Source organism: Cynocephalus volans, chromosome 10 (genome assembly GCF_027409185.1).
Source record: "Cynocephalus volans isolate mCynVol1 chromosome 10, mCynVol1.pri, whole genome shotgun sequence".
NCBI lineage: Eukaryota > Metazoa > Chordata > Mammalia > Dermoptera > Cynocephalidae > Cynocephalus > Cynocephalus volans.
Genome location: NC_084469.1, coordinates 108,025,435 through 108,097,189, shown reverse-complemented (window position 1 = coordinate 108,097,189; position 71,755 = coordinate 108,025,435). Strand labels below are relative to the sequence as shown.

Genomic DNA, 71,755 nt, shown 5'->3' with positions numbered 1-71,755 from the left:
CACACCAGAGACCTTCCAGCTTTGGGAGACCTCAGGGAGCAGAGGTGAACTCTGACTGTCCATCAGGACATGGCTGCTACCTATGGGCACCTTCTGCCTGCCAGGTTTTGTGCATAGGGCATCTCGTGCACACTCTCACTGATCCTGTGCACACACCCATCAGTCGTGCCTTTTTCAGATGAGAGCATGTCTAACTCAGAGGTCAGGGTGTGGAAGGGGAGGGCATCTAGAAAGGTCACTGAAAGGGGAGTTGAGTGGCCACCTTTTATCAGCTTGTGTAACACGGTCCATGGTACAGCTTAGAGGGGAAGACAAAGGGAAAAGGAAGGTACCCAAAAAAGGAGGAAGGTGAGGCACATGGTCACACCTCTCTTCTGGTCCTCATGTCCCTGCTGTCCTGGACCCCAGACCACCATCTGATTCCCAGACCTCTGAGATCCATTCCAAGCTACTCAGAGAGTCTGTCCATCCTGACACTTCAGATCTGTCCTGCTGCCACACTGACCAGGCCCAGGTGACCCAAGAACCACTTCAGTTTTGGGGGCTGTGGGTAACATCGCAGGTGGCAACAGCTGTCATAGAAGGTGTAGGTCCAGGACAGGATGCAGGCCAGGAGCAAAGAGGTCCCAAGCAGCAGGAGAAGCAACCACGGGGAGGCTGACACTGGCCCCAGGCCCAGCCAGCACAGGGCCAGCTGCAGCATCCTGCAGGCAGATGGGACAGAGGTGAGGTCCTGAGGCCAAGGAAGGGCTAAGGGAACTCCAGGGACAGTGGAGAGGGGCAGGGAAGGTGGGTGCTGGGGGCATGGCAGGAAGGGCTCAGATACGGGAAAACAAGGGCTGAGAACAGGGGCGGAGACCCAGAGAGATTCAGGGGAGGAGGCAGAGTGAGCTGGGAGAGGAGGATACAGAGAGAGGGGCAGGGAGAGCCTGATTAGATTTCAGAAAAGTCCAGCCTGAATCACTGGGAGGTTGCCAGAGGCTCTGTTACCTGAAACCCAGCAATCTCCAGGGCCAGCTTGGTCTCTGGAGCCCCTCCAGGTTTTAAGCAGTGTCCCCCCATCCCATGCCAGCACCCTCCAGCCCCATGACCCCCAAACAAGCACCTTCTGACAGGAGCAGCTTCTCCCTTTGTCCTGAAAGGTCTTTGGATCCTGGGGGAAGAGGCAGCCAATCCCAGAACACCTGGCTGCATCGTCCTGCCTGGGCAGCCAGCCAAAACATGGGATGGGACCAGCAGGTGCAGAGGAGCTTGGGGTGACACAACACAGGCATTGGACCCTTTGTACTCAGCACCTCCCACGTGTGGTGGGGGATGGGATGGGAGAGGTCAAAGGCAACTCTGAACTCCAAAGTTTACAGCTGCTCCTGCCCTTCCAAGGCTAGGGTGCAGCTGGTAAAAGCACGAAATTGAGAGTTCAGGCACCAGGTGAGCAAGGCCAGTGCGTTCTTGTCCCAGAACACCTCCCAAGCTCCTCTTCAACCACGGGCCAGGAAAACGTCATGCACCATTCCTCGGTGCAGAATTAGGAGGCTCCAAGAAGGAGGCTTTTGGGCCCCAGATGCAGAGCCTGAGAGGAGTTCTAGTTCTGCCTTAAGCAGGCCAAGGCCCAGGTTAAGACCTAACTTCTCAGAGCAATAAAAATAAGCCCAGCCTCACTGGGGATTACTTGGGTCAGATTCTGGGAATAAAGAGCCGAGTGGGAAGAGCAAACTTGGAGGCTGGACTCAGCATCAGAGGTCAGAGGACAGAGGGGCGGTGTGGGGAGTAAGGCTGAGAGGGGCTGTGAGCAGCTGGGGTCCAGGGAGGGGAGGGCAGAGCCAGGGGACCCTAAGTGGAGTCTTCCTTCTGCCCTGTCCTTGTTCTGTCTGTAGGCAATGCCGGCCCTCTCAGAGATCAGTCTTCCCATCTGGGAAATGGGATGTTCACATAAAGGGGGCACATCTTATCTAGATACTGTCCCAAACTTCCCTATGGGGTGCTCTTAGCCCCTCTAAAGTCTCCCCATATCAGGCTCCAAGATGAGGGTGAGTTTGAAGGTTGCAGCTGCCAAGAGAATTGGTATAGACATTCCTCCTGCACCTGACAGAGTGTTGGCAAGATGCCCAAACTCTTATTCCCCCATGCACATGCCTTCCAGCCCTGCCTGATCCAGGTTCTGGTTCTGGAGGATCCTGGAGCCCTCAGCAACTTGGGGTGCACTGCCCCAGTTCCTCCTCCTCCCCTGCTGGGATGGATCCACCTGCTGGCAGGTGCAGTTGATGGAGCTGCTGAATTTCCTGGCCTCGGAGGCCTAAGAACAAGTAAACTGGTTTGGGAGGCAGAAGCCTAGAGGAAAACTGGAAAAACTCAGAGGGCACACAGCAGATAGGATCACCTACTAGGGACTGTTATCCAGTGATACTAACGGATATTCTTCCTTCCTCTTCTCCTCTTCCTCCTTGTCTTCTCTCTCTGTCTCTCTCTCTTTATGTCTCTCTCAGTTTATTGAGTGCTGATTATGTACAAAAACTAGTCCACCCACCATTGACCACCCCAAGCCCCAGAAAGGAGACTCAGTTGATGGAACCCTGGGAACTGCCGAGTCCTAAAACCAGGCCACTTTTTCAATGCCACCCCTGCTCAGCCCTGCCCAAATTGTAAATTTGCGAGTAAACTGAAGTTGGTCATCATTTTAATCTACTAAGTTTCCTAGTGGTTCGTTGTATAATAATATGTAACTGGAACAGATGCTTTTCCAAACAAGTCTGAAATCCTCAAAAAACTGGTTGTGTGTGCTGAATGTTGCCTGCAGTGATTTTGTCGATTAATTTAGGGATCTTTAAATTTTATTTTCCATGTTTGTGTTTGTGATTCATGAGAACTCTTTCACAACAACTGATTTCAAACTTTAATAGCAACATTTTCTCCTAAGAATGCACTATCATTTCCAATCTCTCTGCAAAATAGTGAGAAGTCCAGCTCCTGGTTAAAAACCTATATGGGGTCCATCAGGCCTGACCACAGATAATTACAGAGGCTTTCCACCACAGGCCTCAGGAGGGAAGCTGCCCTCCCCACACCAGCCTCGGTGCATAATCAATGCACTGCAGTGTCCTAGGAGACTTGCCATCGCGGACTCAGGCGCCCTGTCCAGCCAGCCACGGTCTCACACACGTCTGCATTTCTAGCCCAGGCACCTCCAACCAAAGGTCTGTACTGGGAGCCTTCTGCAGAGGGCTTCTGTAGGCACCTCTGCCAAGACCTCCTCATCAGGGTGAAGGAGGGGAAACCTTCAGACACCTTTCCCACACTATGACTCAAAGCTTTTCCTCTCCTAGTCCTCCCTCTTCTTCCCCTTAACCTCAAGGTCCATAAAATCTTTGTTGAGGGTTCCCCAGCAGTGAGATGACCCCCACGCCTGTGCGATCCACCTGACCCTCAAATGGGGAAATCACGGAAGGGAGGTGTGAGTAAATTATCCCCTATATGAATCACCTGGAAAGATTGCCCCAAGCGTACCCATGTTAAAATCCACCAGATTTGGACCCATGTAATCCAAGGAACCGTTTTTAAAGTTACCCTTATAGACTCTTTCAAGGAGCCACACATTTCCCACTGATCTTTAGTTCTTATTTGTGAGGTCTCCAGCCCCTTGACCCTGGTATAGTGAGTCCACCCTTTTTCAGCAGTTCGTGCAGCAGTCTCAGTTGTTAGCAGCACCTTCCCAGCTTGGCAGAAGTTTGTCCTCCTCTTAGGTCTTTATCAACACCAGGTCCCTGGGATGGAAATGATGATCAGTGAATTTAAGAGACAGGGACTGAGCAAGAAGCCGCTTTAACCTGAGAGAAGATAAAGTGGATGATATGGCCAGTATACAGTTTTTAAGAAATTGATCTTTGGTTTTTCCTGTGTCAAAATGTCACCTCTTCTTCCTTAGGTTCCACCCTTACGTTTATTAACAGTTCCTGGTGGGACCTTACCAAAGGGAACCCCTGACCCCCCTAATCCTCATCAAAAGCCATGAGAGGTATCACCTGTTCTTCCTTTTTCCATTTGGGACAATCTCTTTCAAAATGACCAGATTTCCCACATTTATAGTACGCATTGCTTGCTTGAGGTTTTTCTCTACGAGGGCCCTGTTTTAGTCCGTTTTGTGTTGCTATAACAGAATACCTGAGACTGGTAACTTATAAGGGAAAGAGGTTTATTTGGCACATGATTCTGGGACAGCTCCGTCTGGCATGGGCCACGGGCTGCTTCTACTCATGGTGGAAAGTGGCAGGGAGCTGGCGGGTACAAGCAGATCACATGGTGACAGGAAGCAAGAGAGAGAGAGAAGGTGCCAGGGTCTTTTTAAGCAACGAGCTCTTGCAGGAACTAATAGAGCGAGAACTCACTCACTACCCCTCCCCCAGGGAGAGCACTAATCCATTCATGAGGGATCTGCCCCAGGACTCCATGAGTTTCCGACACTGCCACATTGGAGATCAAATGTCCACGTGAGTTTTGGAGGGGACGACACATCCAAACTCCATCATGCCCCTTTGGTCTCTTGACTGGAATCTAGGGTTCTTTTGTCCCCAGTGAGGAGGGTTTGATTCCAGATTCTTTCTAACTACATTTTCTACTGTGGACACCATGATTTTCACTTTTTGTTTCTGTTTCTCATCTTCCCTCCTCACAAACACCTTTTGGGCCTCCCTGAGTAGTTCCCCGATTGGCTTGTCATTCCAACCATCTAATATCTGTAACTTTTTAGTAATATCAGGCCAGCTTTTAGTTACAAAATTAACTTTTAAGAGACCCTGTCCTATTGGATCTTCCGGGTCTAACTCAGAGTGTTTCCTCATTTGTTCTCTGAGCCTCTGCAAAAAGGCAGAAGGAGTTTCCTCTTTTTCTTGTTGAATCTCAAAAGCCTTACAAATATTCTGTGACCTTGGGGTCGATTCTTTCATCCCCTTAATTATTAATTCTCTAAGGTCTTGCATGTGGGCCCTATCTCTGGGATCATTATTGTCCCATTTGGGGTCCACATTTGAGAACTTTTGCTTCATAGATAGGAGTCCCTGTCCAGGAGGGTGTTGTCTCTCCCAGATGGACAGAGACTCTCTCCTAATCATTCTTCTTTCTTCTTCTGTAAAGAGAATGCTCATTATAGACATCATTCCGACCCAAGTGTAATAGCTGGGCCCTAAGAATTGGTCGAGTTCTTCCGCTAGACCAAGGGGATCCTCTAATGACTTTATTTCCCTTTTAAAATTTCTAACTTCAGTGCTCGTGATAGGGACATTCACGAATCCAATCTCTCCTTGCCCCATGGGGACTTCCCTAAGGGGAAACATTTCAGAGATTTCCCTAGGAGCCCCCAAAGGGAGGGGAAAATTCTCAAGACCTTCCTTACATTGTTTTAATTCCCTCCTTGGACTAGGATATGGATCCGCAGGGGCCAAGGATTCAGACCTCAGATGGGTCTGAACATTCCGCCTGCCCAGAGTCTTTCTGACTCCCGTTCTGTGAGGCATAAAGAGGAGGAAGACAGGACAAAGGATCCCAGGATTCTTTTTTAGGGTCTTTTCCCTCAATTTTAAGAGGAAACACGGGAGTCACTCCTGATAACCAGCATACAGCATAATCTTTTTACTCCTGGAAGGATGGGAATTTATCGTTAACACAGACGACAAGGGCCTGACAGACCCAGTCCTCATTTGAGCCAAACTGTGGCCAAAACACTGAAGGTTTATGAATGGGCTCTTTGGTCCAAATAAAACAGCAGTACTTTATCATTTTTTGTTTCTCCTTGTTTCTTGTCTGGGAATTCCTCTCCAGTCCTTTAACATTCCCCCCAAGGGATTATCTGAGGGGATGTTGGGAAAAATCTCTTTAATTCCTCCCTTCCTTGTTTCCCTAGGCCTAGAATTTTTGTTTCCCATTTTCACCTGAGGTCAGTGATGCCTGTGTCTAAATCTCCCTGAGGTACTCTGTTATGGCCAGTGTCCGACAGGTAAAAGAAATTTGCGCATGAGAACCGGGTGATAGGAAAAGGAAAAGAGTTTATTTCTGGCAGCCAGGACTACGCAGGCCAATCCAAGTGTGCAGCCCTGAGTTGAAACCTCCCGCAGCTTTTATTTTTAGGTAGGTGGGAATTTTTCGCACCTGACACAATCTAGCCAATGCAAGCAAGCCAGCGATACATAAGCTAATTTTGTGGGTAGCCCTGTAGCCCCTTCCCACCCTGGATTCCCCATAGGGACTTTCCAGGCTAAAATGGCAGAGCAGCCTAAAATGGCGTTGGCCATGCTACTCTGTTTATTCCCCTTTATTTTAGCAAGCGACTTGTACAGAAGCAGAATGCATATGTGAAGGTCAGTAGGGGTTGGGGCGTCCCTTAACATTCCCCCCTGTTGTTGTAGCTGTAGCAAATCATTGCTATTTTAGGGGTTGAATTTTAAAAAGCATGTTAAAGTCTCTTTAGTCTTATCTTAGTTGGGCGGTCGGTGGTCTGGACGCTCCAGCAGTCGGTGTTGGGGTTTGAGTTCGGTGCTGGTTTGACATGAGTCCAATGTATCCAAGCATCCTTTCCGGCAACCTTTACAGCTGTGGGCGTGCTGAGGATCACCGGGTATGGTCCAGTCCAGCGGGGCTGGAGGGACGAGGCAGTTAACTTCTTTATGTACACCAAGTCCCCGGGTTAAGGGATGGGTCTGGGTGGCTCCTGCTTTGGAAGGGAAGCGTTAGCATTTAGTTTGTTTCTGATTTGTGAACAAATCTGTTGTAGGGTTTGAAGTTCCCCCAAAATAGGGGCAGGCAGCTTTTGGGGGTCAGCCTCCATTGGCACCCTGGGTAATAGGGGTGGGGGGTGACTGAAAAGAATTTCATAAGGTGTATATCCCTGTTTATATGGGGAATTTCGTACCCTTAATAGTGCAAAGGGAAGGAGGTCTACCCAGTTTTCACCAGTTTCTAAATGAAGCTTAGTCAAGGTTTCTTTTAAAGTTCTGTTCATGCGCTCAACCTGTCCTGAACTTTGAGGACAGGAGGCGCAATGTAACTTCCATTCTATTCCCAAACATTTGGCCAATTGTTGGGATATTCGTGCCATAAAGGCAGGTCCATTATCTGACCCAAGGGTTGTGGGTAGCCCAAACCGGGGTAAAATTTCATTGATTGATATTTTTACTACTGTGGAGGCTGTTTCAGACTTGGTAGGAAATGCCTCGACCCATCCAGAATATGTATCTACTAATACAAGCAGGTATTTGTATCCATACCTTCCAGGCATAACTTCAGTGAAATCAACTTCTCAATGTTCTCCTGGAGTATTACCTGTTTGTCGAACTCCAGACCATCGATGAGTGACCTGTTTAGAGTTTACTTGAGTACATGCAAGGCATCAGTTAGTTAATGATTCAACAATTTTTGATGCGTTATTAAAATTAAATGATTGTCTAATTAATTCTAATAGCTTTGTTTTCCCCAAATGGGTGGCTTGGTGAATTTCATGAGCCAAGCGTTGACCCATTTTTTCTGGTAGCCATATGGCTTTGTCCTTTGATTCATACCACCCAGTGGTTATGTTTTTTTTGGTATCCCAATGTTTCAGCCTTTTTCTCGCCTTCTGAAGAGTACTCAGGTTTTAGTGGCAAATGAGGTTGTGGTAGCAAAGGTGCTATGATTGATGGCCTGGTTGGTTGGAGTGCCACTGTTTTAGCAGTCTTATCAGCGAAGTTATTTCCTTGAGTTTCTACCATTGTTACCTTTTGGTGTGCCTTGCAATGAATGACTGCAACCTTGGTTGGAAGCCAAATAGCTTCTAATAGTGCAAGAATTTCAGGAACATTTTTAATTGTCTTTCCTTCTGAAGTGAGTAACCCTCTTTCTTTGTAGAGGGTCCCATGTGTATGTACAGTAGCAAAGACATATCTACTGTCAGTGTAGATATTTACAGTCTTACCTTCGCTAAGCTGAAGGGCCTTTGTGAGAGTGATAAGTTCTGCCCGCTGGGCTGAGGTCTGGGACCCGAGAGCTTCTGCCCATAGTACTCGTTCAGGAGTAACCATGGCAGCACCTGCATACCTGAGTCCATCAACCATGTAGCTGCCGCCATCTGTGAAAAGAGTTAGCTCCACCTCCTTGAGAGGAGTGTCTTGCAACCTTGGTCAGGTGCCCTGGAAGGCAGCTAAGATTTCATGGCAATCATCTGTGACTTCGCAGTGGTCAGGGTCACTGTCAGGGAGCAAGGTGGCTGGATTTAGGGCAACCAGGTTGGAGAATGTAATATGTTCGGGTCCAAGTAGTTGGGTCTGGTAATGAGAACCTTGCATCTGAAATCCATTTTCCTGGTAGGGTTTTTAGTATAGTCTCTACCCCATGAGATGTAACAATATTTAGGGGCTGGCCCAAGGTTAACTTATTAGTTTCTTTTACTAGGAGTGCAGTTGCAGCTGTAGCTCATAAGCATGTGGGCCAGCCGGTTGCCACTGGGTCCAGCTTGCATGACAGGTAAGCCACCGGTCGTTTCCATTGCCCTAGATCTTGGGTTAGCACCCTCTTTGTGATGCCCTTGTTTTCAGCCACAAATAAGGTAAAAGGCTTTTCTAGATTGGGCACTGCCAGGGCTGGGGCCTGCGTAAGAGAGGCCTCTATGTTGTTGAATGCCAACTGGAGTCTCTCAGTCCAAGTAATTTGATCCCCTGATCCCTTAGTAGCCTCATAGAGGGGTTGGGCCTTTTTAGTGGATACCCGGTATCCTAGGTATAGTAAGGTCTTTAATAAATCCCCTGTGGCTTATTTACAAATCTCCAGGGTAGGTGCAGCTAATAGCAAGTCATCGACATATTGTAACAGTGTTTACCTTGAAATCTTGGAGGTCTCGGCTCAGTGCTTCATCAAACAGCATAGGTGAGTTTTTAAATCCTTGGGGCAGTCTAGTCCAGGTTAGTTGACCAGAGTAGCTTCCATCTGGGGCTTCCTATTCGAAGGCGAACAGAGGCTGGCTGATTTTGTCTAGGGGCAGACTGAAGAAGGCATCCTTTAAATCCAACACTGTATAAACCTGATGGAGGGGATTAACCAGGCTCAACAACGTATAGGGATTTGGTACAGTTGCATGGATAGTTTCCACCCTCTTATTGACTTCCCAGAGGTCCTGGACAGGCCTGCAGTCATTTGTCCCTGGCTTTTGGACTGGTAACAGAGGAGTATTCCAGCTAGACTTGCAAGGCACTAGTATCCCTTCTTGTTTTAATTTATTGATGTGAGGTTCTATCCCTTGTCGTGCCTTTAACGGAAGAGAGTATTGTTTTACTCTGATGGAGGTGGCAGTTGCCATGAGCTGGACGACTATTGGAGGTTGGTGCCTTGCTAGCCCAGGGGGATTAGACTCAGCCCAGACCTGGGGCACAAGTTTCATATAATAAGCTAGCAATTCTTGGTGGTTGGAGGTTTTATCCTCCTGCAATTGTTCTGGCAAGAGCCTATATTCTGCAGACAAAGGCAGTGTTACCAAAAGGGTGGCAGGTTGCTCCAAGCTTAGTGGAATAAATCTCTGCCCAATAAAGGCACTGGACAGTCAGGCATTAAAATGAATGAATGAGTGACTGTGTTCTTGCCTAAGTGGGTGAGTCACCCTTCTGTCCATGAACAAAATTTAGTTTTTCCTGTGGCCCCTTGAATGGCAATGGGGGGCTTATTACTAGGCAATTCTGGTTTTTTCAGTACAGAGTATGTAGCCCCCGTGTCCACCAGAAATGATACTGGTTTTCCTTATAGAAGGCACATTGGTCTTTATTCAACGGTGGGTGTTTTTTTTGCCCCCATGTTGACTGCTCCTTTAGGAGCCTGAGGTTTCTTGGGTTGGCCTTGTGTGGCCAACAGAACCTTAGTTAGTCTTTTAAGCTGCTTATCTTCAGGTGGGTCGTGATTTGCGAAAACCTTTTGGGCTATTTCTACCAACTCTGAAAGAACCTTGCCCTCAAATCCCTCTAATCTCTGCAACTTCCGTTTTATATCAGGTGCAGACTGAGTTACAAAAGCCAAATTAACTGCCCTTCGATTTTCAGGTGCTTCCGGGTCTATGGGTGTATAGATCCGGTACGCCCCAGGAGGTGCTCTAAGAATGCACCTGGAGATTGGGCAGGCTGTTGGGTTACTTCACTAACCTTAGATAGGTTTGTGGGTTTTCAGGCTGCAGCTCCAACCCCTCGTAACAGGACCTGGTGAAACCGATCGAGAGCCTCCTTACCTCTATTACTATTTGGTTCCCAATTGCAGCAGCGGGTGGGGAAAACAGCAGCCAATCACTCCAGGTCATCCGTGGGGAGACCATTGGGGTCCAGGACAGCCCGTTGGGCCTCTCAGTGGATTTGTTCACGTTCCTCAGAAGTGAACAGAGTCTGTAACAATTGTTGGCAATCATCCCAGGTGGGCTGGTGAGTATAAGAGACAGACTCAAGCAGAGAAATGAGACCATGTGGATCGGCAGAAAAGGAAGGGTTCTGGTTTTTCCAGTTGTAAAGATCACTGGTGGTAAAGGGAACATATACCATAAAAGGGCCATTTGCTCCTGCAGCCTCATGCAAGGGGAAAAGTCCAGGAGGGGAAACAGTTGAGGAAGGTGAAGAAGGGGAAGCAGAGGAAGGAGGGGACACTGGTGGGGCGGGACTCTGGAGACGATAAGAGGCCCGAGAGCGGGTGTGGGGGAGAGACAAGTGGGTTAGACACTTGGGTGGGGTCCTTTGCGTAAGGTGGAGGGTGGCAGGTCAGATCCGGCTCCTCTGGAGCAGTTGATAAAACTTGCTTAAGGTCAGAATCAGGGCGCGGCTTTGTCAGGAGAATGGCAGAGGTTTCTCGGCGGCGAGCATTTTTCTTTAACCGTGGAAAACATCTTTTTAACCAAGGAGGAGGGTAAGACAGAATTTCAATCCAAATGAGAATATAAGGTATCTGGTCGGGGTGTCCGGGTTTTCCGAAGATGACCCGTCTGACAGCCTGAGCTAAGGGGGTCTAAGAGAGCCCTCTGCTGGCCAGCGACACTGAAGGCCGGCCAATCAATCTCACAAAGGACTCGCAAGGCTTCAGGGTCCACGGAGGCCCCAAAGTCTGCAGCCTTGTCTTGGAAGGTGTTAAAGTTCATAAGAAAACATTGGAGAGCAGTTGGTCTGGAGGATCCTTGTCCCATGATGTCCTGTGGAGCTGAAATGGCCAAGCTACACTTATAGCAGACAACACAAAATGAAACTAGATGAACAAAAGGACTTAAACACAGACCAAAACTAACAAACGATATGTATATAATAAAAGATTTTAAAATCAAAATGAAAGTCCCAACTACCTAAAAAAGGTCCCAACGGATCAGAACGATATCTCGTTTGATCCAGGGAAAGAGGCATCTACAGCCGCATCCAGCCAAGCCTTTTTCCCAACCAAGGAGTCGACTCACCAAATTCAATGGCGCCTGCCGTGGGTTTGTCTCTCTGGGGCTGAAGAACGTCTTTTCAGGAATTCCCCCCTAGAGACCCAAAAAGTCCCAGGGCCAAAAGGACGGTTCTTGAGAGGCTTAAGGGATCCCGGACGAGCCCCCAAATGTTATGGCCAATGTCTGACAGGTAAAAGAAATTTGCCCAGAGAACCAGGTGATAGGAAAAGGAAAAGAGTTTACTTCTGGCAGCCAGGGCTATGCAGGCCAATTGAGAAGTGCAGCCCCGAGTTGAAACCTCTTAGCAGCTTTTATTTTTAGCTAGGCAGGAATTTTTCGCACCTGACACAATCTAGCCAATGCAAGCAAGCCAGCGGTACATAAGCTAATTTTGTGGGTAGCCCTGTAGCCCCTCCCCACCCTGGATTCCCCATAGGGACTTTCTAGGCTAAAATGGCAGAGCAGCCTAAAATGGCATTGGCCATGCTGCTATGTTTATTCCCCTTTATTTTAGCAAGCGATTTGTACAGAAGCAGAATGCATATGTGAAGGTCAGTAGGGGTTGGGGCGTCCCTTAACACTCAACCCCCTTGCTGGAGGTTTCTTGTGCACATCAGGACCCACTTTGTCTTTCTCTGGCTGTGTCCCTTGGGGAAAACAGAACCTTGGATTGAGACTCTGCACTTATTTCATATCTACGATACATCTCAGCCACACACTAGACCTCTGATAATGCCCAACCACCAAGGCAGTACTTAATAATCCAATCTTCCTACCTTGGCTTGTGCACGAGGTTGCCTGGTTGCCATGGTGCCTGCTTCCTTTCCCCCCAGCATCATTTCTGCCATCCTCAGAATAACAGTCTCAAGTATATCTGTGGTCCTGCAAGAAGCCAGGTAGCAGGATAGAGCAGACCACCCAAAATTGGGTGGGATGCATCTCCCCTTCTATTGGGGTCCCAGTTCCACAGTTGCAGAGATCCCAGATGAGACCCCAAATTGTGAGAAATGCCCTCACCCATCCAATGCCAAAGGATGGGCCTGGAGACACAAGGTACAGTGAAGCAAGGTTTTAATTATGGCCTTGCAAGGTTTGGGTGTCTGACAGACAGGCACATGGAAAAGGGCTGTAACAAGCAATTTATTTCCTAGTGTGCAAGTCCCTGCCCCCACTTTCTCAGGGGCTGGGAGTACTACAGGGTTCACATTATTCCCAATGATATCTAAGAGTACCCCAATTTACTACCACTTGCAGGAAATTTCTTTGTCTGAGGGCCCAAGACAAGCCCACAATAAAGGCCCACCCAAAACCCTGTGAAGGGAGAAACATTAGGAAATGAAGAGAACAATAAAGGGCTACTAACTCATTACCATCTCAAGGACAACTTTATCCATTTGAAGTAAACAGTTAAAAGCTGGTAAGTCATTATTATCTGAAGGAGAATTTTTATATTTAGCAACCCCCCAGGAATAGACCAGTCAGACAGCTTTTGGGCTGGGCCTGAATTATTTCTGAAGATGAATCACTTACATTACTTTATTACAGGAGGGAGACAGTGCGGTCTCTGGTGTGGCCTCATGCTTTCACTGTCACAGTGAGTGATGGAAGCCTGGACAGTCACCTTCACATTGGCTTGTGATCTGAACTGGCTGCTCCAGCCCTCGGCAGCTCAGCTGAGCTCCTGACAAATAGAAATGAGCACATTCTTGGGCTGTCCTCTCTTCCCTCCATTGACTCTGTAACTTGGGGTCAGCTCTGTTTCCTTGGTTCTTTCTCTTTCATGCCCTTAGGTAAACGCTGGTGAATGTGGGTGGCCTGTTGACGCATGAGTGACCCTGTTAATAGGTGTTCCCTTTGTGCTGGCTGTATTTAGGTTCACTTCCCCATCAGGCCTCTTTGTGGGTGGGTGGCTCATGACCCTATCAGCAGGCATGGGTGGGAGGCTGGCAGGCAATCTAAAGACTCCTTCCCAGTTGCTGGATTTAGGAAAACTTTACTTGGGGAGGCTGGGGCTTTAGTGAGTTTCCTTTAGTGTCCTGTTGTCCGTTCCATTCTCTCTCCATTCACTGTGGAGATCTGGAGTAACTATGGGTTAGAACCCTTTCCTCCCAGACTTCAGGACACACTGAGAAGCACCAAACCCAGAGAGAGAGAGAGAGAGAGAGAGAGAGAGAGAGAGAGAGAAAGAGAGAGAGAGGAGAGAGGAGAGAGGCAGCATCTGTCTTTTGCGAGAATTCTTGGGCTTATCACAGAATCAGATTCTGTGGCCTGTCTGTATGTGTTTTCATGGAGCAGGGCCACCTAACCCAGATGTTGCCAAGAAGGTTGACTGTTAACTTCTTAATTAGTTTCTGCTAATTTCCTCTGTTAATCTCTTCTTCCTCCCATAGGTTAACTTTAAACTTGCAGAGTCTGCAGGGCTCTATTTAGGATCATGATTCTCAATTCCACACCAAGCCTCCTCTGAGACCTTCATTCAAATCTCACCTCTCCTCATGGGCTAAGACACCTGGGCATCACTTTCTATACCATCATATAGCTGGTGTATAGTAGACACCTACTGAATATTAATCATCATTTTTTTACCAATCCTATTTGCAAAATAGTCCATACTTTGGTCCTTTTCTGAAACTCTCAGCCACATTAGAATTTTCAGATTCTAATCTGAAAATTAAGGCTGAAAACCCCTACCAGAAATAAATCTATTGATGTGTGCTAAACTCGAGGGTTCCAAACTTTTGGAACTGAGACTCCATATTTCGTTCCAGAACAGCTTTTAATGTGTTGTTTCATGTAACACTGCATGGCAGATTCTACTTAAGACACTTGTGAAATTTCTGTCTTGCACTGAATCTCTTAATTGAAGTCCAAGAAAACCTTTGGGCCACGTATCTAGTTCTATGCATTGGGCCACGTTAGCATCAAAGGTCCCTGCACATTCTCATCTTTTATAATATGGATAATTTAATGTTAATAAATATTCCATATAAGCCACGAATAAGCAAGATTATTTTAGGTGATGGGATGACCTATTAAAAAAATGAAGTGACAGGATAAAATTAACCAGGATGGTTTATACTTTGATAGGAAAAAAAGAAGCTCTCTGAGGAGATGACTTTTCAGCCGAGCCCTGAATGATGAGATTCAGGCACAAAAGAGCTGGAGAAGAGCATCCCAAGTACAAGAAAGAGCAGGTGCAAAGGCCCTGAGACATGAAAACAGAGTCTATTAGGAGATCAGAATCTAGGTACAGTGAAGGAGGGAGATCAGCTGGAGAGGAGATTGGAGGGGTCAGCCAGGGGCTAAGCAGTGCAGTCCCTTAGGTTATGAAAAGAGATCAGTGTTCACAGGAGGATATAATTTGAGTCATTAATTGAGGATTCTCCTATCCCCTTGCACTTCTGCATGCCCCCGTCTTCCACATGTTTAGAAACAATTGCCCCCTGTATGCACAGCCCAAGAGGGAAGAGCTCGTTCAAAGAGCACAAAGATTAGAATTGTTGCCTTTGACTTCCAAGACACAGTCTTAGCAGTCACAGCAGAAATAACTCTTTTGAAGGACAATGTGCCTGAATAGCCAGAGTTTCTACAAGAAGTAATGATGGCCACATTTATTGTGCATTTTTTATGCACAAGTCTTGGCTCTAAGTCCTTTACATGTAGCCCTCAGGACAACTCTGAGATAGGTAGGGTTGTTGTCCTCATATTGTTGTGAAGGAGATTGCACAGAGGAATCCAAGACCGGCATCAGTGTTGCAGTATTACAGCTCTTAATTTGGTGTTACAGTTCTTTGTTCAGTGTTACAGCTCCTTTCTGCTTGCAAGCAAGGAGAGCACTGGAGAGTGAAGTCTCCAAACCAGTGTCTCCCCAAACAAAGGAAAGAGGCAGTTTTTATAGCTAAAATTCTGACCCAAGTTCCCATTCAGGTCCTCCTATGTAAATGAGGGATGCAGCCCTGCTAACTCGTATTGGCTGATTATGGGACACAGTCCATTGGTCAGCTCTGGAGCCTAATTTTGCATCCAGACCATAGGGCGGGGTGAGACTGTTGTTGCCTTCTATTAACACATGGATACAGACGGGTGCATGAAGCAGGCAAGATAAGTTGCAGGAGCCAGAGTCAAGTGTGAAATTTCTAAAGTGGTTTCTTGAGTGGAAAAAAGGGGAAAGGTTTAACAACTAGAAAATGCTCAGGGTTCTCTGCAACATTCCCCATTGGTTTTATGTACCTGAGTCAAATCCTAGACTCATCAACATTTTTAATCTGGCATAATGGGTTCTTAAAACCATAAGCTTTACCAATTGTACTCTTTCCTTAATGTGTCTTGTGAGGCCAGTGAGTATGCAGCGGCCTATAGTAAAGAGTAATAGCATTACAAGTAGGTGTCCTGTCAAACCAGTGAGAAGAGTTGTTAACCAGGGGTACCAAGAGAATAAATCTTCGTACCAATTATGGTTTTTGTTTCTTATTTCTTCTCTTTCTTTTAATCTTTTTCTAATTAGGGATAGGCTATCTTTTATTATCCCTGAGTGATTTGCATAAAAGCAACAATTTTCTCCTAGAGCTATACATAGTCCACCTTGTTTTAGGAATAAAAAATCAAGGCCCTTCCTATTTTGAAGTACTACCTCTGCTAGTGAATCTAAGGGAGCCTCCAATTGGCTAACAGATTTTTCTAATTTTCCTAGGTCTAGATCAATTTGTTGACTTAGAGCTTTAAATTTTTCATTGCTCGTTATGAGAGCCATGGTGCTAATAACTGCCAAGCCTGCAATGCCAAGACCAATAAATAGAGGATTAGGACAGGAACTGCTTGTTTTTCGAGGAAGTGTTGCCTCCCTTCTTCTCCTTCATAGTAACAAATCTGGAGACAATATAGACAAGTACACAAAATTCAGTCCTATTAGGTGTAAGGAAATATTGAATAGCTATGCAGGAAGCCAGCCCTGTCAAATAAGCAAACCAAGCATGAGAAGGGGTGACAAGGTAGTTAGAATCTTGTGACCCATGAGTCATACTATTTATGGTTATCACATATGTACATGTGGTCTTATAGGGGGACTTTTTAGGGTCATACTCATTCATTTTTATACAAAGTCCTTGGTTTTGTACACCACCAAGTGTAAGTTTGGGCTTTCATCCCCATGGACAGAGTCTGTCTTCAGTGATTTTGGTCAGATTCAGAGACCTAACAGTTTGGTCAGTAGTGCCTAAAGAGTTGTTTATCCCTAGGCCAACATAATAGGGTGGCTCTGGATTTAGGCATAACCAGCAGTCAGTCATTACATTTGGGTTTGATTGGTTGATGAGCATAAAAACTGAATCTAATGTTCCTAAGAGGGTATTGGTAAGAGCATAATTGGACCGGGGTGTTGGAGCTCGGGGGGATGGGTTAGGGTTCAGGGCACATGGAGGAAGGGGTAGGAGGTTCTGGTTAGGGCCTATGGGGATGTTCAATTGATATTCTCCTTTTAATTGAATAGTGAATTCTCCCCCTGGATTTACTCCAGTATACAGTCTTATTCCCCATGTTGTTCCAGCTTTCCAGGTATCAATCATGAAGGGATTCCACATTTTAATAGTAAGATTCATGGGGTCGCATGTTCCTGGCTGGCTACAGTCTGAAGGTGGGGGCTGTCTATTAAGAGATATATAGGTATCTGTATGGGCCCTGGAGGACTCAGCATTGCAACCCCAGGCTGCACAGTGGTGGTTTCCTTGTCCCTGACAGGAAGGAATGCTTGCTACAGGGCAGGCATAAAATTGCATTTGTTGGAGCCCCTTTTCATTAATTCTGCTACATCCCCAATAAGACTAGAGTTCAGCGCTTCTCCAGAACCTATAAGTTTGTTTTTCCCATCAGCTCACATAAATCTAGTAGGATAGTAGGGGCCCCTGACGTATAGATGATCTTAATAAGATGCCCTGTAACGGTGTTCCTTAGCTCTCATGTATAGTTTTTGGGTTCAAGGTGGTTCCCTGACACAGATGTTACCTGCGCAGGTATTACATAACACACAACAATTAAAACAATTATGGGGATGAGCGAGTCACTCTTATCTTTAGTGGGTCTTCTTGGGAGCGTTAGACTATCCATTTTTCCATGAAGTGGTCTGAGCAGGAGCTCCCAGACTGGGGTGCCCATTTGATCTGGGTATGGTGGATCCACTGGTGTTTTCCAGCAACCTTCACTGCCATGGGGGTGGTGAGGATGACAGTGAAAGGTCTGCTCCACTTTGGTTTGAGGGTGCTGGCATGATGTCATTTGACCCAGACGAGGTCACCTGGCTGGTATGGATGTGGGGTTAGGTCATGCTCAGTAGGTGAATCTGATGAAGCACCTGTTGGAGGACTTGAGAGACTGAAGAAGGTTATGGTTAGTGATTTCAGCAAGTTTATAATCTGGAAGGTGGGGTAACAAAGGCGGTGGCCTTCCAAACCTTATCTCATAAAGGGTGATCTTTTGATATACGGAGTACACCTTGTCCTGAGGAGGGCAAAGGGAAGGAAGCTTACCCAGTTTTCGCCAGTCTCTAGTTTTAATTTGGTTAAAGTTTCTTTTAAAGTCCAATTGATCCTTTCTACCTAACCTGAGCTTTGTGGTCTATAAGCACAATGTAAGTTCCATTTTATTTGTAGGGTTTTTGCTAATAATTGAGAGATCTGGGCTATGAAAGCCAGTCCATTGTCAGACCCCAAAGTCATAGGCAAGCCAAATCAGGGAATAATCTCCTGTAATAATTTCTTCTTATCTGAGCTGTTTCAGTCTTTGTAGGAAAAGCTTCCACCCACCCAGAAAAGGTGTCTATAAATACCAAGAGATATTTATACCCATTTTGTCCCGGTTTTACCTCCATGAAGTCGACTTTCCAATGTTCTCTGGGATTGGACCCTCATGCTCTGGTTCCCATAGGCACCCTGGGCTTTGGTCCTGGATTTACTTGTGAGCAAATTTCACAGTGTTGTACAATGCCTTTGGTTAACTTGTCTAAATTGTAGATATAATAGTTTTCCCAAACAATTCAGTCAATTTGGTAGCTTCAAGGTGTGTCCCTTGGTGTAATAGCTTTATTAATAATCTCCCTAATGCTTTAGGTAGATATATTCATTGATCTGGTGAGATTTTCCAACCTGCATCCTTGCCCTAGTGTCCAATGCTTTGGCATGCATGATTTCTTCTTCAGTGTAATGTGGGACTGGTGGCAACTGGGGTGCTGGCACGACTACTAAAGAATTTGATGGCCCCAGTGGTTTTAGTGAGTCCTCTTTTGATGCTTGATCTGCTGCGGCATTTCCCTGAGCCTCCATTGAGTCCCAATTTGGTGTCCTCAGCAATGTATAATGGCCACCTTTTTAGGATACCATATGGTGTCCAGGAGAGCTAGAATCTCTTTTTTGTTCTTTATGTCTTTCCATCCAGAGGTTATTAATCCTCTTTGTTTGTAGAGGGCCCCGTGGACATGGGCTGTAGCAAATGCATATCTACTCTCAGTATAGATGTTGACAATCTTGCCTTTTCCATGTATTAGAGCTTGTGTTAAGGCTATGAGTTCAGCCTTTTGAGCAGATGTCCCTTGGTTTAAAGCGTGTGCCCAGATGATCCACTCCAGTGTGACTACCGCTGCCCTGGCATACCTGATTCCATTGGAGACAAAGCTGCTCCCATCCATAAACATCACCTCATCAGGGTCCAGCCAGGGCATGTCAGTCAAATCAGGTTGGAGTCCTTGCAAGATTTCTATAGTTTCAAGACAGTCATGGAGGGGTTCTTCTGGGTCATCATCTGGGAGGAGACTTGCTGGATTCAGAGCTGTAGTCTTAAAAAACTTTATTCTGGGCTGGTCTAAAAGTAGAGTCTGGTATTGAGTGATGCGGGTATTGGTGAGCCAATGCTTGGGTGCACTTCTCAGGAGAGCTTGCACAGAGTGAGGTGCCACTAGGCTCATACTCTGCTCCAGAGTTAGTTTGTCTGCCTCCTTCACCAATAAAGTGGTTGCAGCTATAGCCCAGAGACAGGTTGGCCAGCCAGCAACTACATTATCCAATCTCTTGGAGAGGTAGGCCACAGGCCTTTTCCATGAACCCAGTGTCTGGGTGAGTACTTCCTTGGTTATACCTTGTTTCTCAGCGATAAACAGGGTGAAGGGCTTATTCATGTCTGGTAGTGCTAAGGCAGAAGCCATGGTAAGAGGCTTTTCCAAGTCATTGAAAGCCTTTTGTTCAACGCCCATCCACAACAGGGAGGCTTGTTTTCCACTGGTGCTAGAGTATAAGGGATTAGCTATTTCAGTAAATCCAGGTATCCAGAGGTGGCAATAGCCTACTGCACCCAAGAATTCATGGACCTCTTTTTTAGTCCTTGGGGTTGGGATTTTTAGAATTGTTTCTATTCTTCTGGAGGACAAAGTTCTCTTTCCTCCCTGCAGTTTGTACCCCAGGTAAGTGACTTTCAGGGTACATAATTGGGCTTTCTAAGCTGATACTCAATATCCCAGGGTTTGTAATTCCCATAATAAATATCTTGTGGCCTCCTTGCATGTCTCATAGTCTTTAGTGGCCCACAAAATGTCATGTACATATCGTAGCAAGGTGACCTCAGGATGCTGTTTTCGGTATAGCATGAGATCTTGGCTCAATGCTTCATCAAACAAAGTTGGGGAATTTTTAAACCCTTGAGGTAACTGTGTCCATGTCAGTTGCCCTGAATATCCCCCCTCTGGGTCTTTCCACTCGAAAGCAAATAAAGGTTGACTTACCTCGGCCAGTGGAAGTCTGAAGAAAGCATCTTTAAGATCTAACACAGTGTAGATCTGGTGAGATGGTGGCAGCAGTCTAAGGAGGGTGTAGGGATTTGGGATGGTTGGATGGAGGGTCTCCACATGTTTATTCACCTCCCATAGATCTTGGGCAGGCTGGAAATCTGAAGTACCTGGTTTCTGTACTGGGAGGAGAGGAGTATTCCATGCTGACTTACATGGAACTAGAAGGTTAGCCTCTTTTAGTCTTCGGATGTGAACAGCTATCCCTTGCTTAGCTTCCAAGGGAATTGGATATTGCTTTACTCAAATAGGAGTAGCTGGCTGGTAAGCTGAACCATGATGGGGAGTCAGTGAATGGCTAAGCCTGGGGGGGGGTTCTGCCCATACTACTGGGATCTCCCATCTTAGTTCCTCCAAGATGGAACTGGAGTTAATGGGGGAAGCCTCTGTGGCTACTGTATATTCTTCATTGATTGGGCATGTTATCACTATTTGAGCAGGAGGTGCAGGATTAAATGTCAGTTCTGTTGCATCCCCCTTAAAAGATATGGTAGCCTGTAGCTTGTGCAATAAGTCTCTTCCCAGCAGTGGGTATGGGCAATCCAGCATGACAAGGAAGGAGTGAGTAATAGTTCCTTGCCCCAGGTTGGTAATTCTTGTCTTGGTCCAAGGGTAGGATTGGAACTTTCCTGTAGCCTCCTGGACCAAGGTTTTCCTAGCAGATAAATGTCCATCAGTTTTAGTTAGAACAGAATAAGTGGCCCCTGTGTCCACAAGGAAGTCCACTGGGTTTCCCCTGCTTGTAAGGTTACCTTGGGCTCCTGGGGGCTCATAAGTATGGAGCCCTGGCCCTGTCAGTCCTCAGAGCTGTCTAGCTGTAGGACATGGGCGTTCTTCTTCTCTAGTCAGGAAAATTTGTCTTTCCAATGTCTTATTTCCCTACAGAACACACATTGGTCCTTCTCTAGGGGGGCCCTGGGCCTTCTGGAGGAGTTTCCCTTCTGTCCTGGTTGAGGTCCCATACCCCTGGGTCCCTTCGTTGTAGCTCTTTGGGACTCAGTAAGTCCAGTCACCATTATCTTAGCCATTCTTTTTGTTTGTTTCTCTTATGGGTTATCTCTGGCATTATAGACCCTCTGGGCTATTTCAGCTAGCTCAGACAACAGTTTCCCTTCAAATCCTTCTTGACTCTGAAGTTTCTTTCTAATATCTGGGGCCGACTGAGTAACAAGGCAACATTTATTGCACACCTGTTTTCTGGGGCCTCAGGGTCCAGAGGTGTGTAAACCCTATAAGCTTCCATGAGGCACTCCAGAAAAGCAGCGGGGGACTCGCTTCGTCCCTATATTGTTTTGCTCACCTTTGAAAGGTTTGTGGGTCTCTGGGTGGCTGCACAGAGTCCCTTAAGGATAGTCTGGTGATAATGATCAAGGGCCTCCTTACCTTGATTAGTGTTGGGGTCCCAATTAGGCCAGCTAAGTGGGAATACATGCTCGAGATGGATAGAATCATCAGAAGGTCGCCCATCTCTGCGCACAATAGTCTTTAATGCCTCACGACAAATGCGCTCACATTCCTCAGAAGTGAAGAGGGACTGCAGGAGTTGCTGGCCATCATCCCAGCTGGGCTGATGGGTAAAGAACACAGTCTCCAAAACGGAGATGAGACCTTGGGGGTTCTCAGACAAGGAAGATTCTGGTTCTTCCAGTTATAAAGATCACTAGTGGAGAAGGGGACATACACCATGAATGGGGCTTGAACTTGTGGGGTCCCCAGTGGGAGGGGAGCCTGCCAAAGTGGGAGTAAAGGTGTGGGCAAGGGAAGAGAAGAGGAGGGAGCAGAAGAAGTGGAAGAAGTGTGATCTGGCTGGTAAGGGGTACCACTCCAAGTATGTTGGGGACTGAGAAGCTCTGTGGAGTCTGCTGAGGGCAGATAAGGTGGGGGGGGCTTGGGGTAACAGCGACGGTGGAAGGAAGGTCAATGGGATCCTCAGGGGTGTCCTGCAGGACCATGGGTGGAAATTCCTTGATGGCTTTTCTGGAAGAACCTACTGAAGGGAGTGGTTTAGTTAGGAGAATTTTCCCTTACTAGCTGAAATGTCATAGGGAATGGGGTTTTTCAGACTGGGGTCCCCCTTATGATGCCGTGGCTGGAGACATTATTTTAACCAGGATGGCATCTCAGTTACAATTTCAATCTAGACCGTGATATAGAGAAATTGGCCTGGATGTCTGGGGGGGGGGGTCCTCAAGACAATAGTCTTGCATCTGGCAAGCTACAGGGAGATCTATGGTCCCATAAGGTAGCCAACCCACCCTGAAAGTGGGCCAGTCTAATTCACAAAACTTTTTGAGTTCAAAAGGGTCCACTTCGGACCCAAAGCCGTTGGCTGCCATTTTTTGAAAATAATCAAAGTGTGATATCATTGCCTGCAGAGGAGTGGCTCCACAGATGGGCTGGGAGATATTCCTTCCCATAGTACTAATCAAGATTGCACAAACTGAGGCACCAAAAATCTTCACGTTTAGGAATTTTGGGGGGGGGGGCAAAAACCTAAAATGTACACTGACTTAATGAGACTGCTATAAAACACCCCACTGACATGAGGTATAGGAGTGCCAGGAGAAACTTTTCTATGTTAGTGCAATCTCTTGGGGTGGCAGATACCAGTCCTATAACTAGTACTAGGACAAGTAACACAATAAAGGTCAGAGACACAGGATGGCATATACTTACCATGCCTCACTATTATGTTACATATCACCACAGTTAAAGAAGTACAGAGCTACAAAACATATAGGCACACCCAGCAACACAAAAAAACAGACAAGTAGCCATGACAAATTTCCAAATAATTCCAAGCCAAAGGACCCAACAATGTCTCATGGGAGTCCTGGACTTGGGAAGTAGTGCTGCATCCAGCCTTCCACAAAGTCCCTAAATCAGAGCTCTGATACCTAAATGCAAAACCAAGTTTTTGAGATCTCAAACCAAAGCTTACCTCCAGAGGTTTAAGATGCAGAGTACTAGAACAAATAACCAAACAAAGGCTGTCGTGCCAATTGAAGCCAGCTGAAGAATTTGGTGCAGTTGGAGCCCTCAGGCGGGGGGGGGACCAAAGGATCCTGGGGCCAAGGAATGTCTTCTCAGTGGCCTCCCCTAGGGAGACTCGCCGCATTGTCCCTTATCCAAGGCTGCGGGTTTTGCTTGCCCTGAGCGAAAGTATCCTGGACAAGCACCCAAATGTTGTGGGGGAGATCGTACGGAGGAATACAAGACCGGCATCAGTGTTGCAGTATTACAGCTCTTAATTTGGTGTTACAGCTCTTTGTTCAGTGTTACAGCTCCTTTCTGCTTGCAAGCAAGGAGAGCACTGGGGAGTGAAGTCTCCTAGACCAGTGTCTCCCCGAACAAAGGAAAGAGTCAGTCTTTATAGCTAAAATTCCGACCCAAGTTCCCAAGCAGGTCCTCCTACGTAAATGAGAGATGAAGCCCTGCTAATTCATATTGGCTGATTATGGGACACAGTCCATTGTCAGCTCTAGAGCCTAATTTTACATCCAGACCATAGGGCGGGGTGAGAATTTTGTTGTCTTCTATTAACACATGGATACAGGTGGGTACACGAGCAGGCAAGCTAAGTTGCTGGAGCCAGAGTCAAGCGTAAAATTTCTAAAGTGGTTTATCGAGCGGAGAAAGGAAAGGTTTAACAACTAGAAGATTCTCAGGGTTCTCTGCAACAACATGGTTGAGGAAACTGAGGCACAGAGAGGGACAGTAACTTACCCAAATCACACAGCAGAGCTGAGATGAACCCAAGTAGTCTGGCTCCAGATCTCATGCAGTTGAGGGTGACTTTTGTTTCCAGTAGTGTGGCCTTGAATCTCAAGTATCAAATAGGATGGTTCTATCCCCAACTCACCCTAAGATGGGACAGTGTGGCCTGTGATGGGAATGAAGGAGCAACCTGGAGGTGAAATGGGGGGGATGAGGCCTCCCCTGACAGTCTTGTGAGGGCGACTGGTGGACAGTGTGTGGGTCCAGGGGGCCCAGAAGGGAGTAGGGAGGGGACTCCCTAAAGGTAGGGGATGGAGGTCACAGGGAGACCTGACAGAGGTGGGACGTTGGCAAGAGCACGAACGGAACTTGGAATCCTGGAGGGGCTGCCAGGGTGGAAGCTGCAGGCCTCCTCCCCTGTGCTCTGGGCTGTCCTTGGCCTTCTTGGGAGACACCCACAGCACAGAAGAATGGTTCTGTCTCTACGGGTTCTCGTCCTTCACTCAGAGCGTCAGTCTTACTCCTTAAATCCGTCCTTAACTCTGATCCTTCTTCTGCTCAAACACCTCCCATGGCTCCCTACTAACCACAGGATAAAGTCCACACCTGGAATCCGGGAGAACCTGATATCAGGGTGGGGACCCTGTGGTCAGCCAGAGAGGCAGTCGGGGTCTTGGGATCAGAGACTCCAGCCTCTCCTCCACCGACCCAAGCCCACTCCCTAAATTCTCCCAGTCGCCCAGCGCGCCCTGCTGGCTCTCGGTGAAGCTCAGGCAGAGGCGACAGCACAATTTTATTACTGGGAATCTGCAAAGGTAGGTGGGTGGGCTCCTTGTGGGTTCCCAGGCCAGGGGGCGGTGGGTGCATCACTGCAGGCCCGCGCTCAGCGGCTCCACCCTCAGCCAGAGTCCGCCCTCCGCGCGCAGGATCAGCTCTGGCGTCCTGCGAGGCTCCTCGTCGTCGGGCAGGACGCGGAAGCGCAGCAGCGTGAGCGCCAGGGCCACCTTCATCTCAGCCATAGCGAACGTCTGCCCGATGCAGTTCCTGGGGGCCGAGATGGGGGCTCTGATTGCACGAAGGACCTCCCCGCCCCGTGCCCCATCAAACCTGAAACCTGGACTAGGACCCCCACCCCCCACCCTGCTCACCCTGAGGGGCACAGAGGGGGTTAACTGTGCCTGGGACCCCTACGTGGGCTTTTGTATCCCCTGAGCCGGGCCCAGAATCCAGGCCCCAACTCAGAATAGCAGATATGGGGTGGGGGCGTGGAGCACACCACGGACCCCTCCTGGACTTACCCAACCAAACTCCCTCCCCAGAACTTTGCCCATAACTTCTGGAGGATGGGAGGGAAGGAGAGCTGGAACTCTGACCATCTACGACTCCACCCCTCCCAGTGCCCTTCTCCACTGTCGTGCCCAGACCCCCACCTCCATCACCCCATCCCCACCCAGAAGCTCACTGGCATCACCTGGGCCCCGCCGAGAAGGGAATAAAAGCCAGAGGTGACCTCCCCTTGATGTTTTCTGGGTCGAAGCGGAAGGGGTCATAGACCTGGAGGGGAGAACAAGAGAGGGTCGCTGAGTGGGGTCTCCCAGGACAGCCAGCCTTGGAGGGACAGATGTGTGTGATGGGGGAGGTGATGTCTCATTTCCCAAGTTAAAACACTGCCCCTCTCCTAGAGTCCCTGGAATGGACAAGGACTGGGAGGGGTAGACAGCACCTCAGGGTTCGGCCAGACAGCTGGGTTGTGGTGGGTCCCGAAAATACTGAGGAGGCAGGTGACACCTGTGAGACAGGAGGGGGCAGTCAGAACAAGGCCCCAGAGCCTGAAGGGCCCCTCTTCCAACCCAGGAGCCTCATTGTGGGCACCTTTGGGAATGACACGGCCTTCTGGGAGCTCAATGTCCTGGGTACAGCGGCGAGAGATGACTGTGACCGGGGGATGCAGGCGCAGACTCTCCTTGAGGCACATGGTCAAGAAGGGCAGCTCCGCCAGGTCATCCCTATGAAAACATCCCGGCCCCCCCAAGAATTATCCAGACATCAAAAACAGTCTTCCAGCCCCTCTGTTGCCCAGTGAGACCTTTTCTACCTATAACGAAATAAACTCCAGATGGATCAGATGTTTGATAATAAAAACGCAGAAAAAAAATTAGAAAAGCAAGAATCAGAAAAGTATCAGAGAAAACCTAGCTCATTTTTTAAAGAAATCTTTTCTGAGCAAAACATCAGCCAGAAAGACTTAATAAATTTGCTTAAAAATAAATATTCTTATGGCCAGAAAGCAAAATCGAAATGTAAATGACTAAGCAAAAAAATAAAGAAATTCAATGTTTTGCTCTTATTTATCATTGTACTAGAGATACTAGCAAATGCAATTAGACCAAGAAAAAAAGGAGAGTAATGTCAGTTGAAATGTGGCGGTAAATGTATTATTTGACAGATAGTGATTTTACAGTTAGAAAGCACAGGAGAATTCACTGCAAAACTCTTACAAATATTGAAGATACAGTTAGGGACTGAATTTGTTTCTTTAACCTTTATTTCGGAGGAGTGGCTGTTTAAACTTTAATGGCTGATATGGTTAACTGGTTCAAAATTTGAAAACTATAAAACATCACCTACCCCTATGGCCCAACACTACCCACTTCCGCTCTTCACAGGTTGTCTAGGTTATAACTACTTTTTAATTTATCTTTTTTGAGCTACTTTTGAAGTGATAGATAGGATAAATACACTGATATGATCATGGCACACTGTACAAATGTACCCAAATATAATATTGTACTCCATAAATATCTATAATTACTATGGGTCAATTAATAAAAAATAAATTAAAATCTTAAAAAAATTCACAGACAGAAGTAAATTACAGGTTACCAGAAACAACAGGGGAAGGAATAATGACAAGTTATTGCTTAATGGGTACAGAGTTTAAGTTTAGGATGAACAGAAAGTTATGGAAATAGAGGTGGTGGTTGCACAGCATTGTGAATATAATTAATTCCATGCAATGCATGTTTTAACAGGCTTAATATGGCAATCCTTAAGTTATACAGATTTTACCACAATAAAAAAAAGTGGAAAATAATTAAAAAGTTAAAAAATCAAAGTTAAGTCATAAAAATTATAAAGCAGCATACTATATACTACACACTGGTATGTATCTTTTTTCATTAAACAGTATATCAATCTCTACTTGTACATCTCCTAAGATTTGTAACAAAATAGGTTTTTCCCTACTCTGAGCTGTAAAATAATTTTCCCATGGTTTCTCCTAGAACTAAGAAGACCCCATTTTAAAAATTTTTAAATACTTGATTCATCTTGATATTATCATCTTGTTATAAGGTGTGAGAAGCAGGTTGAGTAGAATCTTTCCCAAGCAACTTCCCAGTTGTTTAAAGAGCTTTTCCAAAATGATCTATATGTTTTTATTTTGATATAAGATGCCATCTTTAGCAGGTACTATGTCTATGGGGGAAAATTTATATCCGTAAATCATTAGTTTTTCTACTTAGAAATAACAGCTAGTTGGAAAAGATAATAAAAAATAGATGCTAATACTAATGATATAAAACACCTGGATTAAATTTAAGAAACATGAAATCTCTCTACTCCAAATGAATATATAAATTTCCCTCAATCCAAATCAAAGATACAATACACCACTGCAACGAAAGTAGCTAAGGGTTACTTGAACAGAACATGCACAACACCTCTAAGCAAATATTTAAACTCCATTAAAAGATGAAAGAGTATTTGAATAGATGGATCTCCATTCCACACTCTTCGATAGTATGTGTCAATATTAAGAAGTAATCTGTTTTCCACAAATCAATCATATATTCAAATTCACCAATAGAATATATTCACTTCTAATGAAAATCTACCTGATTTTTTTTTTTGAAACTTGATGAACTTATTCTAAAACGTTTCTGGAAGAATAAAAGATCTTGAAGAGTTCAGTTGATTTGAAAATTAAAGATTAAAGAGAGAGAGAACTCATTCTACCAAATATTAGGATGTATTACGAAGGTGCAGTCATACAAATCGTGTGCCACTGAGGCAAGAACAGGGAAAAAGACACACGGAACAGAAGAGAGAGCTCAGAGACAGACACGTGAATAAGTGAAAACTTCACATCTGCTAAAGGAAGCCACACAAAACCCCGAGAAGTGTATAGTGTGTAGATAGTATGTGGGTAAAGGAAATCTGGACAAATTTGACTTAATAGAAATTAACCAAAAGTACCCCAAATGTCTAAAGGCAATCCTTAGCAACAGAAGACAGAAAAAAGACGATTTTTAATACACATTGTAATAAGTAAATATTTTTTAAAAGAGAAGGACCGCAAAAGAGAGCAAAGAATGTAAGATGAACACTCACATGGAAAGAAAACCAGTGGTTTATTATCAACATGTTCAAGGGGTGCTCAATCTCACTCTTTTGTAAGGAAGGAAATGTGTGTTAGGGGAAATACAAAGATCAGCAAAGATTGAAAATTGAGTAATTTAATAATGCTACTGAGAAAGTTATCTGAAGCTGGTGATTTCAGACTCAGCTAACAGGAATGGATTTGCAGTCATTTTTAAAATCATGTAATGCAATCAAAAATGGTCTGTGGCTGAGCAGTTGCACTTCTGGGAATCTGTCTTGCAGAGTTGCTCACACATGCATGTAAGCAACGGTCACCATACACACATGCTGACCAAGCCATGTTTAATTTAGCAAAAGTCTGGAAACAAACCAAATATAAATCAGAGGTAAGTTGTTTAGATAAATTATGGTACATCCACACCATAGAATACTATACAGCTGCCCAAAGGGAGGGAATAGTGATCACTTTTCCTGTAATACACTGCAGGCTGGAATGTAAATCAGCACAGACTCTGGAAGGTAAATCAGACACGTGTCTTCGACAGGAGATGAGCTGGATAAAATATGGAATCCATGCAGCCCATAAAAAAAGTGCTGTAAGACACACTGCTGAGTGGACAAAATGTCATAAAATGTATATATGTGTCAATGCCAAAGGGCAAAAAGTATATTAACATATATATGGAGATTAGATATATTAGAGATAGGCAGATAGATAGATAGATGGCAAACTGATAGCTGTGGTGACCTCTTGCGAGGAAGTGAGGAGATCAGGTTGGGTGGGAGGAATGTCAAGGATAACCCAAGTCTTCTCTGTAATGTCTCATTCAGTGCATAAAGAACTAGTTCTCATCATTGTTTTTGTAATTCAAAACTCATTTTTCATGTGGTATATATACAAATGGAATACTAATTACCCCTTTAAAAAGGAAGAAAATTCTGTCATTTGCAGTGATATGGATGAACCTGGAGATCATTATGCTAAGTGATTTAAGCCAGATACACCAAGACAGATACTGCATGATCTTACTCATCTGTGGCATATAAAATAGTCGAACTCATAGAAACAGAGGGTAGAATGGTGGTTACAGCAGCTGGATATATAAGGGCAGGAAATGGGAAGATGATGGTCAATGGGTATAAGTTGAGTTAGAGAAGAGAGGTAAGTTTTTTAGGTCTATTGCACAACATAGTGACCACAGGAAATAATCATTTTTCAAAATTGCTAAGACAGTAAATTTCAAAGGTTATCCCTGCAAAAGTTATAACTATGTGAAGAGATGGACATGTGCATTTACTTAATTTAATCATTCCATATTGTATACATATATCATCACATTGTACACCAGAAATATATATAATTAAAATTTGTCAACTAAAAATTAAAATCAAATTTAAAAGCAAGCCTATTTTTCAAAAGTCATGCTATGATAAACGTAAAAGAAAATATAACAAAATTATATTGTTGATGTGCAGACCTGTGTCTATTTTATGTACTCTCATTTGTGCAGAAAAAGAGTGTGTGTTTATGTAAATGCAGGCATGGGGATAGCCATTTCCTGGAAAGAAACACAGCAAACCACTGACCTTAATCACTGCTGGGGAGGAGCTTAAGAAGAAAGTTCATTTTATCGTAAATTCTTTGGTACACTCCTTTTTACAAGTGAATAATTTTTCATGAAGTCTTGATTTTTCCAAGTGTAAAAATGCTTCTCTGCCTCACAGGACTGTTGTGTGGAGCAAAGGCTTGGAGGAGAGCACACGACTCCCAAAATGCCTGTCCCGTCCAAAGCCTCCTCTCTGTCCCCGAGCCTCTGCCTGGCTCAGTCCTCAGAATCCCCTCCCTGTGCGGTCCGTCTACAGCTTGTCCTCTCCAGTATGCCCTCCACACCAGTTCTAGGAAGGTCCTTCTACTACCCAGATCTGACCTGTCCCTCCCCTGCTCAAACACTGCCCATGGCTCCCCATTGCCCTTACGTTAAAATCTAACCCATTGCTATTGCTTTGCAAGACTTCCTCAGCCAGCCTCTGCTGCCACCTCCAGTTTCATCATCTCATCATGACTCTGTCTCTCCCTCTGTCTTTCTCTCTCTCCCTCCTCGTTCCTCCCCCCTCTTTCTCTCTCTATGACCATCTCCCCACTTTCACACAAACCTCTCCCTCTCCTTTCCTGGTCCATCTTTTCTGTTCTCTCTTCTCTGCACCTTTGCCTAAACTCTCCTCCTGATCTACAGCACTGTCGTTCAACTGCCCCCAAATATCCATTGACCATCATTAAGGACCTCAAGTGAGACACTTTTTTAAAATTGTAACACAACTGATTATACACGTTTTTAGGGAACAGTGTTGACTATCAGTGTTTGTGTACAATATGTGATGATTGAGTCATAGTATTGGGATGTTCATTATTACAATTGTAATTATTCTTTGTGTCCCTTACCTAGTTTCTCCCTAACCCCTCTCCTCTGCTTTTGCCACCTCTTGTAAGCATAGGTCTGTTCTGAGACACTTTTTTACCCCAGCCTTGCTTCTCTGGGAGCATCCTGACCTGGGACTGGTCCCCCACATGGCTGGGAGCTCCTGGAAGGCAGAGGCCTGGGCTGCATCATTTTCATGTCTCCAGAGCACAGAAAGGTCTGGACACAAAACTGGAGATGGGAAGGCTGTGTGGGAGAGTTTGCTGAATGAAGACAGGGTGGATAGATGATGGAGGTGTTCTTGACAAGACATGGATGAGTCTTTCTCCCAAGTGTCCCCGGTGAATCCCTGGACTAGTCAGTAGGATAGGAATTAGGGCACAAAAGAGGAAGCATTCAGAGAGTGAAGGTGTTTGAAAAAATGCTATTATAGGGAGAAAGGGAAGGGACTGGAAGGAATTGTATTTACTGAATATGTGCTGCATAGCATCATCTGCCCTCATGCATTCACTAATTCTCTCAGCAGCACAGACCTTGTTTCCCAAATATCTGCAACCTTTCCCCTGTTACCAGGCCCTGACTCTGGGCTCTGCTTCTCTTCCCACTAAGCCACAGTGCTGGAATTAACAAAAACTACTTCCTCCTTTCCCCACCTAAGGAGCAGGGCCAATGAAAGGGGCTCAGGAACAGGCTATGGGGACCTGAACTCACCATTCAATCTCTTTAGGCTCACGATCCCTCAGGAGCTCTCGCACCTCCTGCCGGCAGCGCTCCTGGTATTCTGGGTGCTTCGCGAGGTGGTACAGGATCCAGGAGAGTCCACTGGCTGTGGTGTCATGACCTGAGGGATAGCCAGGCAGGCTTGGGTCTCTGGGCTGCTTCAGCACCGGAGGGGTGGACAGCGCCCTCACATTGAGACCCTCAGGGAGGATGGGGGAGGGGAAGATGGGCAGAACTGAGTGATTCAGAGTCCACCAGCCACATCCCCGGGATTGAGAGACCCCTGTTCCCACTGTAGACCCACACTGTGACCCTCACCCTCAAACATGAATGTGTCAGCCTCTGCTCTTATGTCCTCATCTGACAACTCCTTCCCATCTTCATCCTGGAGAGAAGACAATGTCCCCAAATCACACCATGTCAGTGGGATTCTGAGTCTAACCTAAGATAATCCCTGGATATCCATCATCCTTCCTGAAACCCAAGCTCACTCTACACATAGACTCTCCTGGTCACCATCACCAGAGCCCCACCCCACTGGGTTCCTCCCTGGGTCCCTTGCCTCCTGTTTTGTCCCTGCTGGGAGGAATCAATGACCCATGAATATTTTCATGATTCTGCATGATGAGAACTTTTATGAGGAAATTACTGGCAACCTGGGTTTCTGGATGGTGGAATGGCAATTTGTCTCAGAAGTTAGAGATTAAGTATTGCTCCAAAGATATTGGTGCATATTCTAAGTTGTAGAGCTGGAATCTTATCTCCCCTGGGAACATTTGGGTTATAAAGCTATAGACGTTGTCTTCTCACAGGAGAGGATTTAAGAATGAATAAATAAATAAATACATTGTTCTCTCTATGTCTCTCTGTGTGTGTTCCTGTTTCTGGATGGCAGAATGGGCGTATGTGCCATCTGTTCTATATAATTTCTAAGACTCATTATGATGCAAACTATGCCACACATACAGGAAATACACTGTGCTCCCCTTAAACAATTTGTAAAGGGGGAGCTAGAGTTACCATCATACTCTGGCTGCTGTTCTTGCTGCAAGTAATAAATGAGCTGCTCTTACGCAGGGGTTTGGTGAATCTGTCAGCAAAGACATAGACATAGACAAATACATAGATACAGATATATAGATATAAATAACGTGGCAGAATAGCTTGCTAAGGTGTAAATAGAGGGAAATCTCAGGCTCTTCCCATTTTAAACTTAGCAATCTCCTTCTGGCTACACTCCACAGAGTCATCTCTAGAACCTATCTCTGACCTGTTCTTCCCTTTCTCCAATAGTTTCCAGGGCTCCCCAGTTCCCTCTGGATCAAGTTTGAGTTCTTTATATCTGACCTTTGACATAAAGATCCATTCTACCTCTTCAATGCAGGTCCCAGAGTAGCCCACCTTGCTCAGCAGGAGCACATCTATGAAGTCCAAAGTCTTGGTCTTGGCCTTGGCCTTGAGGAAATCATCAACACCCTGATCGGGGAGGGTGCGGCGCCTCTCCTGGATGACGGCGTCTGTGAAGTCGTGCACCAGGCGGCAGTCCCTGAGGAAGCGCTGCCCGTCGGCAGTGAGATAGTACAGGAGGTCCACGTGCAGGACGTGATGATGTTGCCTTTTTGACACAAGGGCGCTGAGCTCCAAGATGGCAGCAATATACTCACTGGGCTTCCTGCAGGATGAGGAAATAAAGGAGGCAACAATGTAACACAGCTGAAGTCTGTGAAGGAACTCCCACAAGCAGCTGGAGCTACTTCCCATTAAGAAACTGAGTGTCCAGAAACAGATGGTCTCACAGATACACAGTGGGTATCTCCAAACTCTCTTCCCTCCATCCCATCTCAGTCCACACAACTCAGATCTCAAGCTTTTCCAACTGGCTCAAGGCCCAGTGCGTTCTCTATCCTCTTGGCATCCAATGTCAACTCCATTTATTGTCTACATGATGTCAGTCCTTCAGAGAGCTCAGCTCTGACCATGACCATCATCAATGCAAACATCTTCCATACTGGCCTGGTAACCTCGTAATAACGTTCACACCCCTTTGCTCAGTTTTTCTATGTCCTTGAGATGTAGGATCTGTCTACCTTTATACCTCATTTCCACTGTCTGTTGCCCATGCTCTGCTCATCCTAGAGTTCTTGCCTTTACTTAAGTATTTCTCCCTGCCTGCAAGGCTATGGTTTCTCTCTGCCCTGCCTGCCCTTCAGTGCCCAGATCTGACCCACCTCCTCAAGGAAGGCTTTTTTGGTTGCCCTGGCCAGTCCTCCCTCCCCTGTGTGTTTCCTTAGATCCATGGCTCAAGTTCCCAGGACCTGGGCAGGGACTCACTCCTGACAGTTGCTGTCGAAGCTGAAGACACATTTTTGCAGACTATCCAAGGTCATGAGGCTGATGTTCTCAAACATGTCCAGATGGGCACTGCCCTGTGAGGCCAGGCGCTGCCACTTGGCCTGGACAGAGAACAGGACAGAGCTGAGGCTGGGACCTGGCTCCCCTTACCCTTCCCCAACCTCAAACACCATTAGGGACTCCCTCAGAACCAGCCTCTTGGTCTTCTGCCCCAACTACCCATCAACATGGAGAACTAGGCATGGTTGAGAGTTGAAGCTGTTACCGTTGGGAGGTGAAAACCCAAGGCTGGGAGTCAGGAGACTTGGGTTCAAGTCCCAGCTATGCCTCCTCTGCTCTGTGTGACCTTGGTCAACTCAATGCCCTCCCCTTGGCCCCACCTGTGAAATCATCAGTAACAATGAAAGTGACCTGCTTTGGTGTAACATAAAGCAGATTAGAATCCCTGCTCCACTGCTACTGCCTCTTTTTCTAGCTGGGTGAATTTGGGGAAGATCCCTCTGAACATCAGTTTCATCATCTGTAATGGGGCAATAATAACCTCTGTCTCACCATGCTGTGAAAATTAAACTACGCAACATGTATTGTGGAATTGGCACATGGCATCATTTCTGGTATATGAAGAGAGCTCAATAAATATTACCTTTCTTCATCCTCATTGTTTTAAATTGATATTAAATAGATCCCTGTGTGGAGAGAGGTAGTCCTCATGGCACTTTGCTGGATAGGACAAGAATACAAGATCTTGATGTTCTTAACCTGGGCCATTTCTCACAGTTGTGTTTGCAGAGAAAAAATCTTGAGAGATAAGGTAATCTCTCCTCTGAATAGATATCAGGCTGGTTTCTGCTTAGTATAAAAGTGGATTCCCTAAGCTTGGTGCTTCTCCCCTGTAATTCAGTGCACTAAAGGAACAGACATCTGTCAAAGCCCACCTGTATCGAGCCCAAGGGATTCAGTGGCTTGGGGAAAGGAAAGTAATCAACCAGAAGCACAGGATGCTTGCCATACTGTGAGTAAGAAACTGCTCTTTGTCTGTGACCCAGGGGTTTCATGTCTTCTGGCAGACTCTATGGAAAAGTAACAAGCTAATTTTTCGGCTTGCAAGTAAGAAAGAATCCTGGGCACTTTATAAAATCCTTACTCTGAATTCTTCACATCTCCCAGTTTACATATTCATGCCAATGTGATTTTTCAGCCACATCCAGTAAAAGATGGAGCCTGTTTTATCCCCACTTTGATTCTGTGCAGAACTTCTTAGTTTCTTTGGCCAACACAATGTGGTTTGAAAGATGAGGTAGTAACTCTAATAAACCTAAGACTCCAGAGGCACTGCAGGCTCCTCTCACTCCCTGGGACCCTGGCACTGCCATGTGAACATGCACAGATGCCTTCTGGAAAAAGACAATCACGGGGAGACAAATTCACTTGTCCCAGCTGATGCCATTCCTGATTCGCCTGAAGCTGGACAAGCACCAAACATGTGAGAAACCTGAGCCAGGATCAGCGAAGCTGCCTACCTGACCCACAGCTGATCATACACCATGAGTGACCCCATCCAGGAGCAGAAGAAACAGTCACTGACCCCATGAACATGTTAACAAACATAAACTTTTTTCACTTTCAACCAGTGATCTGTGAAGTGGTTTATTACTCAGTAATAGCTACTATGCAATCTTCATTATTATCATCAACAGGGTTGCAAGATGCCAGGGATTTGGTGAGGCAAAGCTAGAAACCAACAGCTTCTGTGCACCTGCTACGTGCCCTGGACATGACTACGTTACCTTGTCTTGACTGCTCCTTAAGTAGGCATTATTATCCCCATTTTACAAATGAGAATCCAAGGCTTGGAAAGGAAGGAAAATAACCCCAAAGTCACCCAGCAGAGCCATAATTCCAGACTGACCTGTCTGAGGCCCATCCCCCTTAACAAGGCTCTAGCTGGGACCCTGGGTTCACGTGACTCACGTGCATGACGTTCACGCTGTGGTTGAAAATCTTCACATAGGGCTTCAGGATGTTGAAGTGGAAGGCGGGTGTCAGCAGGCGGCGGTGGTGACTCCACTTGTCACCGGCACTTAGCAGCAGCCCATCCCCTAGTGGGGCAGCCGTGGGTAGCGGGCAAAGGCATCACCTTCCCCTGGTCTCCCAAGGTTGTCCCCAATCCCATTCACCTGCAGTTACTCACCCAGCCAGGGTTTCAGGAAGCCATATAAAGTCATATCCTTGGGTGCAATGGCAGCTGACAGGAACGAGGACAATCAGGGGCCATGGAGAGGGGGAGGGGAGGGTCTTTGGGTGTTGGGTGGAGGCTCCTACCCAGGGGTCTGCACTCCCCGCTTCAAGCCCAGCATAGCAGGGAGGGGACCGAGGGAAGAGCAAGCAGGGAGGAGAGTGGGGATTAGGTGGAACCAGACCAGGCTGCAGCAGCAGAGTAGAGAACAGGAACACCCTAACATGGCATGACTCACCCCAGCGCACCTTGACATGGCTCCTACATGGTCCACTGTGTTCAACAGCAGGTGAGCACAGCACGGCACTCTACGAAATGCCTTTACAGGGACCTATGATAACCTGTCTGCCTCAGAACTCTCTGATGTCATATGACATAGACCTGGGACATGTGACATGGACTAACACATGTTAAGATGTCCTGACATGGCCAAAACATACATGACAAGCCCTGACATGACACAACATACTCTGATATGAACTCAAGATGGTGTGACATGACCTCAGCATGCCCACAGATGGGCTCCAGTCAAGATTTCAAGGTTTGAGACATGGTTCAGATGTAATACAGACTGGGCCTTAGGTGTGACCAAAACATACCTTAAGACCTGCCTCAGAAAGACTTAAATAATATCCCAGACAATTCACAAATGAATTCTGGGTCCCAGACCTCAGACGAGCCCAAACACAGCCCAGAGGAGAAAAGCTGCAGAATGAGGCAATCTCAAACAGCACCTCAGACGAGAACCAGACAGACCCTGACAAGCCCCAAATGCCCTTGGCCTCAGCATAGCCCACACTTGTCCATCTCCATGTGATCCCAGGAGTAATCCAGGTGTAACATGTGGCAGGTGTAACCAGGACCCTGGTGTAAATGTAAATGTGACAAGATGTGGCCACATAGCAGGTGTCACATGGACACATTTGGACATTGGTAGACACAAGCAGATGTCAGACAGATGGGAGACCAGGTGAGGCAGAGGCTGTGGCTCTCAACCACCACCCCCGCATCAGCACTGGGGTCACCCGACCAGCTGGATGCAGCCCAGCCTCAGGTGTGGGCATCCTGTGGCCAGTGCAGTGTCTACCTGGAGCAAAGAGCATGGGCTTGATGTAGGTGGGGTGGAGGATGTGGATGAATGCATGCCAGCGCCCCACCCACCGGCAGCACACACCTCAAAGGTGCTCGCCAGGCCCAGTGTGCACAGTGGACCCTCTTCCCTGCTCCACATCTGGATAAGAGCAAAGAGGTCCCAATTCATGCTCTTCTAGGATGGCAGAGAGAAGGACCCGCAGGGCTGAGACCCAGACCCAGGCCCAGTGTTGAGCCTCCTCCTGGGATCTCCCTGCATGTCCTCGACACATGACTGTTCAGGTCCCTCAGGAAAGGACAGGAAGGTCTTTGTCCATTTAGAACCACCACGTTCACCTGGGTTCTCCTTCATCAATTTTTCAGATAAAGAAACTGAGGCTCTGAACAATGAGATACCCATGGTCTGTCAGAGAGTAAGTGGCATGCCTGAGATACGAGCTCAGGTCTGTCTGAAGTTAGAGCCTGAGTCCCTAACCACTGACTTGTTTTGTTTCCTTAACACAGTAGCTCTAGAATATCCATGTCTGCCAAGACTGAGCAATCGGAGTCACTGAGATTGGATGAGGAATCGGTTCTTTGACCCAGGGCTAAGATAATTCAACTGAATCATAGGACATTAATGAGAACTCTGGGGCACAGGTGAGCTTTCCTGTGGGAACTGAGCTTTTGGAACTCATCGTTGACACCATGAGGAAAGGGCTTCCTTGGAGGAAAAACAATACAGAGAAAAGTCAAAAGGGGAGAAGGATACAGGTTCCTAATGACATTCTTTCAGACCTCGATCCAGCCGTGCCTGGAGGCCACAATCAATATATGTCGTTGGTTTGCTTAGACCACACGTGATTGAGCTTCCACCTCTTACAACTGAAGGGGACCTCAGCAGCCAGAGAGAGCTGGGGACCTGCCCAGCATCATCCAGCAGTTTGGTGTAAGAGCCATGCTCTCTGTGGGACATTGTCCCTTCCCCTGGCTTGTCCAATAATGGGAAGGTAAGAGGGCAGAGTAGGGGCACTAGGCTGGGTTGTGGTCTTCTATTGAAGATTCTGGGACCTGGAGCAGGTGGGCAATGAACACACAGTGGACAAGCTAAAGAACGGGGTAAAAGAAACTTACCCACCAGAGGTGGACATCGTGGAACTAGCAGCCCAGATCATCCACCAGCTCCAAGCCCTCCTCATTGCTCAGGGTCTCAGAATGGACAATGCTGATGCCAGGCATGGTGGGGGACCTCAAGTGCTTGCAATGCCCCTGCATCCCCTGCTCTCTGCTTTGAAAATTTCTACTTATGCTTCCAACCCAGCTCACGTAACCCCACCTCCAGGAAGCCATCCAGCCTGCCCCATCATGAACCTTGTTTCTGCTCTTAACTGTTGCGGTCCATTTCACTCTGACCCTTTTCTGACCACACGACATTGGGGATGTCTTTCCAGGTTCATATCCTCAATATCAGGGTGTTCTCCTGTACAGGTTCTTGGGTTGAGGTGTTTTGGTACCTCAGAGGTGCCCAGAACACCAGGGCAGGGAGCCAGAGGGAGATACAGGGATGAGACACTGAGATGGGGACTGGTGAATACATGCAAGAAAGAGGAAGACAGATGAGAGAGGAGACGGAAGGAGAGACCAAGGTCCTGCAGGGATTGCACAGAATCTTGGGGGAGGAAGCCGTCGAGTGAGCCATGGCACTCACCACCACAAGCTCCAATGGGTACCTGAGGCATTGATGACAGACCGGATGATGTCGGGGTGGCATAAATTGATGGCAGGGAAAAAGGGGCCCATCCAGACCATAAACCCCTGAGGGTAGGTGGACACCAGCTGAGTCAGGTTCCTCAAGCCCTGCTCTGTGGGAGTGACCTGCAAGCAAGACAAGATGGTCACCTCCTGTGATGGTTCATTGTAGGTGACAACTTGACTGGGCTATGGGATGCACAGGTGACTGTGAAACCTTATGTCTGTCTGTGTCTGTGGGGGTGTTTGCAGCAGAGGGTAGCATTTGAATCCGTAGACTGGGTAAGGAAGATCCACCCTGCCCAGTGGAGTTGGGCATCATCCAATTCCTTGAGGACCCAGGTAGAAAATAAAGCCAGAGAAAGAATTTTCTCTGTCTTCTGGAGCTGGGACATCCATCTCCTACTACTCTCAGACATCAGAACTCCAGGTTCTGGAGCATCTGGACTCCAGGACTTATATCAGCAGCCCCAGGTTCTCAGTCTTTTCGACTCACAATGAGACACATCACCAGCTTCTCTGGTTGTCAGCATGGCGTGGGACTTCTCAGCCTCCATAATCATGTGGACAAATTCTCAAAAACAATCCCCTCTTCTCTCTCTCTCTGTACACATGCACGTGTGTGCGCACACACACACACACACAGAGACAATGAACTCTTCAAAAAGTTCAAGGAAAGATTCCTATTACCTTATAATTCTATTTTTCCATGAGCTTTTTGAGGTATCATCATATATATATATGACTAATACATCCACATTCTGACTAATACACTCACATTCTGACTAATACACTTACATTCTCTCTAGTACACCTCCACAGTAGAAGGCTAGAAAGTGCCCCCTGCAGCCTCAGGAATTGGTGCAGCCTCTGCAGTGAAAACATATCTGGATTCTGCACGGATGGAGGGAATCTCTGCTTCCTGCTGCTCCTTCCCTCCTGGGGCCATCAGTAAGAACCAAAGGTGCAACCCAGGACAGAAGGAGAAGACACACTGTCTGCCTGCAGGGAGTCCCACCTTGTCTCGAGAGAATGGATTTCTCTACTCATGCCTGAGTAGTTCCAGCCTGGGGGCAGCTGCAGAGGTGGACTATGGGCAGCAGTGTGGCCTCAGAACTTATCCCTGAGGCTGGTCGCCACATCCTATCATGTCCTGGTTGGTCCAAATGACCTCCAGTTCCTCCCACGGAAAAGGTCTGCACACCAGAGACCTTGCAGCCTTTACAGACCTTGGGGAGCAGAGGTGAGCTCTGACTGTCCATCAGGAAGGTGGCTCCCACCTATGGTCACCTTCTATACACCTGGTTCTGGGCATAGGGCATCCTGTGCACACTCTCCCTGATTGTGTGCACACTCTTATCAATCATCCTCTTACAAATGTCAGCAGGTTAACATCATAGGTCAAAGTCAAGAGGAGAGGGAGTCATAAACATCTTCTGGAAGGGCAAGTGAGTGGACACCTTTTATCAGGTTGGGCAACAGGGAGCATTGGTACATCTTAGAGAGGAAGAGCAAGATAGGAGGAAGGTGCCCTATAAAGGGGAGGGGATGGAAGACTGGCCACAGTTCCATTATGGCCCAGCTGTGCCCATGTGTGTGTGTGATCATAGCTAATTTCTGAGGGAATGCAGCAGCCCAGAGGTGTGCAGATGTAAGGAAATGTGCCAGGCAGGATGGATACCCTAGAAACTACCCAGCAGGAGGCTTCAAGTCCAGCAGTGGAGAATGTGGGAACACCCAGGGATCCCTGCTCTGTGCAGCCCACCCTATGAGACCTCAGAGGTGCACTAATGTAGGGAAGACAGGCAGGAAATTGATCCAGAGCAGTTTGGGGTACAGGGACCAGGAGTGAGAAAGACTTGGGATGGCACTGCAGATGACAGAGTGAGCCACCTCTCTCAGTTCTCTGCTGCTGGGACCCCAGCCCACTCCCTGACCCCCAGAATAATGAGCCCCATTTCTGATCCCATGAGAAGTCCATTCACCCTGACACCCCAGACCCGTCCAGCTGCCACACTCACCAAACCCAAGTGGCCCCAAAACCATCCCCGTTTTGGAGGCTGTGGGAAACATTGGAGGCGGCGAGAGTTGTCATAGAAGGTGTAGGTCCAGGACAGGACACGAGCCAGGAGCCAAGTGGCTCCAACCAGCAGCAGGAGCAGCCACGGGGAGGCTGCCACCGGCCCCAGGCCCAGCCAGGACAGGCTCAGCTGCAGCATCCTGCAGGCAGATGGGACAGAGGTGAGGACCGGAGGCCAAGGCAGGGCCACGGGAGCTCCAGGGACAGTGGAGAGGGGCAGGGAAGGTGGGTGCTGGGGGCAGGGCAGGGAGGGCTCAGAGATGGGTCAACAAGGACTGAGAACAGGGAGGGAGACCCAGGGAGATAAGGGGGGGAGAGAGAGAGAGAGAGAGACTGATTAGAGTTCAGAAAGGCCCAGCCTGAATCACTGGGAGGTTGCCAGAGGCTTAGTTATCCAAAAATCACCAGTCTCCTGGGCTGTGACCATCCCAGCTTAGGGAAGTGCCCCTTTCCATCCTGGGCCAGGACTTCCCAGTCCCACTTCCCCCAGCCTGGCACCTTCTGTCCGGAGCAGCTTGTCACACAACCTCTTCTGTCTCTGTCCTGGGAGGTTTGTCTCTGTCCTCTAATCTATGGAAGGCTGTGGGAGTTCGGGATGCACTGGCTGGGCTGAGCCAGCCAATACCCAAAATCCTGGCTGCCTGATCCCTGCCTGGGCATCTGGCCAAAGCATGGGGTGGGACCAGCTGAGTACAGAGGAACCAACTCAGGGTGACACAGCATGAGCGCCGAACCCTCAACTTAGCACCTCCCTTGTGGGGCGGGGAGTAAGTTGATCACAGGTGAGTCTAAGCCCCAAAGATTACAACTTTCCCTGCCCTTCCAAGGCCAGGGTGCAGCAGATAAAACCAAGAACTTGAAAGTTCAGATGCCAGTGGAGCAGGGCCAGGCCATGACTTGTCCCAGAAGTTCCGAAGGATTTGCTAGACCTTCATAGGTGGTGTGGATTCAGTGAAAAGGAAGAGACGGACCACAGATGTCTAGTGTAAGTGTGGACAATGACCACATGAATCTTGTTTTATTTATATGTTTTTATTTAATCTTTTACACATTGATTTATCTTTTAATCAAAACATTTTTTATTTATTTTTTATTTTTTTACTGAAAAACAAAGGTCAAAACGTTCCAAGGCACTCATGCTGTGACAAAAACATCTACTCACGCATCAATTGTTCACCCCAAAGCCTGTGGCTTCTGGCCAGGCAACTATACAATAGCAGCATGCTTGGCTTTAAAGAGCGTCAGACTTTTAGTTTAAACTATAATTCTTAACCTTTTAAACTTACACTTTAACTCTTTTTCAATCTTACGTATACTTACTACACTTGATTTTAATAACATTGATTAGTTATGTTTAACAATCGTTCATACTCTATATAATATAATCATTTTAATTTATAATCAAAATCACAATATTTATAACATGATTTTTATCATAAAACTTAACTACAAATCTCTATTAAATTTTGTTATTAATACAAATTTTATCTTACAGACTGATTTAAACAAAACCTGTTAATATCAAAATTTATGTTTTTCTACTACCTAACTTATTTATCTTTATAATAACACTTCCCATCTCCCTGCCAAGAGACTCCAGGAACAGCGCAAGGAACAAAGTGAAAAATTAAATGATCCTACTCAAGCTAACAAAGACACACTGTATCATTCTCATTATTACTAAGGGAAGAACATGTTCTTGGTAAATCAAATGAAACTGTGGGAATGGGGACACACAAAGAAATCTGTAACTGGTTGTGATCAATTTGTTGTAAAAACCACTGCATTCAGACCCACCGTCTCCCTGGGGGATGTGGACAGAAATCCAACATGATAACTTCATTCCACACGTAGAAGAGCATGACCACAGCCACAATGGGTTCATGCACACATTACTAACAAGAAAGATTAATGACAAAATTAAATTGAGCCAACCCATACCAGGAACATGCATCAAAAACACCTCTCGTACTGACAACACTTTTAAAATAAACCAATTAATTTTGATGAATTTTTAACATGTCCCTCGAGAAACTCCAGGGAATTTCCCAAAGCCATACTAAGCCAAAAGGTTAGGCTGTTTAATTCTGGGAAGCCTTGTCAAGCAACCAAAGGTGAACAAACAAGAAATTCCACGGAGCCGCACCACACACATGGGACCCCCTTGTAGCCTGCAGAACAAGGGGTATCACTCCTCAGGTTCCCCTGCCATTCCTTATAGTAGGACGGCTCTCGACAACCACGCATGTCCAAGGGGGATGTCATGCACCATTTCTCGGTGCAGAATTAGGAGGCTGGAAGGAAGCCTCTGAGCTCCAGACACAGCCTGGCAGGAGTTCAAGTCCTGCCTGTGGGCAGTGCAGCGTTCTGTTGGAGACATGACTGCTAGGGGCAGCAGCAAAGAACCCAGCCTCATGGATGATTACTCGGGTCAGATTCTGGGAAAACAAAGCCTAGTTGGAAGAGCAAACCTGGAGGATGGGCTCAGCATCAGAGTTTGGAGGACAGAGAGGAGGTGTGGGTAGTAATGGTAAGAGGGGCTATGAGCAGATAGGGTCCAGGCAGGAGAGGGAAGAGCCACGTGTCCCTGAATGGAATCCTCCTTCTGCCCCATCTTTGCTCTGACTATGGGCAGTGCCAGCCCTCCTGGGCTCAGACTTCCCATTTTGGATATGTGATGTTGGATGAGGGCCTTAGGGGGAACAGAGGAGGGAGCCCCCAAAATAGGGAGTGAAGGGAAGGGGCTGGCCACTCGTACTTGCACTGCTATGTGGCAGGACTCTACTCTGTGCAAAAGACTATGTCAAGTACTTCTACTATGTGTTGGGTACTCTGTATGAAGCACACCTACTGTGTGCTGGGCAACTATATAAAGCATATCTACTCTGTACCAGGTACTCTCCATAATGTTCCTGATACTCAATATAAATCCTGTCTACTGTGTGCCAGGTACTCTACATAAAGAGCACCTGATTTGTGTCAGATGCTGTCCTGCAACACAATGCACATGGCTTCCCACTACCCTCCCCTCAACTCTTTGACTCAGAGCCCCATGTGACAGCAGGCAGAAGAAGAATGATGCCCATTTAACAGAAGGATAACTGAGGTTCAGAGATGGCAAACCTCTAGCCCAAGTTGCAGAGCTCAAAAGAACCCTGGTCTGTCAGACTCTCAAGCCCAAACCCTTGTCCCCTTCCTACTGCTGCATTGTCATTCTTTGGGGACAATGCCTTATTAACCTGGGGACATTTATAAGAGTGGAATCTCAAGCAACATGATGGCCCCAGGGAGGAAATATCTTGTGACCCTTGTCTCACCACCTGGCTCCTCCTCCCACACCCAGGATGCTCCACAAATCAGATCTAGTGTTCCCCTCATGGACCTCCCTAGATCCTTCCAGAATTGCCCTGTAGGGTGGTCTCAGAAGATGGAGGGCTTGTAGGACAGGGCCCCTTGTAGTAACAGGAACCCTTGAACAGGATTCTGGGGAAAGAGGTCAGCCGTTCTGGTCTGGGAGCTGGATGATTCATGGTATCCTCTCTCATTCAGTGATGGGTGAGCCATGAACCACCCCGCTACTGCATCCCTGACAGTCTCTGCATGAATATGCCCCAGGCAAGGAGAACTCATCACACACACACACACACACACACACACACACACACACACACACACACACACACACACACACCCTTTATTTCTCACAGAACAGTAGAAATTAGACACTCTAATACAGCCTCAAATTTAGTTGTAAAATCAACAATGAGGGGGATTGTTTGAAATGCATCGTCCGCTCTCTCTGTGCACACGTTAAGGAAGTTAATGTATGACATTTGGAAAAAGAGTGAGGTGCAGAACAGCAGGTATAGTCTGCAACTTTTTCTCTGAAATGCGGTGTAGAGTGAGCAAATACAGACATATACACTCATGTTTGTCCTATTTCTATAAATAAACTCTGGCATGAAAAAAACTTTAGCTTAGAATATATCAGATGTGATATTCATTGAGCCTGGCAGAGTGCATGCCGACTAGAGAGGCTCCCCGCCAGAGAGGCCCGAGATCCACAGAGACCACGCACACCGCAGTGCCAGCACAAGACCAAGCAGATAGGCCTCGCCAGCACCAGACTCCATCCTCAGCCTGGACGAGTGTGTGACAACCAGAGAGGTGCTCTGCCAGAGAGACCCGAGATCTGCAGAGACAATGCCCCCCACGGTGCCAGCGTGCAACCCAGCAGGTAGGCCTCGCCGCTGCTGGAATCCATCCCCAGCCTGACTGAGGGTGTGCCGACCAGAGAGGTGCCCCCCTGGAGAGGCCCAAGACCCAAGGATACCACATACCTGAGGCACCAGTGGGCGATGAGCAGACATTGAATCAGCCATGCCAAATTGGCAGCCCCAGCACCATCCTAGCCAGACAATAGAGTCGAACCTGTGGACCATGAAATCCCTTGCCACAATGACTAAACATCAAAGGAAAGATACCAGAAATATGAAAAATCAAGAAAGTACACCACCAAAGGGTAATAACTCTCAAGCTCTAGACCCTATAAAACAAGAAGCCCTTGAAATGTCTGACAAGGAATTTTGAGTGATAATTCTAACGAAACTGAATGAGATACAAGAAAACTAAGCTAGATGACACGATGAAATGAGGAAAAGTATACAGGACCTGAAAGAAGAAATGTACAAGGAAATCAATGCCCTGAAAAAGAATGTTGCAGAGATTGCTGAGCTGAAGAATTCATTCCTCCAAACAAAAAACACAACAGAGTTTAACCAGCAGGCTTGGACAAGCAGAAGAGAGAACTTCTGACATTGAAGATGGGCTGTTTGAAATGACACAGGCAGACAAAAAAAAAAGAAAGAAAGAAAGAAAAAAGAATTAAAAACATTGAAGAAAATCTAAGAGAGATATCAGACAACCTTAAGTGCTCAAATATCCGAGTCATGGGTATTCCAGAGGGGCATGAAAAAGAAGATTGCATTGAAAACATACTCAACAACATAGTGGCAGAAAACTTCTCAGGTATAGGAAAAAAAAAATAGATTTCAGATTCAGGAAGCTCAAAGATCCCCAACGGTATTCAATCTAAAAAGGTCTTCTCCAAGACATGTTATAGTCAAATTGGCAAAACTCAAAGACAAAGAGAGAATCTTAAAAGCTGCAAGAGAGAAGCATCAAATCACCTATAAGGGAGCCCCAATCAGACTAACATCAGACTTTTCATCACAAACCCTAAAAGCCAGAAAAGAATGGGATGATATATTCCAAATACTAAAAAGCAGAGATTGACAGCCAAGAATACCCAACCCTGCAAGGCTATCCGTCCAAAATGAAGGACAAATAGTATATTTCTCAGACAAACATAAACTGCAGGAGTTCAATACCACACGACCACCCTTATGAGAAATTCTCAAGGAAGTATTGGGTTCAGTACCTGAAAAATAACTACCACTGCCATAAAAACTCAAGAAAAATCAAAACCCACTAGTAAAATAAAAATGCCAACAAAGAAGAGAAAAAAAAAAGTTTATCTACAACCCAAGGAATGAACAAATACAGAAGACAAAAAGTAAATCAGAAAAAAAGGAACAAAAGACACTTAAGACATCCAAACAAAAATCAATAAAATGCTAGGAGTAAATCAATGCTTTTCAATAACAGCTCTTAATGTAAAAGGATTAAATTCCCCAATCAAAAGACACAGACTGGCTGACTGGAATAAAAAGGAGGACCCAACTATACGCTGCCTTCAAGAGACCCACCTCACCTCTAAAGACTCACATACACTATGAGTGAAAGGATGGAAAAAGCTTTACCATGCAAACAGAAATGAAAAACGAGCTGGAGTAACTATTCTGGTATCTGATAAAATAGGCTTTAAACTAAAAATCATAAAAAGAGATAAAGAGGGCCACTACATAATGATAAAAGGATTGATCCATCAAGAAGACATAACAGTCATAAATATATATGCACCCAATGTTGGAGCAGCCAGATCTATAAAGCAAACTCTATCAGCCCTAAAGAAGGAAATAGACTCTAATACCATAATAGCAGGGGACCTGAACACCTCACTATCAATATTGGACAGATCATCTAGGCAAAGAATCAGCAGAGAAACACAAGATCTAAACAACACTCTAAACCAATTGGACTTGGCAGATACCTACAGAACATTCCATCCAACAACCTCAAAATATTCATTTTTCTCATCAGCACATGGCTCATTCTCCAGGATAGATCACATGTTAGGTCACAAGTCAAGTCTCAACAAATTCAAAAAAATTGGTATTATCCCATGTATTTTTTCAGACCACAATGGATTAAAATTAGAAATCAAAAACAAACAAAACTCTGAAAACTCTATAAACACATGGAAATTAAACAGCATTCTACTTAATGATATATGGGTCCAGGAAGACATCAAACAGGAAATCAAAAAAAATTATTGAAACTAATGAAAACAATGATGCATCATACAAAAACCTGTGAGATACTGCAAAAGCAGTACTAAGTGGGAAATTTATCACATTAAATGCTTACTTCAGAGGAATGGAAAGATGGAAAGTGAACAACCTAATACTTCACCTTAAAGAACTAGAAAAATAAGAACAAAACAAACCCAAAGTTAGCATACAGAAAGAAATCATTAAGATCAGAGCAAAACTTAATGAAATTGAAACCCAGAAAAGAATACAAAAGACAAATGAATCAAAAAGTTGGTTTTTTGAAAAGAAAAAGTTGACAAACCATTAGCACAACTAACTAGAAAAAGGAGAGAATACCCAAAAAACAAAAGTTAGAAATGAAAAAGGTGATATTACAACTGATACCTCTGAAATACAAAGAATCATTCGAGACTACTATAAACAACTATACGCCAACACATTTGAAAATCTGGAGGAAATGGATACATTTCTGGACACACACAAGCTACCAAAACTGAGCCAAGAAGATGTAGAAAATCTGAACAGACCAATAACAATAAAAGAGATTGAAGCTGTTATCAGAAGGCTCCCAAAAAAGAAAAGCCCAGGACAGAGGGATTCACAGCAGAATTTTATCAAACATTCAAAGAGGAATTGACACCAATTCTTTACAAACTATTCCAAAAGATTGAAACAGGGGCAAATCTCCAAAACCCATTTTATGAAACAAACGTCACCCTGATACCAAAACCACGTAAAGCTACAATTAAAAAAGAAAACTACAGGCCAATATGCTTGATGAATATAGATGCAAAAAATCCTCAATAAAATGCTAGCTACCAGAATACAGCAACACATATGCAAAATTGTACACCATTATCAAGTGGGATTCATCCCAGGGATGCAAGGTTGGTTCAACATATGCAAATCAATAAATGTGATACACCATATCAATAAAATCAAACACAAGGATCATATGATCATCTCTATAGATGCTGAAAAAGCATTTGATAAAATTCAACATTCATTCATGACAAAGACCCTCTATAAGTTAGATATAGATGGAAAGTATCTCAACATAATTAAAGCCATATATGATAAACCCACTGCTAATATCATCTTGAATGGGGAAAAGCTGAAAGCTTTTCCTTTAAGAACAGGAACTAGACAAGGATGCCCACTCTTACCACTCCTATTCAATGTAGTGTTGGAAGTACTAGCCAGAGCAATCAGAGAAGAGAAGGAAATAAAGGGCATCCAGATTGGAAAAGATGAAATCACACTGTCCCTGTTTGCAGAGAACATGATCCTACATATCGATCAGCTTAAAGCCTCTACAGAAAAACTCTTGGGGTTGATAAATGATTTCAGCACAGTAGCAGAATACAAAATCAACACGCAAAAATCAGTAGATTTTCAATTCTCCAATAGTGAACACACAGAAAGCGAAATCAAGAAAGCTTGCCCATTTACAATAGCCACCAAAAAAATAAAATACCTAGGAATAGAGTTAACCAAGAATGTGAAAAATCTCTATAATGAGAACTACAAACCACTGCTGAGAGAAGTTAAAGAGGACACAAGAAAATGGAAAGATATCTCATGCTCTTGGATTGGAAGAATCAACATTGTGAAAATGTCCATACTACCCAAAGTGACCAACAAATTCAATCCAATCCCCATCAAAATTCCAATGACACTTTTCTTGGAAATGGAAAAAACTATCCAGACATTTATATGGAATAACAAAAGACCATGCATAGCCAAAGCAACCCTGAGCAAAATAATAAAAGTGGAGGCATAACACTACCTGACTTTAAACTATACTACAAGCTATAATAACCAAAACAGCATGGTACTGGCGTGAAAACAGACACACTGATCAATGGAATAGAATAGAGAATCCAGAAATCAACCCACACACCTATAGCCATCTGATCTTTCACAAAGGCACCAAGTCTATACACTGGGGAAGAGACTGCCTCTTTAGCAAATGGTGCTGGGATAACTGGATATCCATATGCAGGAGAATGGAACTAGACCCATACCTTTCACTATATACTAAAATCGACTCAAAGTGGATTAAAGAATAAAATATACACCCTGAAACAATAAAACTTCTTAAAGAAAACATGGGAGAAACAATTCAGGAAGTAGGACTGGACACAGAATTCATGAATACAACCGCAAAAGCATGGGCAACCAACGGAAAAATAAACAAATGGGATTATATCAAACTAAAAAGCTTCTGCACAGCAAAAGAAACAATTAACAGAGTTAAAAGACAACCAACAGATTGGGAGAAAATATTTGCAAAATATACATCTGACAAAGGATTAATATCCAGAATATATAAGGAACTCAAACAACTTTACAAGAAGAAAACAAGCAACCCAATTAAAACACAGACTAAGAGCTAAATAGGCATTTCTCAAAGGAAGATATACAAATGAGCAACAGACATATGAAAAAATGCTCAACATCACTCAGCATTCGGGAAATGCAAATCAAAACCACACTGAGATAACATCTCACCCCAGTTAGGATGGCTAATATCCAAAAGACCATGAATGATAAATGCAGGCAAGGTTGTGGAGAAAAGGAACTCTCATACATTGCTGTTAGGACTGCAAAATGGTGCAGCCTCTATGGAAAATGGTATGGAGGTTCCTCAAACAATTGCAGATAGATCTACCATATGACCCAGCTATCCCACTGCTGGGAATATACCCAGAGGAATGGAAATCATCAAGTCGAAGGTATACCTGTTCCCCAATGTTCATTGCAGCACTATTTACAGTAGCTAAGAGTTGGAACCAACCCAAATGTCCATCTTCAGACTAGTGGATACAGAAAATGTGGTATACCTACGCAATGGAATACTATTCTGCTATAAAAAAAGAATGAAATACTGCCATTTGCAACAACATGGATGGACCTAGAGAGAATTATATTAAGTGAAACAAGTCAGGCACAGAAAGAGAAATATCACATGTTTGCACTTACTTGTGGGAGCTAAAAATAAATAAATAAATACACAAATAAACTGGGGGGCTGGGGGGATGGAAGAAGACACAACAGTTACAATTCCTTGTAGTGGATACAACAAGTGAACAGATATGAGGTTGTTGGGAAGGAGGTTTCTGTAACTGGCCACAATAATCAAACACATTGTATATGGTCAAAATAAAATAAAATTTTTTAAAAAATAAATAAAATAAATAAAAAAGAAATTAAAAGAATATATCAAACGTTTATTTTACTTGTTTTTCCCTCGTTTTTGCAACCAACAGGCCTCCGGGTCTCCACTCCATGGGACCCTGCAAGGCGCTGAGGCCTTGGACTCTTTGCTCCAGAAATGTGCGGGATGCACCTGGGCTAGCGCCCCCTGCAGCCCAGGAGGTAGAGGATTCTCGGGGTGGCCGCTGTCCCTGGTGCTAAAGGGAGCGGAGCCTCTTCTGTCCAGTCCACCCTCTTCTCACTGTAGCGGCCTCCACTTCCCAGCACATGGGTGAGAATGAATTCCTGGCCGCACTTCCTTTCGGCCAGTTTCTGGGTCACTGGCAGACGCATGGAGGTGTGTCAGGGCCCACAAGGGGTGCTCTTGAAACCTTGGCAAAGTGTCCACTGACTCTCCCCATTTCTGCTCACTTTTGCTGCTCAGAAAAGTGGGGAAGCACCTACCTCAACATTTTCAAAGTCCCCTCTAGTACCTGACATTTGCCAGGGACATCCCTTTTCCCCGTGTCTCTCCTTTAGGGTTCTCTTCACATTCAAACCTTCCCACGGTGTTGACCAGAAGCCTCAGAGTGTTGAGCTTTCTGCCTGTGCCCTGTTGACACAGCATTTATTTTATGTGAATAACTGGGATTTGGCACCCAGGTAGTGCTGATGTTCCAACTGAAGATCACTCGCCATAGATTCACATTGAGTTCATGGTGCCAGCAAAGGGATGGAATAACACACCGTTGGGTGTGAATTTGTGTGCATCTGTGCCTCTGTCTATGTGTGTTTATTTTCAGGTGTCATCTCTTGTCTGCTGTATCCACTAAGGGTAGGGAAGGTGAAAGGAGTCCTTTATCATATGCGCCTCCTACTCTTGGTTCCCAGTGTGGTCACCTACAGGACAACTTAGGGCTCTGCACCACTTATTGGCCCATCCTTGAAAGTTGGGCACCCCTCTCTTCTCCAAGTGCTTTTGATACAGTTGCTTGCCAATTTCAGTGGATCCTTCTACACCATGTACTCTCTTGCCTCCAATGGATGTGATGATTTTCTGTTGTTCTGCTTTGGTCTTTGGTTCTGGCCGGTAAGGAATGCTTATTCCTTTGACAGTGGGACTGCTCTTCTGCTGCTGCTCGCGGATCCCTCACCTGTGCTTCCTGCTGGTGCTGATATGTGAAAGTCAGCACTGAAAGAGAGCACATTTTAGGAATGCAGAGATTACAGCCTTAATAGAACAGAAGATGACATGGTTGGAAGATGTTTTATAATACGCTTATGCTATAAAATCCCAAAGAAAAGACGAATGAGAGGTTTTCTCAGTTGGCTAGTGCATGGCCTTATAACACCCAAGTGATGGGTTTAGATCCTGATACCAGCCAGTCACTAAGCAAACAAGCAAACAAAAAACCAAGTTAGTTTTCACATTATCAAACAAGATTCACATATGTGGTCATCCTTACTAAAGAACCATAGCAACCACTGAAAGACCTTCTGGGAATTATGGCCACAGATGATGAAGTGTCATGAGTGATGAAGTAAGCAGCGTTAAATAAATCCTATTAAAGAGCTACAGGTGTAGGACTTTCTATACCAACAAACCAAAAGTTCCCAAGAGCCAAGGTATTGTGAGTATCAACCACTTTGTATCTTTTCCTCATAGGGGCAGAAATGAGATTCACCAGGAACCACACATTTGTTCAGTAAAGAACACGTAAGTCACAAACAATCTTCACATGTATTGGTTGGAGTGGAAACACCAGAAAACAATCTCCTTTGGCTACATGTGCTGACGTCTAGGCATAGTGGTGAGCCAGGGCCCCCAGACCCTAGGGCACCCCTGTCCCCATGGCTTTATCCAGCAGAGACCTTGTGGATACACTCATGGGTTGGAGTCCGGTGCCTGTGGCTTTTCCAGGTGGGTGTTGTCTGCTGCTAGCTCTGCAGTTGTGGGGTCCTGGTGGCAGCCTTGCTTCCAAGTTCTACAGGGCATTGCCCTGGTGGGGACTCTCTGTGCAGGATCTGTGTTTCTCTAGTAGATGCTTCTGCAGTGGCTCCCCACCCCCCCACCCCCCATGGCAGGCCTCTGTCTGGGCCCCCTCGCCCTTCCATACATTCTCTGAAGTCTGGATGGAGGCCACTATGCCTCCATGGCTCTTGCATTCTGCACTTCTGCAAATGGAGCACCAAGTGGGCGTGGATGCCACCAAGGCTTATGGCTTGGTCTCTCCAGAGCAGCAATGGGGACAGCACTTGGGGCTGCTGGAGCAACCAGGATACAGGGAGCAGCATCCCGAGATGGTGCCACCAGTGTGTCCCCCTAGGCCTTTGGCTCTGTGATGGGAGGGGTGGCCTCTAACACTTCTGCAACACCTTTGGGACCTTTCTTCCAGCTTCATGGCTAAGACACCTGGCTGCCTTATACCCATGCTGATATCTCTACAACCAGCACCTCTACCACACCCTTGGATTCTTCTCCTGAAAATCTTCTTGTATTCTCTACCAGTCAGCCAGGCTGTGAATTTCCCAAATCTTTATGCTCATGATCTCCTTCACTTTTTATCATAAATTCCATCTTTAGGTCATTCCTCTATTTCCTCATTTTACCATATGAATTAAAAGCAGCCACGCAACACGTTCAATATTTTACTTAGGTATTTCTTCCACCGCTATCCTAGTTCATCATTCTTAAATTCCACCTTCCATAAAACCCTAGGGAATGGACACAATGCAGCCAAGTTTCTGCTAAGATGTAACAAGGGTGACCTTTGCTACAGTTTCCATGAAGTTCCTCGTTTCCATCTGACCTCCTCAGAATGGCTTTTACTGTCCGTATTTCTATCAGCATTCTGGTCACCACCACTTAACCAATCTCTCAGAAGTTCCAGCTCTTCCTCTACATTCTCACCAGAATGGACTTTAATGCTCTGTTCACTGCATTAGTATCCTTTTCTAGCCTGCTCCTCCAGATTCTTCCATTCTTTGTCCATTACCCAGTTCCAAAGGTGTACAGCAACATTTCCAGATGTACAGCAACACACCCTTCCTCAGTATCAATTTTCTGTCCCAGTCCATTTTTGTGTGGCTATAACAGAATACCTAAGACTGGGTAATTTATTAAGGAAAGAGTTCTATTTGACTCACCATTCTGCAGCAGCTGTATCTGGAGTGGGCCTCAGGCTACTTTCCCTCGTGGAGAGACAGGCAGGCAGGTGGCAGGTACGAGGAAATCACTTGGCCAGAGAGGAAGCAAGAGAGAGGGAGGGGCACTGTGGGCCCCTTTTAACAACCAGCTCTCATGGGAACAAGAATACCCCCTCCCAGGGAAGTATTAATCAATTCATGAGGGATCGACCCCCACAACGAAAGCACCTCCCCCTGGGCCCCACCTCTTCAAGGTTCTACCTCCCAACGCTGCCACATTGGAGGTCATATTGTAACATGAGCTTTGGGGTGACAGACTTAGCCATACTATACAAATAACTACACTTGCCAATTGTTTCCTTTTCTTATATGAACCCTGCATAGTATTTTAATTATAATTACTAATCTATATAATTATAAATTACATCATTATAATAAATTATTTAGTGCCATGCCTGACATGCAGTAGGGTTCAATCTACTTGATCTGTGATGAGCCGGAGAGTGTTGTGACTGAGAACAAGGACTCCAGGTGCAGAACCTGCTTGGTTCAAATTGGGAGCAGCTGTGTGACTCTGGGCAAGTCTCTTTACCTCTCTGAGCCTCAGTTTTCTCACCTAAACACTGAGGGCCATAGCACGGTTATTATAGAAATTAAATGAGTTAAATGAGTAAGGGGTTTACGCCAACACTCCCTGGCACACGATCACTGCTGAGCATGTGTTTGCCAGTATTACTACTCTTCTGACAGAATGAAGACACGGGTACCAGCCATCAGCCTTGGGTCCGTGTGGCACACACATCAGCGACCCTGCTGACATTGAACATCCCCTGAACAAGAGGAAGCACTGGCTTAAGGTCAGACGACCTATGGTGAAAGGTGAACTCTGCCACTCATCAGCTGTGTGACCTTGGGCAAGTGACTGGCCCTGTCTGAGCTTCACATTCCTTCTCACATAAAAAGGGCACAATAATAGGCCTATGGTGATTGGAGGAGCTAGCCAACATGTGTATACTAGTTTGAACTCCCCAGAAGTGAATCCTGATGCAAGGATTCAAGGGCAATCACTTTATTTAGAGGGGACCCTAAGACAAGCATTCTACTGCCAGCTGTTTCTTTGGGAGGTGACCCCAGGAAATGCCGGTAGTGCAGAGGGGAACTGAGACAGGAAAGGGAAGGAGACAGTTATCAAGAAACCGTTATCAAGAAATTTTCTAATGTGAGTAACCAGGGCTCTGTTATCTGGGGACCTCTGGGAGACAGAATACAATTTGCACCGCAGAGTCATCCCACTCAGAGGAAGGAAGCTGGGTACTTAACCACCAAATACCCACCAGTGATTACTCAGTGATTCCAAGGGCATTATTTCTCCATAATGTCCTGCCTGCACTGCAAGAGTCAGGCCTGGGGACAGGGACAGGGTGCTCTGTCGGCGGCTCCAATGATGAGTAGGGGCACTGCCTGGTGTGGACAGTTATGGTCAATCAGTGAGTCCGACACACACAAACACTCACCAACACTGTGTGTAAGAGTGACTGGGTGTACTTACACACACACAATGTATAAGTACATGCACAGACACACACCAACACAGTATGCAAGTACACACGCACACATACACAGCATTCCCACAAGTGCACACAATTAAATACAAATATTCACATACATACATGCACAAACGCACAGTCACATAGTCTCTCAGACACACACACACACACGCACACGCACACGCACACACACACACACACACTCTAAACTCATGGGGAAGACTCCTTAGAGCCTGTTGTTCCCAAACCGTCCAGCAGAGGGCAGCCTCCTTCACACTCAGGAGAGGAACGAGGCCCCGTAGCAGACGCTGGCAAGACCGAGCCTGGTGTGTTGTGAAAATTACACACGCAGGTGCAGCAGAGTCCGGAGTGTCCACGGGCCCCACACCTCCCCACTCCCTCTCTCTACTCTTAAAGGAATATCAAAGCCTCTTTGGTGTGGGAAAGATTTCTGACAGCCCACATATTCGTGACTCTTCGAAGGACGTGAAGTCGAGGTCCGGCTGGTGGGCGTGTAGCGCCACCGTGGATTTGCCTCCCAGACTCAGTCAAACATGCGTCTTCTGTTCATCCTTAATCCTGGTCCATTTCCTGCTCAAACACATCCCATGCTCCCTATTACCCACAAAATAAAGTCCATGGCCGGGCTATAGGAGAACCTGCCATCAGGGTGGGGACCCTGTGGTCAGCCAGAGAGGCAGTCAGGGTCTTGGGCTCAGACACACCAGCCCCACCTCCACCAACCCGTGCCTGCTCCCTGGATTCCCCGCGGTCCCCAGCGCCCCCTGCTGGCTCTCGGTGAGGCTCAGGCAGCACAGTTTTATTCCTGGGAGTCTGCAAAGGTAGGTGGGTGGGCTCGGTGTGGGTTCCCAGGCCAGGGGGCGGTGGGTGCATCACTGCCGGGCCCGCGCTCAGCGGCTCCACCCTCAGCCAGAGTCCGCCCTCCGCGCGCAGGATCAGCTCTGGCGTCCTACGAGGCTCCTCGTCGTCGGGCGGGAGGCGGAAGCGCAGCAGCGTGAGCGCCAGGGCCACCTTCATCTCAGCCATGGCGAACGTCTGCCCGATGCAGTTCCTGCTGAGGGGTGGGGACTCTGACTGTGCCCAGGACCCACATCCGGGACCCATCGTATCCAGCACCCTGCCCAGGACCCCCTCCCCTTCTCGATGAGCGTGAGGGGCAGCGAGGGGGGATACTCTGGGCACACAACTTTCCGAGAAATTTGTCCAAATCTCTGACCCTCTGAGACACGCCACCCCACAAATCAGGCATGGGAGGGGAGGCCCTGACGAGGCCGCCTCCTGCACCGCCCTAGCCCCACCCCGCCCAGAAGCTCGCTGGCCTCGCCTGGGCCCCGCCGAGAAGGGAATAAAAGCCAGAGGTGACCTCTTCTGGATCTTTTCTGGGTCGAAGCGGAAGGAGTCATAGACCTGGGATTGGGGCAAGACGGGGCTGCTGGGTGAGGTCTCTCAGGACACCCAGCCACCCCCAGGAAAGACAGCTGTGGGTACAGTGACAGGGAGCGTCAGATTTCCCCGATCAGGACCCCTCGCCCTCGCCAGGTCCCTGGGATGTAGGAGGGGGAGGGGCGGCACCTCAGGGTCCGGCCAGACTGACGGGTTGTGATGAATCCCGAAGATGCTGATGGAGCAGATGTTTCCTGTTGGGGAGGAGGGAACAGTCAGGACGAGGTTCGCGCTGCTTGATGGAGCCACCATCCTGCCCAGGAGCCTCCTCCCCCCGCCACTGTGGGCACCTTTGGGGATGATGAGGCCATCTGGGAGCTCAACGTCCTGGGTACAGCGGTGGGAGATGATGGTGAATGGGGGATGCAGGTGCAGATTCTCCTTGATGCACATGGTCAGGAAGGACAGCTGCGCTAGGTCATCCCTAAGGAAACATCCACACCACCCCCCAAAAGTTATCCAGGGAACAAAAACAGAGTCCCTCCAACCCCACTGCACCACTGCTGCCCCTTCTAGCCTCTCACCACCTCCCTCTGAGCCTCAGTCCTACAACAAGACCCACTACAGACGGATCAAAGATGTACTCACGAGAAAACACAGTCGCAAAAACACTAAAAGAAAATTTAGTCTGGTATTTTTAGAAGCATTTCTGAGCAAAGCACAAGGTTCAGAAGATACCGTTTAAAGTGTTAATACATTTGCATGAAAAGGCTTTAGAAATTATATAACAAGCTAACAAAAGCAGAGAAAAAATCTCCATAAAGGGTTTATAAGATTACAAGAATATATAAGATCCCCTCCACACTCTAGAGTGGGATGACCAAATATTAGAAAGGTGTCAATTCATTCTGAATTAATCAATATAGTCGCTGCAATGCAATGAAAGACTAGCTGGATTTTTTTAGAAGTCAACATTCCTGTTCCAATTGGAAGAGTAAAAGTTTGTCAAGAGCTAGGACAATTTAAAAATAAAAAATCAAAGAGGGGGAACCCAATTTACCAGATATTAAGAACTACTATGAAGTATAGTGATAAAAATGAAATAAGATCATTTTTAAAAACAACACTGGTACTGTACCAAAAACAGGAAAACAGACCTGTAGAACAGAGCAGAGCATGCAGAGTCAGGCACATGAAAAGGTAAAAACTTAGCATCTGGTAAAGGAAGGTCCACACACCCCTAGGCAATGGACGGACAGTTTGACGGAAGGTGTTCAGCTGTAGGGACCAAGAGAAGACATTCCCTTCAACCTCCTGAAAGTTCTCTGAAAAATCACCTGATAATATGAAGAAAAGGCATAATAAATTTTATTATATCATAGCTTAACATGACACAGGAGCCTTCAGAATGAAGGCCCAAAGGTATAGGGAAAACTGTCCACATGTGTGCTTAGGTTCTAGGGAGCAGGCACAGCCATGTGGATATGTGATTGGACAAAAAAATCCTGATCTCACAGACTGACTGGGGAAACCCAGCAGGGCCTGTTTGTTGCGATTCTTCTTGGCCTCTCTGTGTAGCATCCATCCTTCCAGGTTATGGGGCAGGACCCTTTCTGGAATGGGGGTCTTACGACCTACAATCAGACAAAGTAGGTCAGAGAGCTTCTATGTGGCCATCGCCAAGACAGAAAGGCCGGGGGAAGATTAGAGCATATCTATGACCTGCCTTGGGAAAGAGGGATCTAATTTCTATTCGCCTCAGGGGAGAATGAGGCAGAGAGACAGGAGGACAGGAGAAAAGGTAAAAGGAAAACTTTGTTTTTGAGGCTGTTTCTGAGGCCTTCACTTTGTGGTGTTGTTTTCTGGGCCCCAACACAGATGACTGGTAGTGTGGAAACAGAAAGAACTAGACCCTTGCCTATTCCATTTGCAAGGTGGAGAATTCTCCTATATGTGAAAGATAAAACTATAAAGCTAAAAGAAGATATTATAAGAGACATTTTGTGACCTAGGAGTAGGAACTCTTAAAACCCCAAAAGCACAAACTGGAAGACAAAAAAGAAATAAAAAGGGTTAATGTGAAGAAAATTAAAGATTTATGTGTCATAAAAGATACTGTGGACTCAGTGAACATTCAGGTGAGAGACTCAGAGAGGATGTCTACAATAAATATATAGATCTAGAAAATATCTTGATGGTAGGAATTCCTACAAATCAGAAAGAGAAAGAACACGTGACCCAAGAGAAAAGTAGACAGAAGATGTGATCTGGGAATTCACGGGAGCTCAAACACAGGAGACTTAAGAAGTAATACTCAAAGTCACTGGTTATCAGAGAAATGGAAATTATCTAACAATGGGACGTGTCACCTCACATCTATGTAAGGCATAGAAATAAATGTGACATAACAAGGTAAGAAATGCTGAGGGGTAGCTGAGGTGTGGGGGTGGAGGGACCTCAGATGTTGATAGTGGTGTGACGGGAGCTGCCCTTCTGTAGGGCAACTGCCAGTGCATGCACAAGGAAAGCCGATGTGTGTTTTATGACCCAGCAAGCAGGCTCCCAAGTATAGATCCCAGAGAGAGTCTCAGGAAGGCAGATAAGGAGACATGTACAAACAGGCTCACTGCAGAGGAGAGGTGGAAGCAGCCTGGGTGGGCATCCAGCACTAATGGATTGGGAAGGGAAGTGCTACGTGAGGGTTGAAAACAATTAACTGAAAGTACTTAGAACCACAGATGACTAATAAAATCACAGTGCTACATTTCTGAAAAAGCTAAGAACAACACAAGATCTGTGATATGACAACTGTAGACAGGAAAGCCAGGGAGTGGGGAAGTTCATTTACTAAATACAAGGGTACTTTGAAAACTTCGTGGAAAATGGAATTAGAAGATAACACAGATTATTCCATGAACTTTTGGAAGATTTCTCGTACATACTGGGTGACATCTGCTCCACATGCATTGTTGCTAATTCTCCAAGCAGCCCTGTGTGTTAGAGATTCACCCCAGCTTCCAGAGGATAAAGGTGGTTAAGAAAAGGGAATTGATTTTGCTAACCTCGCATAGCAAAGAAGTGGGGCAATACATAAGGACTCCCAGATCTTTCTGTCCTAAAAGCCTACAACCTTTCCCCTACTAGCCAAAGTGGGTACCAGGCCCTGCTTCTGGGTTCTGATCCTATTCTCACTAGGCAAAAATGGCAGAATCAGCAAAAAAGACCTTCTCCACCTAAGGAGCAGGGCCAAGGAGAGGGGCCCGGGGAAAGGCCATGAGGACCTGCACCCACCATGCAAACTCTTTAGGCTCACGGTTCCTCAGGAGCTCTCGCACCTCCTGCTGGCAGCGCTCCTGGTATTCTGGGTGCCTCGTGAGGTTGTACAGAGTCCAGGAGAGGCCACTGGCCATTGTGTCATGATCTGAGAGGCAGCCAGGCAGAGTTAGGTCTCTGGGCTGCTTCACCACCAGAGCGGTGGACAGCGCCCTTACATTGAGACCTTCAGAGAGGATGCGGGAGGGGAACAATGGGCAGAGGGGAGTGATCTAGGGTCCAGCATCCACATCCCTGGGATGGAGAGATCCCTGTCCCCATGATAGTCCCACACTGGGACTCTCACCCTCAACCATGAAGGTATCAGCCTCTGCTCGTATGTCCTCGTCTGACGACTCCTTCCTGTCTTCATCCTGAAGATCAAACAAGACCTCCAGAATCACACCAGCTCTGAAGGCCCCAGAGTCTAACCAAAAACTGTCCTTGAGGACCCATCATCCAATCAGGATCCCTCCCTTGTCGTCTGCAGAGCCTGCCCCGCAGGCTTCCCCCATAGTCTCCTACTTCCTGTTTGCTCCTCTCAGGAAGATTTCTATAAAGTTACCACTAAAACTTTTCTCTGCCTTCTCCTTCCCTTCTTCAAGCACCTTCCATGGCTCCCCAGTGCCCTCTGGATCAAGTTCAAGTTCTTCCATCTGACATTTGGCATCGAGGTCCACTTTACCTCCTGATTTCACACCCCAGAGAAGCTCACCTTGGCCAGCAGGAGCACATCAATGAAGTCCAAAGTCTTGGCCTTGGTCTGGTGCTTCGGGAAATCATTAACACCATGACTCACCAGGATGCGGCACCACTCCTGGATGATGGCATCTGTGAAGTCATGCACCAGATTGCAGGCTTTATGGAAGCGATGGCCATCAGGAGTGAGGTGGTACAGGAAGTCCATGTGAGGGAAGATCTTTTGTACCCGTTTCACTATGAGGGCACTGAGATCCAAGATGGCGGCAATATATTCACTGGGGGGCCGACCCCATGGCGCGCTCTGGAGAGTGCCACGCTGGGAGCGCAGCAACGCTCCCGCCGCAGGTTCGGATCCTATATAGGGATGGCCGGTGCGCTCACTGGCTGAGCATGGTGTGGCCGGTCACCTAAAAAAAAAAATATATATATATATATATATATATTTACTGGGACTCCTGCAGAACCAGCCCAGGGAAAGGACACAGCTTCTTAACACACATGAAACCCTGGGAGCACCTCCCAGACAGAATCCCAGGCCACATTCCACCCAGAAAAGGGTGTCCTCCAGCCACACTTCCCCCTCTTCCTCCCACTCTCTGTGAGCTTCCTCATGTCCCCGGTTTCCAGGGCAGAGCTTGGGCATCATGGTCATCTCCTCTCTCTCTCATCCAACATCTGGTCCTGCCCATTGTTCCTCAATTTCTGCCAAATCTGCCCCATTTCCACCACCAAGCTCAGACCTCCTCCTCTTCATGGTCTCCTTGCATCCTGAGTCTACAAGACAGTCTGTCCTCTATGGAGTCAAGTGTCCAAGCTCTGACCATAACCATCTGCTCAAACACCTTCCGTGGTTCCCTGGGAACCTCACGATAAAGTTTATTCAACTTTGCCTGGATTTCCAGTGTCTAAGATACAACCACTGCCTGCACCATTTCCAAAGTGTCTCTTTCTGCCTGTTGCACACGCTCTGCTCATCCTACCCTCTTTGACTGTAGACAAACAATTCCACCTACCTAGAAGAGCAGCTCATTGTCTCTTTTCTGTCCTTCAATGCCCAGATCTAACCCACCTCTTGCAGGAAGGGTTTTAGGATTGCCCTAGTCAGTCCTTCCTCCCCCACCCACTCCTGTGGGTCCATAACCTGAGTTCCCAGGCTCTGGGCAGGGACTCACTCCTGGCAGTTGTTGTCAAGGCTGAAGACACATTTCTGCAGACTATCCAGGGTCATGAAGCCGATGTGCTCAAACACGTCCAGATGGGTGCTGCCTTCTGAGGCCAGGCGCTGCCACTTGGCCTGGACAGGGAAGGAGACAGAGCTGGGGTTGGAACTTGGCTCCCTTGAGTCAACCAAGAGAATGGACTCCTCCAGAACAAACCTGCAGGTACTTTGTCCCACACACTCATCCCCAGAGAGGACCAGGTTGGTAGGTGCGGAAGCTGTTACTATTGGGAAATGAAGACTCAAGGCCGGGAGTCAGGTGACCCGGGTTCAAGTCCCAGCTCTGCGTCCTCTGCTCTGTGTGCCCTTGGTCAACTCATTGCTCTCCTCTGGCTCCCACCTGTCAAATCTTCAGTAACAGTTAAGTTGACCTGCTCTGACATAAGATAAGGCAGATTAGAGTCCCTGCTCCATCACATGTAGCTCACTTAACAGCAGGGAAAAGATCTCTAACCTCTCTGATCCTCGGTTTCATCATCTGTAATGTGACAATCATAACCATCTCTACCTCATACTGTTGTGAAAATTACATTAGACAACATATATCAGGAAATTGGCATGTAGTTTCTGGTATATAGTAAGTGCTCAATAAATGGCAGCTATCATTATCACAGTAGCAGGTGATTGTGGAAACGTCCCCAGCTTTACTCCCTCCCTATATCTTCACCCTTTGCAAAGAGGTTTTGCAGTTCCTTCCATTAGAAGGTGGAACCTGTTTCTCTGCCTCTTGAATCTGAGCTGGACTTCTGACTTGCTTTGGCCAGTAGGATGTAGTGACAATGACGGCCTGCTAGTTCTGAAAGGGAACATCAAGAGGCATGGAATATCGCTTCTTTCCTCTTGGAACCCAGTCTGCACCAGGCTAGCAAGCCCAGGCTAGCCTCTGGAGGATAAGAGACAAATGGGGGAGTCCAGTTGACCCACCGAGGCCAGTGGGTTTTAGTGAATGCTATGCAGAAGTTGGTACTATGTGATCTTCAACACCATGCACTTGAGTGTACAGGGCTTCTGTGAGGAAGAGCAGAAACTGACACCTTTGAGCACCTCCTACGTGCCAGTTACATGACTCCCCTAAGCTATTTTCACCACCTTTAAGTAGGGATTATTATCCCCATTTTACAGATGAAGAAACCAAGTTTCAGAGACGAAAAGAAATGGTTCCAAAGCCCTCCAGCAGAGCCAAAATTCCACATCAGATCCATCTGAGGCCACTTTCCCTTTCCCAAGGCTCCAGCTGGGACCCTGGGCTCATGTGACTCACGTGCACGACGTTCACGCTGTGGTTGAAAATCTTCACATAGGGCTCCAGGATGTTGAACTGGAAGGCAGGTGTCAGCAGGTGGCGGTGGTGGCTCTACTTGTCACCAGCACTCAGAAGCAGCCCATCTCCTAATGGGGCAGCCATGGGCAGTGGGCATAGGTGTCACCTTCCCCTGGTACACCAAGGTGGTCCCCAACCAACCCCTTCACCTGCAGTTACTCACCCAGCCAGGGTTTCAGGAAGCCATAGAAAGTCATATCCTTGAGTGCAATGGCAGCTGACAGGAACGAGGACCATCATGGGCCATAGAGGGGGGAGGGGAGAGACTTTGGGTGTTGGGTGGAGGCTCCGAACCAGGAGTCTGCACTCCCCCTCCAAGCCCAGCATAGCAGGGAAGGGGCAGAGGGCAGAGCAAGCAGGGAGGAGAGAGCATAAAAAGGAGGATCAGACAAGGCTGCAGCAGCAGAGCAAGGCAAAAGCACACCCTGACATGGTGTGACACACCCTGGCATGCCTCGGCATAGCTCCTGCATGGTCTAACAGGCTCTACAACACCCAAGCACATCCCAGCACTCTGCCAAATGCCTTTACAGGAACCTAGGTCACCTCTCTGTCCCAGTACTCTCTGGCATTTCCTGACATGGCTCTGGGATATGTGACTCAAACACATGTGTTAGCATGTCCTGACGTGGCCACATTGTACATGACAAGCTGTGATGTGACACAGCATACTCTGACATGGACCTGAGATGGTCTGACATGACCTCAGGTCACATCCATGGGTGGGCCCCAGGCAGGCTTTAAATATGGCTGCTTTAATATCAACTTTCTCAGTGTCCTCCTCCAGTCCACACTACATGTTATGTGCTTAGGGTCAAGGGCTCCTCTGCCCTTAAATAAACCAGGGGATGCCACTCCCCTTGGTTGCTGAGCTCTGCCCACCCTGAAGAGATGCCACAACTCCCTCCCACCCCTAGAGCAGCCCCCAGGCCTGACCAGACACAGTGGACCAATCTGGGTCCAGTAGATCCTCCCTCACAATATGCTGGACATACCCTCCCCTTACAATCATGTTCCAGTTTAGGATTCCTCCCATCGGAGGGAGTCAGGGCAGCTGAGAGTGCACAGAACTAAGTGGGAGGCCTCCGTATGCTGTGTGACCTTGAGAAGTCACTGTGCCTCTCTGAGCCTCAGTTTCCTTACCCAGGAAATGCCCACCTCACAGGGATGCTGGTGGATGGACATCTGCGGTGTCTGCCTGTCCAGTGCCCATTTTCCTTCTCTGGAAAGGAGCACTTCACACACCCCCTTCCCTCAATTCAAGTAGATGTGAGGATGACCACCTAACCCCAGCCCCTGCTCCAGATCTGAGCGTATGACCCTAAGCCTCAGCAATCAAGTCCCAGTGATTGGATGAAAAATTGGTCCTTTGACCCAGGCCAGGAAAATTTAAGGGAATTCTGGCACTTTTTCTGGAACTACAGGAATTTTCCACAGGGGTTCAGCTTCTGGGACTCATCTTTACTGGCATGAGATTGAAGCCATCACAGAAGGAAACAGAACTAAGAGATGAAGACATATTCCTCATGGCATTGTTTGAAGACCTGGATCCAGCCACACCTGAAGGCCAGCCCTTTATAGTCAAGAGATTCCCCTTCTTTGTTTAGACCACACAGGGTTGATTCCCATCACTCACAACTGGAAGAGACTTCAGCAGCCAGAGAGAGCTGGGGACCTTCCCAGAGCCACCCAACAGGTTAGTGGCAGAGCCATGGTCTCTGTGGGACACTGCCCATTTCCCCACTCACCCTGGCCTTCCAGGGCTGGGAAGGGCTGGGAGCAGAGGCAGGGAAGAGGCTGGGGCTGTGGGCTCCTGGGGCAGATACCTGGGGCCTGAAGCACAGGCGCCACGAACTTAGGGTGAACAAGCCTCAGAGCAGGATAGAGAGGCCCGACCCACCAGAGGTGGACGTCACGGAAGGAGTGGCCCAGATCCTCCAGCAGCCGCATGCCCTCTTCATTGTTCTGAATCTGGGGACAAGCAAGGCTGAGACCAGGACTGGCAGGGGCCCTTGGATGCTACCACTGCCCACTGCACCCCTCTGCCCCCCACACCCTCTCATCCCTCTCACCTCTGCTGCCTGGATTATTGGTCTACACCCGCTGCTGAGTCAGCTTCTCTGTCAGTGTCTGTCTCTTTCTGTGTCTGTGTCTCTATCTATGTGCCTCTCTCTGTCCCCTCACTCTTCATCTCTCTGTTGCTTTCATTAAACAGATATGTAGATAATGGATGGATGGATAGATTGGTGTTTGGGTAGATGAACAGATTAGATAGGCAGGTAATTAGGTAGGTAGATAGAGACAGACAGACAAAGGCATAGATAGATAGATACACAGACAGAGAGGCAGATATAGATATAGATAGATGGCAAAGGTAGATTGATCCGTGGATGATTGATAGATATGATTAGACAGATAGAGATAAATGATGGATGGGTAGATGATATAAATAGACACACAGACAGATTAGGTTAGATAGATCAAGGTAGATACAAGAAATAGACAAATATAAAGAGATAAATATGTGTATGTGTGTCCCTCTGTGTATCTGTCCCTTTCTCTGTGTCTTTCTCTCCATCCTGTGGAGTATACTATGGAGCAAATGTATTTCACAGGGCCTGTTTTCCAAAGCTCTGTAGTCCCAGGTTGAGCCTAACCTTTTGGAATTACATACAGAAATGTTAACGTTGCAAAAGACAGGAAACTTTCCCCAGGCTAAAGTCTTTGTAACACAGCAAAGTTGCTGGCTCAAGGACAGACAAATTACTTGATTGATATGTAAAACACTGGGGATATGGCTGTGGGGAAAAACAGTGCTTGCTAAGAGCAAGCTTTTGTCAGTGGACTGACTTAACCTTTTGCAAATTGCATTATGGAATGTCACTTTGTTATCTCCCTGATGTTACTAGCCTTTATTGTTAAATTGTACCTAGCCATAACTTCACCTATGTTCTTTTCCTGTAACTTCCTGGTCTGGAGAATAAATGTGGGGTGAGAATCCCAGTTCGTGGTTAATTTGCAAAGGAAGGAATGCCTTTCTCTTGAGGGTTCTTGGAAGTTAACCCCTTTGGGGTGTCTCACTGCTTGGAAGAGATGGGCTTTGAGTAATCCTTTTGTGGCTCTATCACCCAAAGGAAGAGGGGTGACAAATCCGTGTGAGGCAAAGCAACACCATTCCCCTCCCTCTCCTTCACTCCATCTCTCTTCCTCACTCTTTCTCTGTATTTCTGTCTCTGCCTCTCTCTCCTCATTTCTGTGTGTGTCTGTGTCTCTGTGTATGCATCTCTCCTTTTGTCTCCATCTCTCTGTTTCTCCCCATCTCCAACTCTCCATCTCTCTCTCTGTCTCTACCTACAGCTAATGTCACCCCATCCAACTTTCTCCCTTGTCCTCCAACCCCAGCACAGCCTCCTGCCACTGGCTCTGGCTGGTGCCTCCCCAGCTTTGCAGCAAACAAGCAGGAGTGGGTGTAGACACAGCCCCCTTCCCCCAAGCCTGGCTGCCCACCCCAGGGTAGGCTGAACATGCCAGGAGTCCATCCCTGCCCATGGGGAGCCCCAGGCTTGAGTTCATGGCAGACGTGCTGTCCAACCTTCATGCTTTCATCACATTCACACCTGTGCCCAGACTGGAGCCAGCTGGAGAAGACCGAAGGGGTGCCCAGAAGGGAAAGAGAAGGAAGACAAAGAAAAGCAATGAAAGCTCATCAGGAAACCAAAGCAGGGGCAGGAGGACGACAGTGAGAAAGGAAACACTGAAGGACCCAAGGACACTGTCTTAACGAGGATTCACTAGACTCAAAGCCTGAACTGTGGACGCTCATGCAAGTGACTTGTTGAAGGAGGTGCTCCAGAAGGAGCCTGAAAGAAAAGGAAAGAAGCAGGATGGGGCGAGAGAAGTCAGACAGATGTGGACTCCCAGTCTGGTCCCTCGTGGAGCCCTGGAGCGTGGATTGCACCACAGAGTTGTATCATTCAGAAGCACAGGCACTGGGCTGTTGCGTTCCCAACCAGTCACCCGGGAGTGAGGGACTCAGCTTCATAGATGTCTCTGGGCAAGCTCCTATCTCTGGCAGCTCCGGTGAGCCAAGGGCAGGTCTCAGAATGAGGGGACAGCTGTGGCTCACTGTGGCCACACTCACAGCAGCCACAGGAGGGCTCCCCAGCCTGGGGGGGGGCTCAGGGCAGGACATGTGGAAAGAGATAGGGAGATAGAGACACAGAGAGCAAGGAATAGAGGAAGGGGACATAAGTGAGAGAGGCACAGTCAGGCAGAAAGAGACAGAGACAGACAGAAGGAGGAAGACAGACCTGACAATGTTCTTCTCTAGACCCCTTCCTCCTGACTTTCAGGGCAGTCCCATCTCTCGGTTTCCCTCCCACTTCTCTGGCGGCTCCTCCTCCTGACCTCCAGGTGTTGGGGTTCAGGGCTCAGCCCTGCACCTTCCCCTCTCCTTGGGCTCTCTCATCCCCCCAAGCCCCAGCTTCAGTTCCTTTCTCTGCCCTGACACATTCCACACCTCCATCTCTAGCCCAGACTCTCTCAGGAGCCCCACGTGCATCCAGCCCCCTCCTGGAAAACCCCCTGGATGCTCAGACCTTCAGACTCAGTGTGGACCAAACAGAGCTCAGTGCTTTGCCTGCAACCTGCTCCCTCTGCAGACCAGAAACCCGGCGTCATGCTCTCCCCCTCCCTCCTCCTCAGGCCCCAGCTGGGAGGTCCTGTTCTGCCCTCCTTCCTGCTGAGTGTCCCTCAAGTCAACCCAGTGGCCTGGTACCTGGACACAGACTCCTCCCTGGGTCCCCACCTCCATTCTTGTCTCCTCCACCCCATGCCCAGACAGGCACCAGGAGCACTTTCAAACACGCAGAGCTGACTGCATTCCACCGCTGCTCACACACCCTCTATGACTCCCCATTGCCCTCAGAATGAATTTCTTCCCCCATCTCCTCTCCATCTTTTCTCTGCCTGTCATCCTGGTCACTCCAGTGACACTGAACTCCTTCTCATCACTTAAAAGCAAGGTGCTCTCTCTCTTGACACCAGGCCTTGGAGTGGCCTGTTCCTCAATACAGAATACTCACTCTCTTCTCGGCTTAAAAAATTCCTGCTCTTAATTCCAGATCCATTTCCAACAACCCCTCCTCCAGGAAGCTTGCCTGACTGCTCCTGCTCCAACCAGAAGCCTTGATTCCCCCGGGGGCTCCGCTGACCCTGTCTCTCTCTCTCTCTGACCAACAGTGACCACACAGAATTGGGCTGTCTCAGTTTAGTTCTGTGTCCCCAAATTGGGGGACCCTCTAGGGCAGAGCATGGGCTGTCTCCCCAAGGATCCCTCGGCAGTGCCCAAAATACCAGAATGGCAAATAAATGAAAGAAAAAATTTACCAAGGGTGCCAAGAGCAGCAAGATCTGCACTCAAGCTGGCTGGGGGCAGTGTGGGGGATGTGGGTCGCAGACCTCAGCCGCTGCCACGCTGCCCACTGCCAGGTGTTCCAGGTGGGTTCCTGCAGCGTTGGCAACAGACCAGACAATGTGGAGGTGGCACACACTGTTGAAGGGCAAGATGGGGCCCAGACACCTCTTAAAAGCCCTGGGGTTTTCACCACGCAGAGGGTCTGCCAGCCACTGGAGTGCATTGACACAAGGAGAGTCACCAGCAGAGACAAAGAAAAAAAAAGGACGTCTCCCTCCACAAAATCCATTCCAGAGTGACAGAAGAAGCATCCGCTCTACAATAATATTGGGGGACCTGATCACAACTCTCAGCATTGGGCAGATCATCTAGGCAACTAGTTAACAGAGAAACCATTATTCTTTCAGAAGGAAAGAAGAAATCTAGGGTCATTATAGAGGGGAGGGAGGAGGGAATGGAGGAAGGGGAGAGATTAGACAAGGGGCATAAAGAATAATTACAATTTTTAACAGTATATATGCTGGTAATATTCATTTGATCAACATATCTCAATGTTCAACCCCAAAAATATGTATAATCGATTTTGATTCAATAAATAAAATTGTTTTTAAAATAATTAATTAATTAATTAATTAATGTTTAGGGAAGAAAGGGACTTTTGTAGCCACGAGCTCTAAGAACTGTCTATTCAAAATGTGGCCCTCTGACCTGCAGCATCACGCACATGGAGAATCTCCGGCTCTAGCCCAGACCCTCAAAGGTGATGGCTGCAAATTTTTTGTTATTATCCCCCAAAAGAGGAGGAATTTCCCTTCCCTTGGATTCCAGACTGGCCTGAGACATGCCAGTTATGGGAAACTAACAGAGTCAGGCAGGCTAGACAGTGACTGAGGGGCTATTCTGGATTTGGTGATCAGGGAGGGACTCCCCAAGAAGTGACCTTTAATGAGAAACCTGAATGACATGGGGGAGTGGGCCATGTGGAAGGACGACCCCAAAGCCTCAGCAGGAGTGTAAAGACCCAGCACAAGGGGGAACACACATGTTCATTCTGGGGTCCACCCTCAAATGCGCTGAGATCATCAAGGCCAGAGTGGCACCTTCAGTCAAGGGATGTGGGGAGAGCAGGACTCTTGGGAATTACAGAGTCATAAAAACAGGCCCTCTTTTAAAGCCACCCCTGCTCAAATTGTAAATTTGTGAGCAAAGTAAAGTTATTATCATCGTAAGCTACTAAGTTTCCTAGTGCTTCGTTGGACAATAGTAGGTAACTGGAACAGAAACATTTCCAAACAAGCCTGGAGTTCTCAAAAAACTGGTTATGCGTGCTGAATGTTGCCTACAGAAAACGTATAGATTAACGTAGGGATCCTTACATTTAATTTTCTGTGTCTTTGTGATTTATGCAAACTCTTTCATGACACCTGATTTTTCATATTAATAGCACCATTTTGTTCTATGGACACACTATCATCTCAGGTATCTCTGGAGAATAGTCACAAGTCCGGCTCCTGGTTATATGGGATCTTTCAGGCCTGACCACAGACAATTACAGAGGCTTTCCACCACAGGCCTCAGGAGGGAAGCTGCCCTCCCCACACCAGCCTCGGTACATAATCAATGCACTGCTGCGTCCTAGGAGAGTTGCCGTCGTGGACTCAGGCGCCCTGTTCAGCCACGGTCTCACACACGTCTGCATTCCTAGCCCAGGCACCTCCAACCAAAGGTCTCTGTACTGGGAGCCTTCCGCAGAGGGCTTCTGCAGGCACCTCTGCCAAGACCTCCTCATCAGGGTAAAGGAGGGGAAACCTGAAGACACCTTTCCCACACTATGACTCAATGCTTTTCCTCTCCTAGTCTTCCCTCTTCCTCCCCTCAACAGCCCGGGCCATAAAATCTTTGCTGAGGGTTTCCCAGCAGTGAGATGACCCTCACGCCTGTGTGACCCACCTAACCCTCAAATGGGGAAATAATGGAAGGGAGGGAGACAGTGCAGTCTCTGGTGTGGCCTCATGCTTTCGCTGTCACAGTGAGTGATGGAAGCCTGGACAGTCACCTTCACATTGGCTTGTGATCTGAACTGGCTGCTCCAACCCTCGGCAGCTCAGCTGATCGCCTGACAAATAGAAATGAGCACATTCTTGGGCTGTCTTCTCTTCCCTGCATTGACTCTGTAACTTGAGGTCAGCTCTGTTTCCTTGGTTCTTTCTCTTTCATGCCCTTAGGTAAATGCTGGTGAATGTGGGTGGCCTGTTGACGCGTGAGTGACCCTGTTAATAGGTGTTCCCTTTGTGCTGGCTGTATTTAGGTTCACTTCCACATCAGGACTCTTTGTGGGTGGGTGGCTCATGACCCCATCAGCAGGCATGGGTGGGAGGCTGGCAGGCAGTCTAAAGACTCCTTCCCAGTTGCTGGATTTAGGAAAACTTTACCTGGGGAGGCTGGGCCTTTAGTGAGTTTCCTTTAGTGTCCTGTTCTCTGTTCCATTCTCTCTCCATTCACTGTGGAGATCTGCAGTAACCATTTGTTAAAACCCTTTTCTCCCAGACTTCAGGACCCATTGAGAAACACCAAACCCAGAGAGAGGAGAGAGAGAGAGGAGAGAGCCAGCATCTGTCTTTCTGAGGAGAATTCCCGGGCTTATCACAAAATCCGATTCTGAGGCCTACCTGGGTGTGTTTTTAGGGGGCAGGGCCACTTACACCAGATGTGGCCAAAAAGGTCTTCTGTTAATTTCTTAATTAATTTCTGCTAATTTCCTCTGTTAATCTCTTCTTCCTCCCATAGGTTGACTTTAAACTTGCAGGGTCTGCAGGACTCTATTTAGAATCATGATTCTTAATTCTGCACCAAGCCTCCTCTGAGACCTTCATTCAAATCCCAACTCCTCTCATGGGCTACAAAACCTGAGCCTCGATTTCTATACCATTATATAGCTGGGGTAGAGTAGACACCGAGTAAATATTACTCATCACGCTTTCCCAACCCTATTTGCAAAATAGTCCATACTTTGGTCCTTTTCTGAAACTCTCAGCCACATCAGAACTTTAAGTGCTCTGAATAGTCCTGCCAGAAATAAACCTACTTACCTGT

At 46.9% G+C, this 71,755-nt stretch overlaps 1 protein-coding gene and 2 pseudogenes across 2 annotated transcripts; all 3 read right to left on the bottom strand.

Annotated features, from left to right (window-relative positions):
• LOC134387471 (cytochrome P450 4F2-like) overlaps window positions 1-703 on the bottom strand; it is a 15,718-nt pseudogene extending 15,015 nt beyond the window's left edge.
• A 24,096-nt stretch (window positions 704-24,799) lies between these two features.
• LOC134387472 (cytochrome P450 4F2-like) lies at window positions 24,800-41,080 on the bottom strand. 2 transcript variants are annotated; one of them, XM_063109935.1, is made up of 13 exons: window positions 40,883-41,080; window positions 38,933-38,987; window positions 37,129-37,218; window positions 35,997-36,050; window positions 35,777-35,904; window positions 33,785-33,906; window positions 32,855-33,125; window positions 31,772-31,838; window positions 31,445-31,574; window positions 25,806-25,939; window positions 25,657-25,721; window positions 25,405-25,487; window positions 24,800-24,977 (listed from the first exon to the last, which is right to left on the bottom strand). In XM_063109935.1, the coding sequence occupies exons 1-13, from the start codon at window positions 41,078-41,080 to the stop codon at window positions 24,800-24,802; spliced, it is 1,575 nt and encodes a 524-aa protein (XP_062966005.1). The 2 variants fall into 2 exon arrangements, with proteins under 2 accessions (XP_062966005.1, XP_062966004.1); XM_063109934.1 differs by lacking the exon at window positions 37,129-37,218 and having other exon boundaries at window positions 38,843-38,987.
• Window positions 41,081-50,753: 9,673 nt separating this feature from the next.
• On the bottom strand, window positions 50,754-65,211 carry LOC134387655 (leukotriene-B4 omega-hydroxylase 3-like; annotated as a pseudogene).
• Between the last annotated feature and the right edge of the window lie 6,544 nt (window positions 65,212-71,755).

What these genes read in the sequence shown, in the direction of transcription:
- LOC134387472 (XM_063109934.1), bottom strand. Translation starts at nt 41,080, where the DNA reads ATGCTGCAGCTGAGCCTGTCCTGGCTGGGCCTGGGGCCGGTGGCAGCC. An exon ending in TGACACATTCATGTTTGAGG is followed by an intron (nt 31,575 to 31,771) that starts GTGAGGGTCACA and finishes GCTATCCCTCAG; the next exon opens with GTCATGACACCACAGCCAGT. An exon ending in AGGCCGTGTCATTCCCAAAG is followed by an intron (nt 25,722 to 25,805) that starts GTGCCCACAATG and finishes CCTGTCTCACAG; the next exon opens with GTGTCACCTGCCTCCTCAGT.